Here is a 63,425-nt window from a genome sequence, read left to right as displayed (position 1 = left end):
CGAGGCGCCTGTCTGGGGGAACTGGGTGGGAAGCCATAGTTTTCAGTGGCGGGCAAAACAAAGTTCCAGCATGGCGACCAACAGTGGAAACTCCGTAGAGCAGCAGCACAGACCTGTCAATTTTCCAGCTGTTCCAAGCAACGACTATTTGTATCACCTTACGAAAGAAGAAAAACAAAGATATATTAACAAACTACAAGTTTTGGGCACTTGCGATCCATATACAGCACCCGCCGCAGTATTTCAGTCTCTGAAAACAGCGAAGTCCCTGCCAGAGCTCCAATTTGGCGAGGTTTACATATATCTTGTGGAGAATCCCTCTCCTTACACCGCCGCCAGGACGAAAGCTTACTAAAGTACAGACACTTCTATGTATTTTCGTTCTGGATGGATCAATAATTCTGCTGTTTGGGAAGTGTTTTGCCCGCCAGGTGGGCGTTCCAATATGAATGTGACGTCACGTGAAAACTATGGCGAAACTCCTCACTGTCAGATGAAAAGAAGCGGCTGGCGACTCACATGAATTGGAGGAGGCATGTGGTAGTCTGCAGCCCTCCACGGATCGGTAGAGGGGGTGATTGGCCAAGCACAATTTGGGAGAAAGAAATGGAGGGGGGGGGTCAAAAAAAAAAGAAGAACCACACTTAACCAGGGCCTGTTTAATGTGAGATTTCTCCTCTTGATGTTGTCAGCTCAGTGGTACAACGTCCTGATGACTGCTAGTTTGTGCTCCTGTGGATATATATATATATATATATATATATATATATATATATATATATATTGTGTGGCGAATTCGGGGGGCAGTCTGGGAACCGCCACAGCCGGGGCGCGAACACGTGGTTCTCATACCGCAAGCAACCACGTTAACCAGTCGACTAAAGGGTCCGACCCATTAGTCAAGGACCAACATGTCTAATTATCCATGCACGTTACTATATATATACACTACCGTTCAAAAGTTTGGGATCACCCAAACAATTTCGTGTTTTCCATGAAAAGTCACACTTATTCACCACCATATGTTGTGAAATGAATAGAAAATAGAGTCAAGACATTGACAAGGTTAGAAATAATGATTTGTATTTGAAATAAGATTTTTTTTACATCAAACTTTGCTTTCGTCAAAGAATCCTCCATTTGCAGCAATTACAGCATTGCAGACCTTTGGCATTCTAGCTGTTAATTTGTTGAGGTAATCTGGAGAAATTGCACCCCACGCTTCCAGAAGCAGCTCCCACAAGTTGGATTGGTTGGATGGGCACTTCTTTGAGCAGATTGAGTTTCTGGAGCATCACATTTGTGGGGTCAATTAAACGCTCAAAATGGCCAGAAAAAGAGAACTTTCATCTGAAACTCGACAGTCTATTCTTGTTCTTAGAAATGAAGGCTATTCCATGCGAGAAATTGCTAAGAAATTGAAGATTTCCTACACTGGTGTGTACTACTCCCTTCAGAGGACAGCACAAACAGGCTCTAACAGGTACTATTTAATGAAGATGCCAGTTGGGGACCTGTGAGGCGTCTGTTTCTCAAACTAGAGACTCTAATGTACTTATCTTCTTGCTCAGTTGTGCAACGCGGCCTCCCACTTCTTTTTCTACTCTGGTTAGAGCCTGTTTGTGCTGTCCTCTGAAGGGAGTAGTACACACCGGTGTAGGAAATCTTCAATTTCTTAGCAATGTCTCGCATGGAATAGCCTTCATTTCTAAGAACAAGAATAGACTGTCGAGTTTCAGATGGAAGTTCTCTTTTTCTGGCCATTTTGAGCGTTTAATTGACCCCACAAATGTGATGCTCCAGAAACTCAATCTGCTCAAAGAAGTGCCCATCCAACCAATCCAACTTGTGGGAGCTGCTTCTGGAAGCGTGGGGTGCAATTTCTCCAGATTACCTCAACAAATTAACAGCTAGAATGCCAAAGGTCTGCAATGATGTAATTGCTGCAAATGGAGGATTCTTTGAAGAAAGCAAAGTTTGATGTAAAAAAAATCTTATTTCAAATACAAATAATTATTTCTAACCTTGTCAATGTCTTGACTCTATTTTCTATTCATTTCACAACATATGGTGGTGAATAAGTGTGACTTTTCATGGAAAACACAAAATTGTTTGGGTGATCCCAAACTTTTGAACGGTAGTGTATATACACACACACACACACACACACACACACATAACCCTCAGCCCCTATCTTTTGCTTATCGTACACGCTTAAAAAAATATTTAACCAATAAGTTGAAGCTTATGTATTTCAATTACATGCAATTTTTCCATCCAGTGTGATCACACAACACCAATGTATAATATGACGTTTGCTTACAGCACACTCTAAAAAAAATGGTCGCATATGCGACCATTTTGGTCGCAGTCTGGTGCTCTGACCACACCCCTCTGACCATCAATGGTATGCACATGGAGAGGGTCAGCAGTGTTAAGTTCCTGGGAGTTCACATCACAGAGGACCTCTCCTGGTCCTCACATATCACTGTGCTCTCCAAGAAGGCGTCTTCACTTCACTTCACTCGCATCTGAAGAAGGCGAGTCTCCCCCAACCCATCTTCATTACATTCTACAGAGGCACCATAAAGAGCATTCTGACCGGCTGAAGTGCAAGGCCTCCTGCCGCAAATCCCTACAGCGGATAGTGAAGACAACTGGAAAGATCACGGGAACTGCTTTCCCATCCATCCAGGCCACCTTTGACGCACGGTGCACCCGGAAGTCTCTTAGCATTGTGAGGGACCCCTCCCACCCTTCCCACATCAACTTCACCCTCCTACCCTCTGGCAGGAGGTACAGGAGCATCCGTGCTGCTTCCACCAGACTATGCCCACAGTTTCATTCCTCAGGCTGTGAGGTTCCTCAACAGCCTGAACACTTAGACCTTCAATAAAATGACTTTTTGACCGTCTTACTCACTGTCCGTGCCAGGTGTGCTTGTGATGTTTAGGTCTGTAAAGTAATTCTTGTTTTTAATGCACTTTTTGTTTTTAATATTTATTGTGTGTTATTTGTTTTTATGTGGCACTGAGGTCCTTGTGAAATATAATGTCATTCCTTTGTATGTATGAGACATGCATATAAGGCAATGACAAATAAAAGCAGTCTAAGTCTAAGAACCGCTTATCCTGCTCTCAGGGTTGCGGGGATGCTAGAGCCTATCCCAGCAGTCATTGGGCGGCAGGCAGGGAGACACCCTGGACAGGCCACCAGACCATCCCACAAGGCTGACATACACACACACGCCACACCTAGGGACAATTTAGTATGGCCGATTCACCTGTACATGTCTTTGGACTGGGGGAGGAAACCGGAGCCCCCGGAGGAAACCCACACAGACACGGTGAGAACATGCAAACTCCACACAGGACAACCCGGGATGACCCCCAAGGTTGGGCTACCCCGGGGCTCGAACCCAGGACCTTCTTGCTGTGAGGTGACTGCACTAACCACTGAGCCACGATTTATTATGTAATACAGAAAATAGAAAACATTTATTGGCTATATTTCCACATTTGTCAATGTCTCTTTGTGTGTGCTTTTGGAGAAAAATGTCTGCCTTAATTTTACCTTCTTTGTGTCCCATACTAATGTCTGGTATTCATCCAGGACACAGCTCACCTATTGAGCAATACTGACTCGTGTTCTCAAATACCAGGTCATATCTAATGTAGGTTTAGCTGTGATCCCCATTCGAATGCAAAACGTCATGCAATATTTTAATTTGTGTGGGGTCACAACAATTGATTTTCTTTGCTAGTAATGTGTTGGGAATAAGTTGGATAGGCCTTAACATTTTCCTAATAGATGTCTGGTTGGAGGTTGGAATAAGCCCAAGAGCAGTCTGACCACTGCAGCTGTATTGAGTATGGATTTGTGTTTTCTGTGTTTATTTGTAATCGGTTTATTATTACTTGTTCTTTTTTGGTGTCATTGCAATGCAATGGAAATGTATCTCAGTTTTGTTAAAAGTCATACTAACTTGTATTTCTAACTACTGTTACATTGAGAGATTCAATGTTGGTAAGCTAATTTCCAGAAGCTCAAACAAAATCTGTCAAGGATATAATTTTTCCAGTAATTATCCCACTCTGGACTTTAAAAACCTAATAATCTCGAGGTGGTAATTGGATTAAAAATGAATGAATTTGCGGCCTATGTGTCTTCATGATCTTGTTATATTATTCTTTTGGGCAAAGAAGTTAAGACTCCTGCCTTAACTTCATTGCCCAGGCTATGAAGTTAAGGCAGGCTAAGTAAGGCCATGCTATCTACATATACTCAAATGCAGGAATAATAGGTTTATTTGAAAGTAACCATTAAATCAGACCTTCGGAGAAGCATATTACATGAATTGAGTGAAATTTACTGGTGAAAAATGAAATATCACAATAATTTAATTAATTAATTTACTTTTGTTGACACAACATTTAATTAGTAATAGTGGGCAAAGCATCTCAAATAAAACCTAATGTAAAAAAAAAAACAACAACAAACAAAACAAAATGCATATGCATTTCACTTTGAATCATGGAGTTCTTCCAGAATATCATTCAACAGAGGGGTTCCTATAAATCTTTTGGATGTTATTTTTGTCGTCTCTCCTGGACGTCTCTTTGAAGCTGAAGGTTTATGTGATTGATTACTTAAATAATATAAATCTCATGTATCTATTGGATTCACCCCACTAATCTGAAGCAATAGAAGAGAGCTCTTTGTTTGCATTGGGCGCATTGATTTCTCCCTCTCCACCTCAAGCTGATGTGTGGTGAGTGTTCTGGCACAAAATGGCTGCCATGCATCACCCAGGTGGGTGCTACACATTGGTGGTGGTTGAAGTGAGTTAACCCCTTCAACGTGAAGTGCTTTGGGTGTCTAGAGAAGCGCTATATAAATGTGATGATGATGATTACTATTATTATCCATAATTAGAGGGATTCCCTGAAGAATGTTCCTCTTTGGAAACAGTTCAAAGAGCCAATTGCCAGCCCAACTTTAGAGTTTCATCAGTGCTTTTGATAAAATGACCATCTACAGGTATAAGATGGCCAAATTTGCAGTTCAGTCCTATTGCACCTTAAGTATGATTTTCCACTGATTGTGTCCTTAAATGTCCACAATAGCAAATATCTCAGGTTTTTCTATATCATGGATCTGCATTGCAGAGTAAGTGATGGCTTTCACTTCAGTTCCCTGGAAAGAAAACATACCAGTTTTAAAAAAAAGAAATTTAAACAGCTTTCACTTTACATTTCAAGTCTTTCAGTCACTTTAACCTGAACCATCAGGTAAAAACAAAACAACTTTTATATTCTCCTGTTCTATACTAAACCTTAAAAAGGATTATTTTAAGTTTTGATATAAAAAAAGATGGAAAAATAAAAGTCTACAGCTATTTGCCATGTTAAATAAACAGCCTTTTATTAGGGTACTGGTAATAATGATGGTTTTACAGAACAAGACAACAGACAGGTGCAGAGAAAATCAGTCTTGCCATTGTTTATGAAATAATAAGGTGCAACTATTTCTCATTGCTTACCTGTGGATGCTTGGTCAATTTGAATTCTTCACCCCAGCTTTGATAAACAAGAGAAAAAAGGGCATCAGAAGACAGCCTTATGAAAAAGATTATTAGTTTAATGCTACAGTCTAGACCCATGTAGTACTAGACAGCAGTGTTTGCTCTCAACTACATCATTTGCCAAAATTTCCTATAATATTGTTTTGTGTACCTTTGAAATTCTGTGCCCAACAGTCTCAAATTTCAACAACCTTTACTTCACCTGGCATCACTTCTTGTGCAAGATGCCACTGGCATGAGAAGTGTGACACCCGGTTACCTTATAACAGTTAAATGGTTATCCAACACAAATGGTAAATTGTTAGATACTACTCTATTTTAATACTTGTATCATACCCTCACATTTCAATGTCCCTCTGTTTAACACCTGAGATTTAAGGTTTTCATCATTTGAAGCTTTTCCACAAATGACCATTGCTGCCAGAGGTTCTAGGCAAACTTACCCGATGGAACGGATCTTGAAGTGCATCCTGTCAATCTGTAACACTTTGACTTCCTGAAGGAAATTATAATCAGCAATATATAAAGAATAGCATTACAACTGAATAACTGTGATGCCATAATCGAACAATTACACAATATTAGAGGAGACAAACCCTTGTGATGCACATTATGACAAATTTTACCAAAGCTGCATTTTCAAATGCAACGTGATCATTATTTAGTGACTATTTAAGTTACCGTTTAAAGAGGGAAAACTAGTATTTATTCATCTCTAACTGAACTTACTTGGACTAAAAACAAGGTCTTGAAAATACTTACCCTGGGAACGAAGAAGAGATCTGCACTAAACTTGAATAACCAATCATCTAGAAAGTGGAAAAGAAGAGATTCCATGTCTTCGCCTTTCCAGATGATATGCAGAGGGGGAAAAAAGTATTGAAAATTATTCGTTTTGTGTGATGTAGAGTTGTAATAGTACATAAAATAACAGTGGAGAAAACGTCTTAAATTATTTCAGAGAAGGCTAGCATGAAACAGAACCCAGGTCCATCCTCAGTACTGCTATTTTTACAGTAAATTTCACCTTCTGACTCCACTTCAACAGTATCAAGAGGTTCCACTGTCTCTGTGTCCGTCATATAGCCAAACATGCCCATGGCACATTGCTCAAAAGCCTCTTCCAGAGTATCTCCCCAGGAATGAATTCTTGAAACAGAGAGCAGAGATATCATTGACAGATCTATCTACTTTATTGATCCCGACGGAAATTAAAGCGTCATCACAGCTGGCATAATCCAAAGACACAACACAACATCATAAATACACACAATAGCAAGAATATAAAGCAATGTGTGTCTTTTTGACATTGTGTGCTTGACTGATAATGACAATGGAAAGGTAGACACTTATCTATTAAACATTCACTCACTGTACATCGGCTGTGTGATCCAAATCTGAAAACAGGTCAAACACAAGGTGTATGATTACAAGACGGAGCAACTTTAGTGCTTGGCCACTTCATGACTAATGGTGACTCGCAGAACCTAATTTAGGTAGAAATGAAATTCAAATCAAAGTCTATATTAGCCTATAAAACTAAAATTGGAAAAAGTCCAAGAATAAACCACGATGTAGCATGGTAGTCTTGTTAAAAAGACTACGTTCACAAGTAAGAGCCCAGCTGCGTATTTTAGTTGTCTTAGTGTACAATGCACAGGCTCACATTCGTATTTCTTGTTGATTGCCGGGTATTTTGACTTGGTTGCTTTTTGTGCCTCTGTCAAATCAAGTTCACGATCATCCATTCCACATATGAAGTTATTTAAACGTTATTAGAATGAATAAATACGATCCGTAACACAAAGTTGCGACAGGCCACGATCCAGGAAGTAATTTGTACTTTGTTCCGGTGACAACTTCCTGTCAATTTTAGCGGCTGGTGATTGGCCAGTTGCGTTCTACCGCGTTGGCGCCATAGCAAAGCTGTGTGCGGTCTTCTAAACGTTGTCCCTTAAATTAGTATTCTTTCCGGTATTTGCCGTTAAAATACGACGCCATGGCCGATAAAGAAGGTAATTATTATTTTACTTGTCCGGATTAGGTGACTCAGAGTACCCGTTTTTTTCCAGATTGAAAAATAAATAGACCGGTCGTGCTTAGCGCGCCATCCCGGATCCTCTCTCATTGTTCATAAAGTAACCATACTAACCAATCCTAGCAATTAGCTGACTAGCTAGCTAGGAGGTGCTAATGCAAATGTTACTTTGGTGGATTCTCCGTGTCGCCTCAAACAGAATATGTCTTAAGATTTGCATTTGCCTTATGAGGCACATATTAGTTGCATGTGCAGCTATTTAAAATCGAAGCTTGCTAGCGGGGTGCCTCAAAAGACCAGACTTGGCTTACTAGCGATATCACCCATTCAGTCGAAATAGATGCCACATGACTTACTTTGAATACCATCACCACTATACACCAATTTGTTGCTTTCTATCGACCATATCTACAGCTGCTTTCGACGATGCCGTGGAGGAGAGGGTGATAAATGAAGAGTACAAGATCTGGAAAAAGAACACCCCCTTCCTTTACGACCTGGTCATGACGCATGCCCTGGAGTGGCCCAGTCTCACTGCCCAGTGGTTGCCTGATGTCACCAGGTGAAGGACCACTCTACTTTGTGGCAGCATTTACTAATTAACCAAACCATCAAAATATGCCATGCGATCAGGGTTCCTTTGGTAGGCTGTACCTGTATTCTCCAAATGTAAAGTTTACTGTTTTCTCCCACATAACAGACCGGAGGGTAAGGATTACAGTGTGCACAGGCTGGTTCTTGGGACACATACCTCTGACGAGCAGAATCACCTGGTGATCGCTAGTGTGCAGCTTCCAAATGATGATGCCCAGTTTGATGCCTCACACTACGACAGTGAGAAAGGAGGTGAGGAATTATATGTTTAAAAGAGGAATTGCTCAGTATTTAATTTCTTAAGCATGCATTTAGTACAAATGTAGAAGTTGAGATTTAATGGAAATATGTGATGTGTGATGAATGATTTTAAGTGAATGTGCAAGGAGAGCTTTATACTTTAGAGAAGGTTCTTAAAGATTTTGAGTGAAGTTCTGTCAGCCATATTTTGAATTTGCTGTTAAAAATGGTTACATAAGATGTGTGCCACATTGAATTTAGTGTCACAATTTATCTGTGTAAGGGAGGGAACATTTTATATTGAGGCTAACATATGTTGTCTTGATCCCCAAGTGTCGAATAGATTACCATAACTAAAAAATAAACATTATTGCTAGCTGTAAATGGTGCTAGTCAACAAAAGATAAAAGAGAAACTAGCTATTGTCAGTTGTCACCACCACAATATGACCACCACCATACATTGTCTTAATCATGAATGTCTTAAACATTCATGATTGAAACAAACCAGTCAGCTATCAAGTCTCATCACTGTTACTACCAATATGATTATTACCATTAACATTTTCTGTTGATATTCATATCAAGTTAGGTTTAAAGGCTTTGTAAAAGTATGGATCTTAGAAGTAATTTTACACATCTGGATTGAGGTTGTACAGTCATCACACTGGTCTGCATAGCACTTTGCTTTACCTGCAGCCATGTCTTCTGTTACACGCGTTTCATCATTGTTTTTCTTCCATTTTTTTGTTACAGAGTTTGGAGGCTTTGGTTCAGTGAGTGGTAAAATAGAGATTGAGATTAAGATTAACCATGAGGGAGAAGTCAACAGAGCTCGCTACATGCCTCAGAACCCTTGTATCATTGCCACTAAGACGCCTACCAGTGATGTGCTGGTCTTTGATTACACAAAGCACCCCTCCAAGCCAGGTGGGATAACATTCAACAAATATTTTAAATTGAGATATATCCTGGGACTAAATTTTTTTAATTTTTGCATTATTTTTATTATTATGTTTTTATTTTTTTTAAAATCTAGACCCCTCTGGTGAGTGCACTCCGGACCTGCGTTTGAGGGGCCACCAGAAGGAGGGCTATGGCCTCTCCTGGAACCCAAACCTGAGTGGTTGCCTGCTTAGTGCCTCTGATGACCATGTAAGTGTATGTTACTCTCTCCATTTGATGATTTTTTAAAATTTTTAAAAAAATGTTTACACTTTCACTGAAGTGTTTTTCTCTTTTTCTCCTTTACAGACAATCTGTCTGTGGGACATCAGCACAGTGCCCAAGGAAGGGAAGATTGTGGATGCAAAGACCATCTTTACAGGCCACACTGCAGTGGTGGAGGATGTATCCTGGCATTTACTACATGAATCTCTCTTTGGATCTGTGGCTGATGACCAGAAACTGATGATGTAAGCACATCTCATTTGACAATGAAGTTTGCTAACCTCAAAGGTGATTTGTGAGGAGCTGAGGCATTGTTATTTTCTTGCATGCCTTTCAACAATAATGCCTTTGTCTGTCTGCATACAGTTGGGATACACGATCCAACAACACCTCGAAACCCAGCCATGCAGTGGATGCCCACACTGCTGAGGTCAACTGCCTGTCTTTCAACCCCTACAGCGAGTTCATCCTGGCCACTGGCTCAGCAGACAAGGTAGCTCTGGCCTCTGTGCCACTGTATAATGACAAGTTCCCGATTAATGATACAGGATCTATTGTGTTCTCCTTGTCTAAATAGGGATTGAGTTAGTACAAGCTAAATGCTTAATGTTTTCCTTTTAGACTGTGGCTCTCTGGGACCTGAGGAACCTGAAGCTAAAACTGCACTCCTTTGAGTCGCACAAAGATGAGATCTTCCAGGTAAGAAGGGAGCTTCCAGTGTGAAAACACCCATCCTGTATTTGTTATATAGGTTTGTTTTAGCCCTATTTAATTCTGTTTTCTGTGAGGCTATGGAAAGCTTTTTTTTTTTTGGATGGAATTTTTCTCTCCAGTTGTATCTGGCCAATTACCCAATTCTTCCGAGCCGTCCCGATCGCTGCTCCACCCCCTCTGCTGATCTGGGGAGGGCTACAGACTACCACATGCCTCCTCCGATACATGTGGAGTCACCAGCCACTTCTTTTCACCTGACAGTGAGGAGTTTCGCCAGGGGGACGTGGCGCGTGGGAGGCTCACACTATTCCCCCCAGTTCCCCCTCCCCCCTGAACAGGCGCCCCGACTGACCAGGGGAGGCGCTAGTGCAGTGACCAGGACACATACCCACATCCGGGTTCCCATTCGCAGACATGGCCAATTGTATCTGTCAGGACGCCCAACCAAATTGGAGGTAACACGGGGATTCGAACCAGTGATCCCTGTGTTGGTAGGCAACAGAACAGACCGCTATGCCACCCAGACGCCCCCATGGAAGGCTTTTTATGGTGGTTTTGGATTTGGTTGTTTTAAATTTAGAGCGCATACTACATGGGCTCAGGCCTTATTGCAGCATCCCAGGTTTGAGTCTGGTTTGGGACTTGCTGCATGTCATCCTATCTCTTTCCTGTCCTCTGCCACAGTAATATCAATAATAAAGGCTTAAAGTGCTGAAAAACATACTTAGAAAAAATGCACAGTGTTAATTTGTCATAGTAATGTCTGTCACCTTTCTCTCTCCCCACCAGGTTCAGTGGTCTCCCCATAATGAAACCATCCTGGCCTCCAGTGGAACAGATAGACGGCTGAACGTCTGGGACCTGAGTAAGATTGGAGAGGAGCAGTCACCCGAGGATGCCGAGGATGGCCCTCCTGAGTTGCTGGTGAGTTGTCTGAAATAATTGATGAGCCATGTCTTTGAACAGTGAAAGAATGCAGTTTTTTGAGGTGAATCCAATACCTCTTTCACACAAAACTAAAATCAGGGATATTCACTGGGATTACAGCTTAATGTGAAAGGGTCCACGACTCAAAATTTTAGGGAATTGCTCCGGGTTACAGCACAGCATTTTCTTTGAATTGCGTCTGTCTGATGGGTCCGACAGAATTAAATCATCTCACATAATCATTGCATTAAACATGCAACCAATGAAATTGTGTATCTGCTCTCCATCAGCAAACGTAAAGACGACAGTTTTGCATGCCTGCAGCCAATGCACCTCCTTAATTCTGTGCACTGTAGCTTCAGTTACCCCTATTTTGTTTTTTTATTAAAGCTTAAAGGTGGCATGAGTAGGATTTTCCTAAAACTCAATATAGTATAGACTCATACAAAGATAATCCCTCTCAATTGTGTGGCGGTGTCTATCTGCAGAGACCCTGTCCTTATTTTGCTGTGTATGCGACATTTTTCGGCGCTAACCTTTGGGCAATGGGATTATAAATACATAGCGACCAGGTGCCAGATCGAGATCATAAGCACGCATCCAAGAGGAAGCTACGACAATGGCGGACACAGCGCCGAAAAGACGCAAATATAGCGAGGCAAAACGCCAAGCAGACAAAGCTCGTTCCAGAACGAGAGTGAATCTGGGGTTGGCTTTCACCTGCTAGCAAGCACTGAAGGAGAGGATGGGAATGAAGAGCGACACTGATTTGGCTTGTACACTGGGATGTGTTCTGGCAACTGTGGTCAGGGGGCGTGTTTCCCCCCGGTTTCCTCTGGGGGCTCTGGTTTCCTCCCCCAGTCCAAAGACATGTACAGGTGAATTGGCCATACTAAATTGTCTCTAGATATGAATATGTGTGAGTGTGTGTGTGTGTATGTCAGTTCTGTGTGATAGCCTGGCGGCCTGTCCAGGGTGTCTCCCCGCCTGCTGCCCAATGACTGCTGGAATAGGCTCTAGCATCCCCGCGACCCTGAGCAGGATAAGCGGTTCAGATAATGGATGGATGGATGAATAAATTATAGATGTGCATAAATGCTCCTTATAATAGGCTCGGAATCCGAAACAACGCCCAACAAAGCACTGGGAAACAGAAACGCAGAAATGGCATACTAGCGCCGATAAATTAAAGATTTGAGATTTATATTTATTTATAATATCTTTGTCATGTCTCAGTACTCTTATGCACTGAAATGAAATTCATCCTCTGCATTTAACCCTTCCTATACACTAGGAGCAGTGGGCGGGGCCAACTCCAGTTCCACATTCCGTCAGCTATTAGTCTAAGTCTTATAGCGTTTTACAACCCTGAACCTAACAAGAGTCAAACAAAGATACAAAACATCCATATTTCTGGTATACCAGCAGTACTTTTAATGAGATAGCCACAACAGTAGGCTTGACAGTGTAGTACTCCGACATTTTTCTGACAAAGAAAATCACTCAGACAAATCACTCAGAAATACAATTATTATTATTATTTTTGGCAGTTACATGACGAAAAATAAACAAACGAGCTGTAATAAACAAGGTAGCACATTTATAATAACAGCAGCACAGCTGAGGTCTTCTCTTTAACGGCCAAGGTGAACTGAAGCATGACGTCACTGCTGTGAGTGAGAGGGATGTCACGCGCCCAAGCTGAGATGATATATATTTCCACATTTTAGCAGTGCAGTTAAAAAGTATAAATATACTACCAGAATGTGCTGACAAAATGTATTTTTGCAGTTCACCTTTGATAACCTACATTTAGCAAAAAAAAAAAAAAAAAAATCCGAATCCCAAAATTGAAACCGAATACCTACCCAATGAACGAAAATCCGGATCGCCGAATATTCGGGTCTAGCCCTACTGATAACCCAAGAAAATCCCTGGATTTTGGTCTAAAAGAGACTTAAATGCCTTCTGTCATCCCTCTCTCTAGTTCATCCATGGTGGACACACAGCCAAGATCTCTGACTTCTCCTGGAATCCGAACGAGCCTTGGGTCATCTGCTCAGTGTCAGAAGACAACATCATGCAAGTTTGGCAGATGGTAAGAGCCTAGATAGCAGTATTTTGGACAGATTTGGACAACCATGGGTGGAAATAGTATTTGTAAAAGCTGAACAAAGAAACCGCACACTGAAATAATCACTTGTGATATTTATATGCACTTCCTATGGAACTGAACCTAAATTTTGATGTAAACTGACTATTGCTATACCCTTCTCAGGCCGAAAATATCTACAATGATGAGGACCCAGAAGGAGCTGCAGATACAGAGGTCCAGGCGTGAGGGGAACTTCGCTCTGACTCTACCCTTCTCCTTGGAACACCTTGGATCAAAATCGATCTGTTATGTACTGGAAAGAAAATCGGCAATTTCTTTTTAAAACAGTGTAGGCAGGCAGCAGCAAATTTTGTAGGAACACGAAACATAAACCATGGTGCGTTGTCATCATATGTTATATTTATAAAAGGACTGTTTTAGTCAGTCCTCTGCATTATGAATAGTTTCATCAATATACATTTCTACACAGTGGGTTTTTTCAAGGTGTACATGGATTTTAATTTTTCTTGCTTGACATCCATCCCTTGTATATGTTTCCAAATTGTATGTGTAATATCGTTTGTGTTTTCTCTCGGCACCGTTCTTGTCTTTCTATGGTGTATCTGACTCGTCATATTCTTTGTGAGTGTTCACAATAAAATTATATTTGCAGTAGATGTATCTGCCTTTTGCCTTGTTTCACTGCATCTTGGTGGCTACATCTGGACATTTGTCCATAATTTGATAGAGAAAATGAATAAACTATTCTCAGATTTGGATTAACAACCTCAAACTACACAAGATGGAGAACATATTACTCAGTAGGCATCCTTGTTTGTAGGCACAATATAGAGTTTTGGTCTGATGTAGAGGTTATTTATTTAAAGTACAAAAACTTATGACTCCTCATACAGTGGTTTCACTGGATTCAGCAGAGCCTCTGCAATGAAAATTGAAGTGTATTATTTTCCATATGAACATCAATAATATGTATCCTGTTTCCATGAAGATAAAATATATAGAATTACACCATACCTGAGAGAGTCTAGCTCTCTAAGAAAGCCAGCCTTAAGGTTCTCCAAATCTCCTTTTGATTTGCTCTGAATCTGAAACTCAATACTCAGTTCTTTAAGGGTCTCCTCCAACGCCTCCTCAGTCTCCTGTTGTGACAGAAGAAGAAGACTTTTATATTTTACACATGGTTAAGATTCACGTTGACCTTCACCTTTCCACACCTTGTACTGTGCAATGCTGTCCTCCCGTTCTGTCTCCATCAGGGCTATTCTCTCCTCCAGACAGGATCTCTGCAGTTCCAGCTTTTGGATTTCCTCTTTGAGGGGCTGTATATGGGCCCTCAGGTCTTGTCCCTGCTCTTTGCTCTTCCTCAGGGCCTCCTCTCCAGCCTGCCTCCTCCTCAGCAAAGCCATGAGCCGGGGCTCGTACCAACTCTCCAGTGTCCTCATGTTGCAGCTGAGTCGTCGTTGTAGACTGAGGGAGGCCCGGCGACAGTGGCTGACATCGCTCATGGCTCTCGGCCGGCAGGGTTTATTGGCCTGGTCTCTCAGGATTTTGAGCTGGTTCTGATGGGTCTCCTGAAGTTCGGACAATTCCTGTGCCAGACTGTTGATATGTACCTTGAGCTCCTCCTATAGACAGAAGTGGGAATGACGGAAAAATACACGGCAGACATTGGCGTTGTTAAGAGGCTTAGGTGTTAAAGGGTCACACACGAAGAGTCTTTATGCACGCTCAGTAATCCAGGTAAGAAAATCAAAGAGAGCTGAATCAGTTCGCCTGGACACAACGTTTATTGAGAAATGTTTCATCACTCATCTGAGTGACCCCTTCAGTCCAAGTATGTGAAGAGGGATGAACCATCCCTGAACTGGGGGTTAATCTGTCACCACCTTACAATGCTGTGATTGCAAACATTCCCAAATCCTCCACAGTTGAGTGATGAAACATATCTGTCAATAAACATTGTATCCAGATGAACTGATTCAGCTTTTCTTTGATCACACACAAAGATAATCATAATGAAGCTGTGAGGACCCGCCCCTCAGCCCAAAGCATGGATGGTGACCAAAAGACGATACCTCTCGAAGAAAGGCAACCCTTTACACAATCTATAAGGCCCCACCTTTGCAACTGAATCAAGTTGTCTCAAGAAATATTCACACGAATGCATTTGAACAACTAGCTGTTACCTGTGTGACAGCAGACTGGGCCACCTCATACTTCTCATCCGCTAGCATCACCTGATTCTGAATACAATCTCTGGCAGTAATAAACAGCTTCCTCTTCACCCGTTGCACGTCCTCATATACAGCTATATAATCAAGCTGCACCAGGGTAAGGAGCCTCTGCACCTCCCTTAGCTTTCCTCTCAGGTGCTCGATGACTCGCAGCATGGGTTTCTGCATCTCAAGAAACTCTTGTACCAGCTCATCCCTCTGCACCTGTAGACGAGACACTTCCTGGATGCACCGGTTGAAAAGGAGCCCCAAGCTGTCCATGTCTACCTGCTCTACCTGCATAGCAGTGTGCTGCGTGCAACCTTTTTGCAAACGGATTGGTTCATCGACACGGCTTTGTCCCAGGTACCTGGTGTCCCGTGTGTTTTCCGAGTCAACCGTCTCCATCTCAGAGACTGCGTAGCTAGACTCAGGATCGAAGATACCCTCCACAAATCTAAATTCAGCACATGAGACATCTGCAGCTGCTTGGCCACTCACGTCCTGGGACTCCACAACCATTTTGTGGGCCTCCATCACCTGCAAAAAAAGGCTAAATAAGAAAGAGTAGAGAATGCCGCTTGGTCAGTATTGATGCCCCCCCCCCTCCCCAACCAATAAACATCAAGGCGTGAGTTTCATTTCCAGTCACTGTAATCTAATCATTTGCTGTAAATTAACCTGAATCAGAGTGTCAGCGGTTAAACGGCCAAAATGCAGTGACAGTGATATCATCTTTCTGGGTTTCTGATGAAGTGGCTGTAAAACCCGTCAGCAAGGACATAAAAGTAAGCAAAGCCACACACACACACACACACACACACACACACACACACACACACACACACACACACACACACACACACACACACACACACACACACACACACACACACGCACACACACAGGCTTTGCACTGTCATGCAAACCAATCAGCGTATAGTACTTTCAGGAATCGTGTGCCCCTCAGTAACAACCCATATTTCTACTCACTCTGTTTGTAGACAATCCAGATAATATGGCAACACCAGCAGGTCGAGACAACTTTGGGAACAATTTGCTTTGAGCCCACAGCCACTGTGCTGTGTGGTGCCTGTATCCACACAAACATAGAAACACTTTGTGTTTATTAATAACGTGGGAGGCTGGGTGGAAATACTATCTCCAGCCTCTGACGGGGGAGGTCCTCATGACCCCCCACATAGTGTCACCCCCTGTTGACACATGTCTAGACCAGCGTGTGTACCATCGCTAGAGAGGGAGCAGCGAAATATATTTAGACGACTTGAAGCCCTTTTTATGAACATGCAGGGGTGGACGGTAACGAAGTACATTTACTTGAGTACTGTACTTACGTACATTTTTTGAGTATCTGTACTTTACTTGAGCATTTTGTTTTTTTTTTGTGGGAAACATGACTTTTACTTCACTACATTTCAAATATTGTACTTTTGACTCTACTACACTTCTATGAAGGTTCCCGTTCCCCTGCGCTCCCACCGGCAGCGACTTTATCGCTGTATGTCGCCAAGTCGCTGTCGCTGTGTCACTGGCTGCAGCCAGCTTGTGGGCGTTGGCTACAAATGTATTGACAGGAGATGCACCAATTAAAAAAAACCCAAAACCCTGTGATGGCCTGGCGGCCTGTCCAGGGTGTCTCCCCGCCTGCCGCCCAATGACTGCTGGGATGGGCTCCAGCATCCCCGCGACCCTGAAAGCAGGATAAGCGGTTTGAATAATGGGATGGATATATATATACTTGACTCACTGGATTTATATATATATATATATATATATAAATCCAGTGAGTTAAGTAAATTCTTTATGAAATAAAGCTAGTAGCTTTATTGACAGCTGATGATTGCTTATGGCATGAAACAGGCTTGTACTGTCTCATAAAGAATTTACTTGACTCACTGGATTATTTTGCTCCTTATTTGTTGAACACTTTCCCTACCATTGAGTGTTTCTTTTAACAAGGTTTTATATATATATATATATATATATATATATATATATACACTCACTGGCCACTTTATTAGGTACACCTTGCTAGTACTCCCTCAATCAAGTTCTAAAGAAGAAATTGTGAGATATTTTCTGTTTTATGATGGTGCGGATAGTGAGCTGGAGGAAGAGAACGAGAGAGGTTTAGGATATGGTTCTCTTAAGGTCTAAGAATTTATCTGAGAGGCACAGATCGTTTACTGGCCACTTTATTAGGTACACCTTGCTAGTACCGGGTTGGACCCCCTTTTGCCTTCAGAACTGCCTTAATCCTTCGTGGCATAGATTCAACAAGGTACTGGAAACATTCCTCAGAGAGTTTGGTCCATATTGACATGATAGCATCACGCAGTTGCTGCAGATTTGTCGGCTGCACATCCATGATGCGAATCTCCCGGTCCACCACATCCCAAAGGTGCTCTATTGGATTGAGATCTGGTGAATGTGGAGGCCATTTGAGTACAGTGAACTCATTGTCATGTTCAAGAAACCAGTCTGAGATGATTCGAGCTTTATGACATGGCGTGTTATCCTGCTGGAAGTAGCCATCAGAAGATGGGAACACTGTGGTCATAAAGGGATGGACATGGTCAGCAACAATACTCAGGTAGGCTGTGGCGTTGACACGATGCTCAATTGGTACTAAGGGGCCCAAAGTGTGCCAAGAAAAAATCTCCCACACCATTACACCACCACCACCAGCCTGAACCTTTGATACAAGGCAGGATGGATCCATGCTTTCATGTTGTTGACGCCAAATTCTGACCCTACCATCCGAATGTCGCAGCAGAAATCGAGACTCATCAGACCAGGCAACGTTTTTCCAATCTTCTATTGTTCAATTTTGGTGAGCCTGTGCGAATTGTAGCCTCAGTTTCCTGTTCTTAGCTGACAGGAGTGGCACCCGGTGTGGTCTTCTGCTGCTGTAGCTCATCTGCCTCAAGGTTCGACGTGTTGTGCGTTCAGAGATGCTCTTCTGCATACCTCGGTTGTAATGAGTGGTTATTTTAGTTACTGTTGCCTTTCTGTCATCTCGAACCAGTCTGGCCATTCTCCTCCGACCTCTGGCATCAACAAGGCATTTTCGCCCACAGAACTGCCGCTCACTGGATATTTTCTCTTTTTCGGACCATTCTCTGTAAACCCTAGAGATGGTTGTGCGTGAAAATCCCAGTAGATCAGCAGTTTCTGAAATACTCAGACCAGCCCGTCTGGCACCAACAACCATGCCACGTTCAAAGTCACTTAAATCACCTTTCTTCCCCATTCTGACGCTCGGTTTGAACTGCAGCAGATCGTCTTGACCATGTCTACATGCCTAAATGCATTGAGTTGCTGCCATGTGATTGGCCGATTAGAAATTTGCGTTAACGAGCAGTTGGACGGGTGTGCCTAATAAAGTGGCCGGTGAGTGTATATATATATATATTCATCTATCCATCCATTATCTAAATCGCTTATCCTGCTCTCAGGGTCACAGGGATGCTGGAGCCTATCCCAGCAGTCACTGGGTGGCGGGGGGGAGACACCCTGGGCCTGGACAGACCGCCAGCCCATCACAGGGCCCACACACATACACACACACACACACACACACACACACACACACACACACACACACACAAACACAGAGCGAATTAGTTGTACGTAGAAATAGTCAACCACTAGACAGCTTTGTGCAATGAGAACAGTTAGATGTGTGTGTATACCTATATATATATATACCAACAAATGTTATAGATATATTATGTTTTATATTTAACTCTATTTTATATTTACATCCTCTTTGCTATATTCATCGTGAAGTTGTATGTTTGTATTTTGTATTTTTTGGATTTCCCCCCCCCAATTGTAGCTGGCCAATTACCCCACTCTTCCGAGGCGTCCCGGTCGCTGCGCCACACGCTCTGCCGATCCGGGGAGGGCTGCGGACTCCACATGCCTCCTCCGATACATGTGGAGTCGCCAGCCACTTCTTTTCACCTGACAGTGAGGAGCTTCGCCAGGGGAACGTGGCGCGTCGAGTTGGAGGATCACGCGATCCCCCCCCAGTTCCCCCTCTGAACAGGCGCCCCGACCAACCAGAGGAGGCGCTAGTGCAGCGACTCAGGACACATACCCACACCCGGCTTCCCAGGGACGCCCGACCAAGTCGGCGCTAACACGGGGAATCGAACTGCCGTTCCCCGTGTTGGTAGGCAACGGATGGGACCGCTACGCTACCTGGACGCATGTTTGTATAATTTGGAGGGAATTTATTTTCCTATAAATAGCGCAATCTTGATGTTTGAATCAGTGTGGCATACAAAACGTTGTTGTATATACAAAATGTCCAGTTGAACTGGTTTCATATAAACGGAACCTCTTGTAGTGGGATATACAAACAGCAGCAACAAGAACGCTAATCAAGCCCTATTCCAATTAATTCTTACCCAGTCTTCATATGCCCATTAGCCCCGTAATTCCTACCACCCCATCCCACCCATTTGTTACAAGAGAAAAACACCAAGTGAAAGGCAAATAGGTGCACTCATTACACCTATTAACCCAATTATCCCAATAACATTTCCCACCCAAATTCTCCCCACTGGCTATTAACAAAAAAAAAGAAGGAAAAAAACTAAGAGAGAGAGAGAAAAAAATCATTACACACACACACACACACACTTAAAAAAAGAAAAACTTCAAGCTCTTCAACTTCTTCAAGTTTGACTAGTTTGACAAGACTGAGACTATTCTCACCTGTCACCACCAGAGACCTGTGAGATGGACAGAAGTCATGCATTCATTCATTCATCCATCCATCCATTATCTAAACTGCTTATCCTTACTCAGGGTCACGGGGATGCTGGAGCCTCTCCCAGCAGTCACTGGGCGGCGGGCGGGGAGACACCCTGGACAGGCCGCAAGGCCACCACAGGGCTGACACAGCCTGATGAAAGGCCATGTATTATGAATTATGTCCTACACGGCCTTAAGAGAGGGTGTGGAGGCCATAGTTCTCAGCTACACTCTCTCACACATTATGCAGCCCTGTGCTGGTCAGTGGAAGTCAGCCACAACAAATTGTTTGCATTGACAGCAGAAGAGAACTTCTTTTGGACTTTAAGATTGCATTATCTGAAAGTTTTGTTTGGTTGTGAATTAATACAATCTTTGTTGAGCTTTTTTTTTGTTTTTCTGGCTTAAAGCAGTGTTGCTGCTGGGCAGCTGGAAAGCTAGAGGTGTGTAACTGGGATTTTAAAGGTAGGTTGGTTGTTTTATTAAATTGTTTTATCATTGTGTTAAATAAAAAAAAATAAAAACAACAATGTCTGTCTTTTTGTCAATTCAATTGTGTTTCTATAGTCATTTCTGCTGGCCTCGTAGCATATTCTACAAGCTTTTTCCTCTACAGGTTCTTCAAGCAAGTCAGTGCTCTCAGTAGGCCGTCTCAGACTCATTGGGTTTGTAAATGCATTATGGCAACAATACAACAATGCGTTGACATTAAAAAGAAAATGTACTTTTGAATACTTGAGTATTTTTAAAAGCAAGTACTCCAGCACTTTAACTCAAATGAAAAAATAGACTGAACCACTTTCACTTGTATTGGAGTAATATTTGATCAGGAGTATCAATACTTTGCCCCAGGTAACGGAGTTGTGTACTTTGTCCACCTCTGTGAACATGTAACAAGAAATGCAGTGCTGCAAACCAAACCACATTTTTTGGCATGATTCTGATCATCATGATCGCACATTTAACTTCAGGCTATGCGCACAGACGTGTGCGCAGTACCCATTTAAGATGAATAGTTTCTGTTGAATGTCAAAGAAAGTTGATCAGTTTATCTGGACACAACATTTACTGAGAGAGAAACGTTTCATCACTCATCTGAGTGACCTCTTCAGTCTCAGCTGACTGCAGGTACCCCCACCCTTATAAACAATACAGTGGCATAAAGACCGAAACCAACAATCGGTTTCATATGCAAATTGACGTGACCATTAACTAGCGTTTAAATGGCCATGTGTACTATTCACAAAGGATTGGGGAATGGATGTAATCACAGCATTGTAAGATGGTGACAGATGTAATCTTAGCAGGGATGGTCGTTCCCTCTTCACATAGATGGCCTCTTTGACTCCCCGTTCAAACCAGCGTTCCTCCCTATCAAGGATGTGCACATCCTCGTCCTTGAAAGAATGGCCACTGGCCTGCAGATGCGTGTAGACTGTGTAAGAGTGCATCTGTCGCCATCTTGCAATGCTGTGATTGCAAACGTTCCCAAATCCTCTGTGAAAAGTACATATGGTCATTGAAACTCTAATTAATGGTCACGCCATATTTCAATACTGAAACTGGTCGCTGGTTTTGGTCGTTATGTCGCTGTAATACCTGTAGTCAGTGTAGACTGAAGAGGTCACTTAGACGAGTGATGAAACGGATCTGTCAATAAACGTTGTATCCAGATGAACTGATTCAACTTTCTTTGACCAAACGAGGGAACATCTTTTGGAAGAATGGTGGTCCATCCCTCCAGTAGAGTTCAGAGACTCGTAGAATCTATGACAATAAGCACCGAAGCTGCCCTGGAGGCTTGTGGTGGCCAGACACCCCACTTAGACGCTTTATGTCGTGTATCGCTTTCATTCGTCACCCGTCTGTCTGCACGTCATCGTCAGCGGCGATCGCTCGTTGTCCCCTTGCACCACTAGATGGCGACGTGACGCCGGACGGAGCGCGGTAGCATCACTCCGCCTCACCTGAGTTCGGAGGTTACAGGTGGGAACGGACGACAAGTCGCGCAACTTTCCTCATTTTCCGCCAACGGACGGAGCGCAGCGTTCTCGAGCAGGCGCGCGTTAAGACGGGGCGTCTTTCTTTTTTTCTTTTTTCTTCTTTCATTTTTGTCATCCCCCGAACGGATGTAAGCGATTGTGAACAACAAGAAAAAAAACTCTCCCGGTTGCTTCCTGAAGAGTTTTTTGTTTGTTTGTTTTTCCTGCCCAGCGGAGATGTGTTACCTGAGGTTTGACTCTGGGCGGTGAACTGAAGGGCTGGGAGAAGAGCGCGGCGGAGAGAGACGCTTCAGATGGAGAGCTGCACGAAGGGAAACCAACCCATCTGGATCGTAAACGTTTAGCCAAGGTACGAGAAACTGTTTCGTATTTCTTTCAGTGTCTGCTGTTCGATACCGGTCCAGCCCGTCCTACCACTAGAAAAAAAAAGAAAAGAAAAGGAAGAGAGAAAGACGGTGTGTGTTGACAGAGTTAAGTCCAATCGCGTGGATCCAAATCTGCAGACATGAGTTCGTGCGACGGTTCCAGGATGGCGTTGCCACATTACAGCCTCGGCATTCTGCTGGCACATGAAGTGATAAAGATAGCAAGATACCCAGGCTGGGTTTTGACATGTGTGGGAAATTTGCTTTGTTTGGCCTTGAGGGATCCCAAAGCGAAGGTAATTTAAGACCAAGGTGTTTCTCTCAACAAGGAGCCTTTGTCAACGAAGACTGTCGTACCCTTTTTTCTTCTTTTCAATCAATGACTCCAGCAAGCGGGACTCCTTGAACAGTAAATCACCCTTTAACCCTTATATCCAGTTACAGCCAATGAGTGTGCAGATCGTTGATAGTGTGACGTATCTCTGCCGACTGCTTGTTGATTAACCTGACAGAAGATAACCTGATGGTCTCAGAAACCTCTTGGGGGTCTCCCCCCACTGTTTGTCTGCTACCTTAAGGAGGACTTTGGACTGGATGCCAGCTCCAGATCCATACAAGTGTTGCAGCATTTCAACTGATCCGTTATACATTCGTGTGAGATCCAGTAAAACATTATTTAATTTCTTTTGCAGGGGTTGGGGGGGGGTACAGTGGTGTTGGGGTACTTGTGACTTTTTTTTCCTACACCAGGGGACTTTATGTTGACCTCTGGAAGTTAAGATGCAGAGCGAGGCATTTGTTTAAGAAGGGTGTGGTGCATACTGATGTTCTTCCTCTTTCTTTACCGGTCTGCCTTGCCAGGGCTTGTACCCATGGAGATTGCAGGTGTGTTACGCAAGCACCAGATTTACAGCAGAGCCTGGTAGAAACCAGGGTTCGGAGAGGGAGATAAAGATGGGAGACTGATAAAGAAAAGATGGGGGAGGGGTTGGCAGACAGTAGCAGAGGGAGATAATCGGTGAGACATGATCATGATAAGGATGGGTCCAATGAGGACAGGGCGGGGGTAGCCTTGACTCTAGACTGAGGAAGTGGAAAAGTCAGATGGTGGGCCCAGTTTACAAACCTGGGAAACCCATACTTTAAATGTCAGCTTTTCCCCCCTGGGTCACTGCTTGCTGTGCTGGACAATTGCTTTACTGGTGTCTTGTCAGGACTCCAGTTCGACAGAGATGACAGCTTTGTTGTTTCATCACTGGGAAGAACATGGTAGCAGGAACAATGGATGACACCGACTAAGAGAAGTGGAAAAGCCGTGTTATAAGGGAATGTGATGATGTGTGAAAAGCAGAAAACCCGAGTCTTGTCATGCAGCCCCACAGTGAGAGGGAATTCCTGTCTGTTGAGTGGGACATAGTGAGTTGTTAATCAGTGGGACTGGCTGATGAGTAACTCATCCCAGTGTAGCTGTCAGTGCTATTGAGCAGCTTTCATTCAAAGGTATAAGGAGCAGTGGGGCTGTGTGTGTGGGTGTGTGTGTTCTTGTTCAGCTATATTTGTGAGGAACAGTTTAAGTTTTTAACAAGAAAAGTGAGGACATTTTTGCAAAATGATGACATTTTGGCCAATCCTTGCCTCTTCAAGGGGGTATTTTAAGGATAGGATTTGGATTTAGGATTAAAATTAGAACCTGGATTAGGTTAGGGTAAGGGTTAAGGTTAGATATGAAGTTCTGATAGTTAAGGTCAGGGTTAGGGGCTAAGAAATAAATGCAGTTGATGAGGATCCTCACAGGTTACAGAAAAAAGTGCATGTGTGTGTACATATGTGTGGGCAGCATGCCTCGGGAGGTAGAGCGGGTCGTCTAGCAATCGGAAGGTGGCTGGTTCGATCCCTGGCTCCTGCGGAGAGCATGTCAAAGTATTCTTGAGCAAGACACTGAACCCTTAACTGCTCCTGATGAGCAGGTTGGCACCTTGCATGGCAGCCTCCACCATCAGTGAATGAATGTGTGTGTGAATGGGTGAATGTGAGGCGTACACTGTAAAGCACTTTGAGTGGTCGGTAGACTAGAAAAGCCCAATATAAATGCAGTCCATTTACCATATGTGAGTACACGTCTGCATCTGACCACCATGATTTTATATTTTCGATCTTCTAGTTGGGTCTATATAGCCAAACAGGCTTTACCGTTCTTGCCTTTATAAGCCCAACAGAATACCCAGCTGTTGTCTGCCACCTCTAACTGACTGTATCAAAGCCCAACTCCTTCATGACCCATCCTAGATTTGTCCTGACCCCACTTTTCCTCCTGCTGTGGACTTTGTCTAAACTGGAGCAAACAAGTCTTTGAGTTGTGTGTTGTTTGAGTCCGGTCACAGAGGCTTTGTTTTGACTGGGAGAAAACAGACACTCTGAGATTCCAGGATGTATTTTTAAATCCTACTGTCCAGCTGTGTTTGCTGGACACTGTTACTCAAACCACTACCAAACAGTTTCCTGTGCTTTCCAGTTGACCTACAAGGACCTGGGTCTTAAGCTTTGTACGGACTGCGGTCCAGGCTTCGGGGCCCTGGAAACCCCCAAGAAACACGGCAAACAATGCTGGAATCTCAATACTTTTTAGAGCTCCTCCTCCATCTGCTGGCCGACCATCCTCAAAGAACACATCGGAAAACCCGAGGTTCCTCTGTATTTCAGTCTCTTCAGTTCTGGAAAGGAAACACACACTCACACACAACAAAAGTAAACGAGGACATGGGCTTCAACCCAGAACTGGCATGAAAGAGGTACCACATTAGTCACACCCTCAAAAAGCATGGGCCCACACAATGAACAATAGCCTTGGCCAGTGCATAATACCTCATTTTAAAAATGTTATCTCAAAATGACTCTCATGCGCCTGCCATTATGCTTTCGTTTGGCTCCGTTTCCTTGGCCACTGTATTGGGCTGTGACGAGGATAGAGAGCGAGAGAGAGAGAGAGATGGAGGAAGACAGTGAAAGGGTGAACAAGGGGAGGGGATTGAGGGGTGAATGTGATTTACAGAAAAGAGTTCCTCAGTAATTATCAGTTTCTCAGGAATGTAGCCTCTGCTCCTTGCAGACAAGCCGCTGCATGGCCACATTGGTCTAACAGCGCGCTAGCTCGCACCGAGCTGCCTAGAGATCTGCATGGCACCTTGTTACACCCATGCATATCTGCACACACACACACACACACACACACACACACACACACACACACACACACACACACACACACACACACACACACACACACACACACACACACACACACACACACACACACACGCACACACACATGCATGCGGACAGGCCTCGGTTTAGTTTAGTTACCATGTCACAATTTCATTTAGCAGACCCTTTATCCAAAGCGATGTACATCTAAGAGTTAATACAACACAAGCAAGGATGTAGTCAGGAGGCGGCAATGCAAGTAAGCCCCAAAAAACTATAGGTTCACGTCTAATAAGACATGGGTGTTACCAGGCAGTGCAGAAAGGCAATACAATAGGGTGCATAGAGGCGATTTTTTTTTATATATATATTTTTTTATTCACACCATCAGGTGTGAAGGTGTTGGTGAAAGAGTTGGGTCTTTAGCTGCTTCTTAAAGATGGAGGAGGACTCAGCGGCTCAAATGGAGTTTGGCAACTCATTCCACCACCGGGGAACTACAGAGGAGAAGTTTAGTTGTCATTACCATCTTATGGTGTTGTGGTGTTTATGTGGCGTTTATTTTTTATCAGTGTCATTATGTACTACCTTGTATTTTTCTGAAACTCTATCCCTCCAACAGCAAACAAAGGGGACCGCATAATGTCAGACAGGGATTGTCTTTCAACCCAAATCGCTTAGCTGCTGTACACTATTCCTGACATGTTACACAAAACCAACTCCCCGGCAACTTCTGGTTTGTCCTCACACCGTTCATCGTTCATTTGTTGTCGTTATTAATATTTCATCTAAATTTCTTTTTTCATACATAAGTAATTTGTGTTGTGAACGGGAAGGCCAATATCTCCTGACCATGACCAAATCCTTTGAGATGACTGAAACCTGATGTCAGACACCCACAGAACCGCTTCTGCAAACTGCTCTGGCACCGTTTGTATTGCGAGTAAAACTCAGTGTACACAGTCTTCACACTGAAACCCATTCCACCGACTCCCATTCGCTAAACCTGCAGACATGGAACTGGGTAATTTCAGTTTTTCCATCACTTTCAGTCCCACAGTAGGTATCTTGTATTCTATGTGTGTGTGTGCACATGCGTGGGGTTGTGTGTGTGTGTTCTAGCCAAAAGATGGTTTCTTTAGTACGCTCTTGAGCAGCAGTATTCTACTTTGTTTGATAGTACCCACAGAGGGGTGGCAACGCCCTGGTTAATGCCTACAGGTGCAGCACAGTAACATCAGCCTTTGCGCCACTAATGACCTGTCATTTACTCTGGTACAGATGCATTCAGTGAGGGGTTTAAAACTGTATAGACAAAAGTGAGCATTCACTGCAAAGCCAATTCCATGTAATCTGAAATATACCAGTGAATATCTGCCTCATCTTTGTTTTTCAAATGCATTTGCTCTTTTCACTGAGGAAAACAATATTTCCATCACGCTTTCATTAGGGTTATTTGCCCTTGTGGAGGCTGAGCTTTGAATTCAGCCCAAACAAACTTGTTTATTGACAAGGGTTAGCTTAGCTCGGCCACATAAAAACCCTTCGGCCTAGAGGTAGAAGTGAACGGCCTCCTGGTTGAACCAAGCGAGTCCTAGTTCAAACAAAGGTGTCGATCTGTATCACTGCCACTCCCTCTTGGCTTTGCCTTTGCCTCATGGGACAGCTCACTTGTGGAGTCTGCACCGCACATGTGGAGTCTGCACCGCTGACTTCCTTCTCTGACTCATTGTAGTCATGACTCCCGTTCCCGAAGCCCAAACCTCTCCCCTACCCAAATTCACATTGTCCATGTTTGCCAGTAGATAAGAGGATTAGTATGCTTTTTGCATGGAAAGTGTATTGTGTGAGTCTAATGTGTGCTTTGTCATTGATGGGGTGCGGTTGGGGGGGAGGGAGGGGTGTCACTACATCTAATAAAATCTTATTTTATGCTGTCTAACTGTAGGTTGTGATCAAATGTAGATATTTTGAAATTCTTCGGATTTGTTGTAACTTGATTCTCTTCCACACGGGCGGGGTTTGCTACAAAGGGCAATACAATGGATTTTGTAAGTCAAAGGCAAGAGTATGAAAATCAGTGTCGGTGTGGTGCTCCTAACATCTTATCCCACACCATCTTATGTGGCCCGTTGGTGCAAAACCCACTCATCCTGTGCATCAAACAAGTTAAAACAAACTCTGTATTTTATTTTTGACTCGTTTTGACACATATCTGGCTAGGGAGTATATTCCACTCCAAAGTCACGAAGGCTAAAGACCGAACATGACCTGGCTTGCTCTTCTGTTTCTTTTTTTTTCTTCCAGCTGGACTCCAGTTTGTCAAAGGAAGGTACAGCAAAGTCCGTTTTAACACGATGAGCCGATGTTATATGGCCCTATCTTTTCGATGGTGGATTTGTACCCTACCTGAGTATGGACAGTAACCTACGATGCTGTCCTTTACCTTAGGGAAAGGCAGGTTCTCCCTTTTTGCATTGATTTACCTCTGTGCTGTAGACTTCTTTGCATGGAAGAGGAGACCTAGATTTCCTCTGGAACTCACGCCCTCAAGCCCTATGACATAAATCTGTCAAAAGTAACCCATCTGAAAATGTCAGCACTGGCTAAACGTTTTGTCCCACTGTATGTTTCATCAAACTCTCTACACTACCGTCAAATATGAGACGCTCGGCATATTAATCTTGTGCCACAGCTATTGACAGAATGGTGAGGTTTGCGAGAGCCCGGCCCCTCCTATCCAATGTCAAAGCCTCACGTCTTTTGTGGAGAATAAGTAAACAGCATGTCGAAACACATGCCTGATCTAACAGGATTGGGGCTGGGCTGGAAAGCCACAGTGATTGAGAGCTTCAGAGTGTGTGTACGTGCGTGCATGCGTGTGTGTAAACAGAACTGTGTTTGTAATTGTGCGTGTGAAAGGACAAGTCATGTGGCTTAATCATGATACGGAGGGCCCGACCTTCTTTTTAATAATGCAACGTGCCTTTATGCGCCGGTGTGTAAACTTAAACAGAAAAGGCAAAAAAATCCCAAAAATCAAAAACACAATTTGTCATCTATTCTGCCGGGATCAGACTACATAATAATATTTTTGTCTTTCACGATGGTCACCATGTCATATTAGGTAATCACAGTGCCATGAATTCTTACCGTGCCTTGGCCGGGAGACTGGCAACACGACAAGTATTACCCCGACCAATCATCGTATGCTGCCTTTCACGATCTCATGCGAGTTCATAGGTCATCGGGGAAAGAGGGTCAAGAGATTGTCAATCGTGGCTACAGAAGTGCTATGTGTCATGCTGGCAGTCTTGTGTCCTGAAAAGAAAAAGAAAAGAAAGATGGAAGCCCCCCCCCCCCAGATTGTGGACAATGTCGCAGCTAGTGCTACTGGGGAATGATAACCTAGCGTAACTTAATCAGCTACTTCACCGGGCTGCTGAAGTGCCTCTGCTATTTCTCACCAACTACTACTACTACTACTACTTTCAGCTGTTCCTGTTAGGGCTCACCACAGTGCATCATCTGTTTCCACCTCTTCCTTTCCTCTGCATCTTATCTTTTCTGACTGTCCTTTTTTTGTCCTCCCTCGAGGAAATGTCAAGGGGTATCGTTGCCACTGCTCCTCGGCAACAGCAGCATCTCTCTCATAGTTGCACCAGAGTGCACTTTGTCACCCTATTGGTCAACGATAGGAACATGTCGTAGGAGTTGTCAGACAAGGCAGGGTAGTACAAAAAATTCTGACATGCTAGATTTTTTCGTCGTGGGGCGTCCCAGACGCCAAACCGCTGTTCTTCAGTTATGTCACAATACACGGGGTAAAGACGCCCCAAAGTTCATAATCGAGCCCTATGCTGGAAATTCGTCGGTGACATCAAAATCGGGCTGAATTGGTGTAGTCTGATCCTGGCAGTGATCACATGATTTTGCTGCCAAAATGCGTGCACACTATGCATGACATACATCATAAAAGGGTCTAACGTTCAGTTTAAGCAACACAATTTTAAGTTGACAAAAACAGAATTAGCTTACCCGATATAAAATGGGCACCACATACATGTGCATTTTTAATGATGTCTTTGGTTCAGTCCACTCCTGTTATAGAAGGGTTGGTAAACAGTGATCACGTGATTTAGTATGCGCGTGCATTTTGGCAGCAAAAATGGTGGAAGTACGGTCGTACCTACTATGCGTGACGTAAGTCATAAAAGGGTCATTCACGATGGTCACCATGTCAGATTACGCAATCATTATGCCATAAATTCTTGCTGTGTCTTTGCTGGAAAACTGGCAACATTACAAGTATGATCCCGACCAATCATCGTATGCTGCCTTTCAAGATCTTGTGCAAGTTCATAGGTCATCGGGGAGGAGGGATGCTGTTGTGGCTAGTGTTACTGGGGAATGATAACCTAGCATAGAGTAACCAGCTACTCACTGGGTTGCTGAAGTGCCTCCACTATTTCTTGCCACCATTTATCTTTTTTGGCTCTGTCATGTTCCTCCCTCGAAGAAACGTCAAAAAGGCCTGCGGGGGTATTGTTGGCACTGCTCAGGGAAACTTTCCTTGGTTTTGTTGTTCTACCTGACACCAGCAACTGCAGCGTTGCTCCTTCTTTTTGCATATGTGCACCAGAGAGCACTCTGTCCTGGTCAACATCAGGAACACACCATAGGAGTTGTCAGACTAGGCGTGAAAATACAAAAAAAATTCTGACATGTTGGACTTTTCATCTGGACATTAGAAATGGAGTCAGGGTGCGACATTAAAAATGGAAATGCAGACATGTGAGGGTTAGAAAGTAAAAAGAAAGGAATGATACATCAAATTGCTCAAGTGATTCTAGTCAGTCACTGAGAACAGAGGAAACATATCTTGTTGGGATGATAGCTGTGACAAGAGAAGACAGGGTTTTCAAGGACCCACATGCGGTCGGAAAGGTTGAAGGGAGAAAACTTGGAGATGTACGATTGATCAGGATAACTAGAAGTGGGATGGTTATCATTGATTGTATCTCAAAGCATCAGGGAGATAGAGCCCTTAAGATTGATGAATTTAAAGATTATTGCTGTGTGACTTGCTTCCCACTCAGATTAAGAGCAAAGAAGAAGGGAGTGAAATGGCGTGCCACTGTTAGTAGAGGCCGAGTCGTTTCGGGATGTTGCAGGTATGTGTGAGGCGAGAAGAATGACAAGGGGAGGAAGAGGACAGTAATTCTGCTCCTCTCAGATGTTTTTGTTGTCAAGAATATGGACATGTTGCTGCAGTATGTAATGGAGTCAGAAGAAGTGGGAGATGTGGGAAGGACAACTGCAAAGTGGAGGAGTGTAAAGTTGAGAAAGAGCAAGCACAGTGCCTGCACTGCAAGGGAAACCGTGAGAAGAGACGTGAGATTGTGTTATGCCGAAGCTGCTAAGAGAATGGAGAGAAATGACGAGATGGTGGAAGCACAAAAAGAACCATAGCAGAGAAGGAATGGAGCTGACCAGAATATCTGCATGGACAAGAAAAGGTTTTTGTCATTCATTGCCATGGTTATAAAATGCGCTGCTGAAATAAAGGGGAAGTCAGAAAGAATCAAGATGGTGTTGGACGCTGCCTTTCAATGTCTTGAAAGGATAAGCTCTATGTCCTTTTTGAACCTGTTGTTTCATTTGCGGGTTTCCTCTGGGTGCTCCGGTTTCCTCCCACAGTCCAAACATGTAGGTCATGTGAATCGGCCGTACTAAATTGTCCTTAGGTGTGTGTGTGTGTGTGTGTGTGTGTGTGTGTGTGTGTGTGTGTGTGTGTGTGTGTGTGTGTGTGTGTGTGTGTGTGTGTGTGTGTGTTGGCCCTGTGATGGCCTGGTGGCCTGTCCAGGGTGTCTCCCCACCTCCCGCCCAATGACTGCTGGGATAGGCTCCAGCATCGCCGCGACCCTGAGCAGGATAAGTGGTTTGGATAATGGATGGATGGATGGATGGACGTTCTTATATTTCAGTAGGTGGCGGTAATGCAACATTTCAGATGCCAACTGCCAATAAAAACAAAGAAGAAGAAGACTTTCGTCGGGGTGTTTTGGGGTGTCCCAGATAGCACATCACTTTTCTTCGACTATATCACACTACACGGGGTAAAGACACACGTTGGTAGTTCCCAACGTTCATCATTGGGCCTGACGCTGGAAGTTTGTCGGCGACAACATAATCGTGTCAAAATCAGGCTGAATTTGTGTAGTCTGATCCCGGCATAAGAAAGTAGAAGGAGAGTATGTGCGTGCCCTATGTGGGTATCAGCATTCACAAATTGAGAGGTGTGGTTAGGGGTAAAGTAATTACTGTGCCAATGAAGTAACTCTGTAATTTAGACGCTGGCATGGGTACTTTAACTTTGTTTAAAAAGACTTAATGTGCGTCCAAGGCTGATTTTACTACATGCGTGTAAAACAGAGAGACTGGTTTAATAACAACTTGCTTTAAAAAAAAAAAGAAAAAAGAAAAAGAAAAGCTTATGTTCTCTCATGTTAAGTTTTGTAAATATGGGGAAAAAATGGCGTTTTGAAAATAGCAACAAACAGAAAATATTTTCAGTGGCGAGGTTTTTAAAAGGCCACGCTGTTGTCTGCATCACCTTGTTAATTACGTATCAACAGTTGGCAAAACCTTAAAATTGCTGGTTATAATCTGTTACCATGACAACACTGGTGTGACTCAACCCTGTGAGACCGGAGCAGACGGCAGTAAAATGGGTGGTCCTCTGCCGTGTTCCGCTGTTGCCCCTCTACAATGGAAATAGGACAGGGGGGCTAGCTCACTCCCCACTTCACATGGGCCATAATGAATACACCGACCCCCTCTTCTCAAGATTGGTGTCTGCATATCGTCACAGATGCACGGATCTTAGTCATACCCAAATGACTGTAATTTGCAGTGGGAGAAACACAGGGCTTAGTGCTGGGAGATGAGAGGGTCTGGTACTTTTCCCCAGAGAGAATGAAAGCCTAGAGACTGGCCTTTCACCACGAATCACACGTGCACATCATCCATGTAAGCTGCCTCACTCGCTAAGCATGTGTTGCCGTGAGAGCAGTGGGTTTTTCTGGGCTACTCTGAAATCTTCACAAACTACCAGAAATACTCCCTCCCCCCAGATTATCTTTGGGAAAGTGCTCAAGAATTTCAGTAGTGTCCTGAGAAATTCACACAAAGCTGCACAACCTGACCTCGGTCAGGATGTGGACCTCCCTCCTTCCTGAAGCCAAAGCCAAATTGTGTTTTTGACGACCGCTGCCAGGAATGAGTCAGGAATGATGTCCCTCATATTCTGGTTAACAACCTGCACATTCCAGCAGCGAGATGCTAACATTGGCAAGAGAGGATTTGATTGATAAAGGGTTAATGTATGGCTGGCGTACGAGAGGGCCATCTTGCCCTGGGAAGACCACATTTGCCTGTAAATGCTCTATGTTACAAATCCAAACCAGAGCTCTCTTACTTCTCATCTCTTGTCAAAGTGAAATAGACCTTTGATGATGAAAGGCGGTGTAGAAAAGCCGTATTCTGGTTTCTGTAAGTCTTTGGGGCCGTGGCATAGGGTTATGTGGCACAGCTTGCATGTGTTGGCTTGGGTTTGAGAGAAGCTGTTCCTAGAGAGTGTGGTATGGGAAGCTGTTTCTGGTCAGTTGCACGCCTGAAGCATGTACTAGAAGTGCTTAAAATTTGCTGCAGTGTTTTGCATGTGTGTCAGCACAGCGTGGATCCTCAATTGTGGCAGCCGAAACCTTTGCATGAGATGTTTCAACCCTTTGTTACTAATAATTATCTCACCATCGATTTTAAATGAAGCAACTCTTATTTGACTGCTATAACTTCCTTACTCCCATTGATTGACTCCCATCTGCCACTCCAAACTATTTCTCCTCTGCTTCTTTACAGACCTTGTCTCCTATCATGTCAAGGGGCTGTTCCTGCCTTTGGCAGGATTTGGAGAGAAGTATCTTATAAAGTACTGGATGGAGCCCAGTGTAAGTCAAGGATCCCCAGGAGCTATGTTGAGAAACCTGCCTTAAAGTAGATGAGTTTGGCGGGGTGTAGGAATGGAGAGAGAAAAAGAAGACGATGAGCTCATTGTGATGAGAATGAAAAAAAAAGCATTAAAAAGCAAGATGAAATCAAAATGAGCGATAGAGGGGAAACTGCTTTCTTAAACGAAGAGAGACTATAATGGAAATGCACAAGCACATGTGTGGATGTTTATTTGCTATACTTAAGCAGTTCTTTGTGTGAGTGAGTGTGTGTGTGTGTGTGTGTGTGTGTGTGTGTGTGTTTGTCTACACAAGACTGTGGGTGGGGCTTTGTGAATTATGACTCCCATGTTGTGGAATGAAGGGAGCAGTGCCAGCTTTTTACAGAACAGTGAAGTTTGGCTGAGAGGCAGTAGGGGGGTTGCAACTGCTGAGCTCCACACACACACACACTCACACACGCACCGATACAGACACACACAGGTACAGACACATTCTTGTACATCTATCCTTGTGAGGACCCCCTCATTGACTACATTCATTTCCTAGCCCTTAACCCTAACTTTAATGATCAGAACCACATGCCTAACCTTAACCCTAAACCCTAGTCGTAACCCTAAATCAGACCCTTAAAGAAATGAAGACTGGCCAAAATGTCCTCACTTTGCAAAAATGTCCTCACTGGAACACACACCAACATTGTAATACCGAATGAAGTGATCAGAAAAATATTTCCTCAGTAGTTACGATGTGTGTCAAATATAGCAGCTTTACTCAACAATGTTTAATTATCTGTGTTGTAATTATCCTTCATTGAGTGCAATTACTTTTAATGTGGTACTTGGGTGTTTTTTGGTTTCATTTGTCTTGACTTCTTATCCCTCACCTCACCCCTCTCTCATATCCACATGCTTGCAGGGTGTCGCTCCAGTGTGAGGTGGCATGTCAAGTCGGGACTCGATAGGATTTGGGGACCTGATCCCCCAGGACGTGGTTGAGGTGATTGCCCAGGAAAGGCACACCAAAGGGGGCCGCAAGAAGCGCAGTAGCTCCCTGGGCCGAGCTTTTGGATGGCTGAAAGGCAAGAAGAGGAAGGATATCAATGCCAACGGGCAGAATCTGGGCCTGGGTCCCGGGCCGGATTTGGCCTTAGATGGTCGCCATGCTGGGCATCCGAGTGGGCAGAAGACAGCCCAGAAGGGAGGAAAGCAGGCTGGCAAGCAGGCCCACCCACAGGGCAACAGTCATGGTAAGAGCCCATAGGAAGTGTGAGAGTAAACCTACTTCCATAAGTAACGATCGATTGTCTTTAAAGATCACTTTATTTGTTGTCCCATTGTTCTTTTAGAGGGTTTACATCTAGTCTATTGTTCTCTTGTTTTTGCTGTCAAGAGAACACATCCATCATGTTGGTTACGTAAGATCCCTTGCCCGGAAGTGATCTTTGTTAGGGGAATCTCTCCCAAGTAGAAAATGAATCAACCTCATGCTGCCAAGTTTCTGAATTAGTTTAACAAGTTTAGCAGCTAGCATCTTGTACATGTTATTCAAGTCCACCTCTGCCTATCCTGTGGGAGAAAAGTGCCTCGTGAGAACCAGTTGTATATCCTGCTCCTTGGTTTGCAGGCGTGTATTTGCTCACCAGAGGGTTGTTTGAACAAACTGTGACTCACCTCCTGCCCTCTGACCCCCGGCAGCAGTTGTTTGCTGCACAGAAATCTCTGCATGTCCTTCCATGGTGATACCGACACTTGCCTGGTTTTCAGATTACATAAAGGTTAAGGTGGTTTTACGTCTTTGAAAATGTGCATGCAAACATTTGTCCTTTTTTGATACTTTCCAGTACTTTCTACCGATGGTGTATTTAAGACAACATCTAATCCACTAATATTGTAATCATAAACACTTTTATTGGTGCTCTCTCTCCTTTTTTTTTTTTATCCCCCCCCCCTCCCCTTTTTCTCCCTGATTGTATCCAGCCAATTACCCCACTCTTCTGAGCCGTCCCGGTCGCTGCTCCACCCCCTCTGCCGATTCGGGGAGGGCTGCAGACTACCACATGCCTCCTCCCATACATGTGGAGTCGCTAGCCACTTCTTTTCACCTGACAGTGAGGAGTTTCGCCAGGGGGACATAGCGCATGGGAGGATCACGTTATTCCCCACCCCCCGAACAGGCACCCTGACCGACCAGAGGAGGCGCTAGTGCAGCGACCAGGACACATACCCACACCCGGCTTCCCACCCGGAGACACGACCAGTTGTGTCTGTAGGGAAGCCCGATCAAGCCGGAGGTAACACGGGGATTCGAACCGGTGATCCCCGTGTTGGTAGGCAACAGAATAGACCGCTACGCTACCCAGATGCCCCCTGGTGCTCGTTTTAATAGTCAGTGCAGGGTAGGACTTTCCTAGGAAAATAATACGCATGTAGTGTTAGATCTTAGCTATGACAACCAAATGAGGAAGAGGAAGGTAGGTCGTGGTGACTTTGAAGAAGAAAAGAGGTTGTTGGAGCTAACAAATGGATATGGTAGACCAAGCTCTCAGAGGACTTTTACTGACGAATAATACAACATCAATGGCTAGAAATTGAGTTTTTTTGTTTTGTTTTGGTGGTGGTGAAGGTGCAAACACAACTGCCCTGGAGAGTCTGTCCCATTTTTGCAGCGATCTCTTGAATTCAGAGCAGTCGAACTGCAATGCAGGAACCTGCATCGTCATAGGTGTGAGCAAGTTAAACAAAAACAACAATTTTCAGGATTATAGCATTAATAATACTTAAACCCATCTTATCGCCCACACATTTGACCATTAAAAAACTGATCCTCACACTCACAAAAACAATGCAGACTAGTGGGTGGCTTTTTTTCAGTGTAGCTTCTGGCAGATCTTGTTTGAGCTTGCAAATCATGAACACATGTGCAATTGTATGGTGGAAAACTGGAAAAAAAAATGTCAGCCCCCCCTCTTTTGTCATCGCAGTCTGTGTACCAGGCCGAGTGAACAGAAATACTTCTTAGTTGAGTGTGAATAAACCCCACGTACCAACTTCACTTTCAAAGCGCTAACGCCTCCTTTGTGAATGGTCGGAAAAGAGCAGTGTCATCCTGTGTGACGCATCAGTCTTTTACGGATGCGGAGCCTGCGCCAACAAATTGTCTCGAATCGACCCATGCAAGAGCACAGTAGCGCCACCAATACTGTTCGGTAAGGGCTGTTTTGAGTGTGGCTGTTCGCGGTGCTTTTCCAGACTTTGCTAATTGCTCTACAGACAGAAGACGCTCCACCTCCTCCTGCTGCTGCCGGTTCTGCAGCCCAGTGCTGGTATTTCAAGTGGAAAGGTGTTTGCAAGATGTTTAAAACCACATTGACTTTTCCGTCGTCAAACCGCCGAGAGGACACATTACAAAAGATGAATATACATAAACACACATCTTTCGGATATTGGTACATGATTCATGTATAAACAAATGTGTCACATCATGTTGGCATCCACTAGTGTGAGTGGCTGAAGATTACATTATACCAGCATCACACACACACACACACACACACACACACACACACACACTCAAACACTCTCAAACTTAATGCACCTCTTTGTTATATGTCAGAAGTTCACTGCTAAGAGTTTCGCGTGCAGAAGTAAACTTTGAGGAGTGATAAGGTATTTCTCCCCTGCCAAGGTCACCACAGAGGCTACTGCCCGCGTTGGATTCAAACCCTTCTTTCTTCTCCCTCCGTTGCATTGCACAAGGCATATCATTTTCAGATTTGTTTGAGATAGGAAGTAGGAACACATCTCAGAACATTGTTCCGATGGCGGTCTTATTGGCGCAAATGGTAAATCCCTAACGAGTGTCACATTTCGGGGCGTGTTATGAGCCTTTAGGTTATATAGATCGGGCCGTAATGCAGGAAGCGCTGATTATGAAACATGATTGGCATGCCGTGTTAATACATGCTTCTCACTGAGCCCTCAGCAATGAACTTGCAGTGTGGCATGCAGGCTGCCGATGCTGGCGCGAACCTCAGAAACCTGAACAGACACCACTTTGATCAGCAAAGGAGTTAACGAGTTACCGTTCTGCGTCCAGAGGCTGTTTATTACGGAAATGTAGACCGAAGGATGTTAGAAGTGCACGAACCTCCCCAGAAAAAAATGAATACCTCTAAGTGAGCCCCTTGATGGTATTTTGCATTGATGCCAAGGGGGCCTCTCGCCCACTTGCATGCCTGGTAAGGGCAGAGCTGTTGGCACGGTGCCAGTTAATTAAAGGCCATGCCAGGAGCGTTACAGTAAGGAGGAACAAGGGGTTCTGTTTCTCCTGACCCCACCGCTCACACTGTTCCTCATCCCAATGAGATTAGACTAGCACCCACAGCAACTACGGCAGAGCCAACTGTGTGTGTGTGTGTGTGTGTGTGTGTGTGTGTGTGTGTGTGTGTGAACGCCACAGCGTTCAGTCAGCTGATGAAGCCCCCCTATAGACACATAGGACTCAGTGAAAGTAATCCACTAATGTATACTGCTCAAAAAAATAAAGGGAACACCTAAAAACACAATATAGACCTCGATGAATGAAATATTTCAGCTGAAAATCTTTATTTATTAGACAGAGGAATGTGTTTAGAGCAAAATAACCTAAGAATGATCAATGGAAATCAAAATCATTAGCCCATTAAGGTCTGGATTCAGAATCATACTCAAAATCAAAGTGGAAAATGAGAACATAGGCTGATCCAACTTCTGTGGAAATTCTTCAAGACGATTCAAAATGAGGCTCAGTAGTGTGTGTGGCCTCCACGTGCCTGTATGCACTCCCTACAACGTCTGGGCATGCTCCTGATGAGACGACGGATGGTCTCCTGAAGGATCTCCTCCCAGACCTGGATCAGGGCATCGGTCAACTCCTGGACAGTGTGTGGTGCGACATCGCGTTGGCGGATGGTACGAGACATGATGTCCCAGAGGTGCTTGATTGGATTCAGGTCTGGGGAACGTGCAGGCAGGTCCATAGCATCAATGCCCTCGACATACAGGAACTGCTGACACACTCTGGCCACATGAGTACGAGCATTGTCATGCATGAGCAGGAACCCAGGGCCCACTGCACCAGCATATGGTCTGACAAGGGGTCTGAGGATCTCATCCCGGTACCTAATGGCAGTCATGGTACCTCTGGCTAGCACGTAGAGGTCTGTGCGGCCCTCCAAGGATATGCCTCCCCAGACCATCACTGACCCACCGCCAAACCGGTCATGCTGGAGGATGTTGCAGGCAGCAGAACGTTCTCCACAGCGTCTCCAGACTCTCTCACGTCTGTCACATGTGTTCAGTGTGAACCTGCTCTCATCTGTGAAGAGCACAGGGCGCCAATGGCGAATCTGCCAACCAAGATGTTCTCTGGCAAAGGTCAATCGGGCTGCACGGTGTTGGGCTGTGAGCACAGGCCCCAATTGTGGACGTCGGGCCCTCATACCATCCTCATGCATTCTGTTTCTCACTGTTTGAGCAGAAACCTGCACATTAGTGGCCTGTTGAAGGTCGTTTTGTAGGGCTCCGGCAGTGCTCCTCCTGTTCCTCCTTGCACAAAGGACCAGATAGCGGTCCTGCTGCGGGGTTGTTGTCCTCCTGCGGCCCCCTCCACGTCTCCTGGTGTACTGGCCTGTCTCCTGGTACCTCCTCCATGCTCTGGACACTGTGCTGGGAGACACATCAAATCTTCTTGCCACAGCACGCATTGATGTGCCATCCTGGATGAGCTGCACTACCTGAGCAACTTCTGTAGGTTGCAGATACCGCCTCATGCCACCTCTAGTGATGAGGGCACTAGCAAAATGAAAAACTAACCAAAGATCGGCCAGAAAAGATGAGGACAGGCAAATGGTCTGTGGCCACCACCTGCAAATCCATTCCTTTTATAGGGGTTGTCTTGCAAATTGTCTAATGTCCACCTGGTGGAAATTAGACAATTTACCAACAGGTGAAATTGATTCACAAATCAGTGTTGCTTCCTAACTGGACAGGTTGATATCTCAAAAGTGTGATTGACTTGGCGCTACATTGCATTGCTTATGTGTTCCCTTTATTTTTTTGAGCAGTGTATTAGTTTTTCCAGCGGGTTTAACTGGGCCTCGCGTTCCGAGTCGAGTGTGTGAACCGGCCCAGACACAGGTTTATCTTGCCTTTACCTGTTGTGCAAATCTATTTTTGTAGACATGAATCGTGGAGTTTGACCAGAGGGGAATTGCACAGTAGCTGGTCTGTGGAGATAAAGGCTGCCCTCCTGGACCTTTCGCCATGGTGCACCCACCAGCCCACCACCTCTCGTATTGACATGACCTCTCATTCAACATAGGCGGTTTTTCACTCTGGTCAAGCGTTTAGAGGATATGTGCATGTCTTTGCTTGCTACCTCACTTGTGTTTGTTTACATGCATACGTCTTAGTGTGCGACGTTGTATGTCTGTGTGTCTATACGTATGTATGCAAAGGCCCACTGAAACTACATATCTTACAACCTCCGCTTTTGTTGTATCTGTATCCGTCTCTCTCTTCCAGCGGTGCTTTAAATCCCTTAAGTTGATCCTGCACGGCACCTTGTAAAACCGAACGTCAGGGCCTCCAGTGCAGCTGCAGCCACTCATATCCTGTGTTGGCCTCATATGGGTGCGCAACGGGCTTTCGTTGCACAGCATTTGTGGACGAGAAGGATATGTAGGTGCAAAGCAGGGAGATTAAGTCATGCATTTTGTAACGTGATACCTGCAAAGGTTCACCTGGTTTCTCCATATACTCCCTCCGAGATGCCTCACATTCCTGAGCTCTATAAAGACATTTCTTCAGAGGAAGTTAAGAGATAGTGGGCCCTTTGTTTTGATGTGCGAGAGTTTGGGTGTGTGCACTCTTTTTTTTTTTTTTTTTTGGTGTGTTTTGGTTTGTTAGCTTTTCCGTTGGGGTCGGATTATATTTGTCATTTTAATGGCCCTCCCCGCTCAACAGGTTTAGTTGTACCAGCGCTTTTATAGGCTACATCTGAACTGCAACACAATGCCCTGTGAGAATTTGGGGGGGGGGGGTGACACTGCAGCCTACCTTAGATGGACACTGGAAGTGCAGAACTGTTGGGCCTAATATATATACTCACCAGTTGGATTTAGTGTATACCTGTAGTCCTATCCCGTAACCTCTCGAGAGGTCGTTGGGGGCACCGCTGTTGAATCCGCAAGCAGTCCTCTCCACCTCGGTCTCGCCTCAACTGCCCCTCTGTAAGCTGGCAAAGTCGAGGCCTGTCCACTCTCTGAAGTTACATAGCCGTCGCTTCTTCTGTCTTCCTCGTCTTCGCCCGCCCCTCACTGTGCCTGGCAGGAGGGCCTTGGCAAGGCCAGAACGTCTTGAGATGTGACCATAGCATTTCAGTGTTCTCTTCTTGACGATTGTCAGCAAGTCTTCCTGTGTTCTGGTGGCTTGTGTAATCCTTCTTCTCACCTCTTCATTCGTAATGTGGTCTCTGTATGAGAAGCCTAGAATCTCTGTAGCACCTTAGTGTATACACTGTTAGTTAAATATGTAGTCGTACCTTGCCCTTGTCGGTTAATAAAATAGTTTCATTATGCTTATTCTTGTGTGTGTGTGTGTGTGTGGGGTGGGGTGGGGCGGGGCGGGGTGGGACACGGGGTGGATGAGCTGGAGTGATCACACATTAACCGCCGAGGGCAGGCGAACAGGTTCGAGAGACCAACAGATAGTGTTTCACTTTCCTTCTCGCATGGCGGGAAAGCAATCAAACAGGCGGCCCTCCGCAGTATTGTTCCCTTTCATAACAACAGCCTCGGGTGGTGTCCCTGATTTCCATCTGATGGATGATCTCATTTATTTATGTCTTTACCTGAAAGTTACTCACCACATTGATTAACGAGGAAATGATAGTCATGCACAATGACTCTTATTGTAGGCTTTGTGTATGGGGGACTATGAGAAAAAAAATGACGCGCCACAACGGTGTCATTCATTAAAATCTAGGTTACCAACCTTGCTGAAATAAGGTCATGCCCCTTTGTCACTTCATGTGTGAGGCGCCAGAACGTAACATGGGACTAGGACAAATTGCTCATACAAACAGCATACACACACAGCTAAGGTTTGTTTTAAATTTTTTATAATTGTCCCCCCCCCCCAATTGTATCCGGGCCAATTACACCACTCTTCCAAGCCGTGTCCTAACGTTATCGTTCCCTGTCAGTCCTGCATTATCAGCTTCCGGAGAGGGCTGCAGACTACCACACGCCTCCTCCGATACACGTGGAGTCGCCAGCCGCTTCTTTTCACCTGACAGTTGAGGAGTTTCACCAGGGGGCGCCTGGGAGGATCACGCTATTCTCCCTAGTTCCCCCGCCTCCCTCAACAGGCGCTCCGACCAACCAGAGGAGGCGCTAGTGCAGTGACCAGGACACATACCCACATCCGGCTTCCCACCCGCAGACACGGTCAATCGTGTCTGTAGGGACGCCCGACCAAGCCGGAGGTAACAAGGGGGATTCGAACCGGCAATCGCCGTGTTGGTAGGCAACTGAATAGAACACCACGCTACCCGCACGCCCCTAGGTTTTCTTTTGTTGGGTTTTTTTTCATGTCGGAGTAAGTATTATTGCTGAGGTGAGTAGTTTGTGGAGCTGATGGCCTTCTTGATAAACCCCCTCAGTGATGCAAGGTGAAAATCACTGGGGTGGGCGAGCCGCTGATCAGAAGTTATTTGAGCGAGTGACTTTTCAGTCGCCACGTCACATGACAGGAGATCGTATTCAAGTCATTCAACGAGCTAAAGAGGTGTATAACAAGTGCCCATATGCCCCCTAGTCCTTCTGGTATAACACGCCAGGGTCGGATTTCATCCAGGTTCATCTCCGTCTTTGTACTATTCGAATAACTGGTCCCAGGTTTTTCCAGCCGTCAGCGGCAATTATTTATGAAATCATAGACCGTTTATTTGTCAGGATTTGCAGGTATGTTACAACAGCTACTGTCACTGCAGGGAAACGATTGTCAACACAAGCTGGCAGGTGTACCATGGTACTGATTAATGTGCTTTGGAAAACATTGCGAATGATCCCAGAAAGTTGAGTCGGTTCATGTAGACACAAGGTGAACTGATTCAGCATTCTGGGATTTCCTTATCTGGATTATTGAGCGTGCATCAATACATCGCGAGTGATCAGTCAATGCTTAGGCAGCCAGACAAGGCGTTATTTGGATTGATGGGAGGAATTTTCCTATAGTGCAGAAATGCTTTCGGGAGCACTTATTTTTGCGGTGTTGGTTTCGCTGGTGTGACAGAAATGTTGGTTTAAAATATGGTCCGTGTGACGTGAAGGTGGTCCCGGTGCCAGTCATTCACACGTAGTTTCCTATCCTGGAACTTACTGTTCCTTCCTGGCCTGTTCAAGTGCTGGCGTTATGATAAGCCTGGCTTTTATTTGTATGTATTGGACGACCCTGTCCCGACCAGAACAGCATAGCCTGGTGTTTTAGTGCCAAGCGGTGGTTGGGTTGGTGAAGGATCATTTCCTCATTGTTAAAAGGTGGAAGGTCGAGAAGTTGAAGGAATCTTTGTCTCGGTGTTGTTCCTGCTGTGGAAGGCCCCGTGTCTCTGGCTGTATCAGTAACAAGGAACATTTATTTGTCGTTTCATTTCATACACTTGCGCACATGAAATGAAATGAAATATCGTTTCCCTCAGCCCACAGCAGTGCAACACAAAGACAAAAACACATATCCAAACCACAAGACCACATATATCCAAACTACAAAAAAAATATACAAAAACACATATCCAAAAAAAAAAATTCCCTGTCCAAGAGCGCAACCACCAGCCAGGATGACCGTCAGAATTGCCCATCTGCATAGGCTAGCAGTTAGCTTAGCCTGCCCTGCTTCCACGTCCTGTCAGACCGCCCTCGGTGTTTCCGCTTCGGGCGCAGCTCCAGTTAGGGCCGTGGTCCATGGGCCCACTGGCCGCAGCACACCAGGCTCTCCCAGCCAATCCAACGCCAGCTCTCCCAGCCAGACACCCACGCCACACTCCACACGACGACACTAAAAACACAGTCAACGCCAGGCGAGGCCTCCGCCAGACCGCCCCTCGTTGTTATCGGAACTGCCGGTCTGCATGGGCTAGCAGTTAGCTTAGCCTGCCCCGCGTCCTGTCAGACCATCCATGCCTTGGTTGCAGGTGTCCATGGTAACTGATGACTATTAGAACATTACAACATATATTTTTCCATCCAGTCTTTTCTGTCACAACAGCTTGTCGGGTGTCTAACCTCGGGTGCATTATGCCCCATAAGTCCTCTCATACTCTTTATGTGCCGATGAGAATGCGGCAATTTATCATATTGTCTATGATGCCGTCTATAATGCTGTGAGCCTGTAGTGAGGTAACATGCTACACAGGCCCTAGCAGGCTTGGATGTTTTACTTTCTCCTCCAGTTTTAATGGGATTTAATCTGATACTTATATAACAAAGCCTATCAAGGCAGGCCAAGTTGCTGTGCTGCACTGACTTTTAGAGCAGTGTTAGTACACTCTTGATCTTTTTTAGGTGTATTTGATTAATGAAGTGACAGGCAAATGCTGTGTGCAAGTTCAAGACTAAATTAGTCTAATGACCTTAATTGTGATGTGAAATGTGACTGACTAATTAATTTTACAGTTGGCTCGGAGGGTAAAGAGATGTGTGTGTGTGTATGTGTGGTGGGGGGGGGGGACAAATCTGCGTTATCTGTCTGTGAAATGGGGCATTACCGTTGGGCCAGACACCTGCAGGTATGTCTGTTAGCCGGGCAGGATGTTATCCTTGCCGCGCCACGGTTCCTCCTTTCCTTTCAGCCTTGTCCGACGGATGTTAATATTTAATTCACTGAAAACCATCAGCTGTGAATAACTCGGTAGATCACATCAGCTTTAACCAGGACCCTTCAACATGTGTGCTTTCAGCGCCACACACACACACACACACACACACACACACACACACACACACACACACACACACACACACACACACACACACACACACACACACACACAGTTCATTCCCACTCTCATCAGACTGTGTTCATTTGGGTTTGTCCTGGTTAGAGAGGCTTAAGCACCTGGCTGACGGCACCCTCAGAGCTTGTGAGAATGTCTTTGCATGGCTGTCTGCCTGGCAGTGCAAAACAAGATCGCGGGGCAAGTTAGGGCAGGGACAGCATGGGGCGCACGTAGGGGGATGCAAGCATCTGTGTAATCCCCATCAAAGGTCCCACTAGTCAGAACACGTACGGCAGAGTTTGTCTGGGTTGATAATGCATATACGCTCATGCGTCTGGAGACACATACCTGTCAGTGTAGCAATGGCGCTGGGTGTTTTAGCTGCAGGCCAACAGGCGCACGCCTACTCCCAATACGCCGTTTGGCTCGGCGTATTGATAAGTTTGGCTCTTTCCTCTTTATTTCATTTCATTTCATGTTTTTGTTTTTTTGTCTTTGTCTCAGTTAACTGGGCTCACTGAACAACCCCACGCTGAAAGCAACAGTGGTTGGTGAGGTAACGTGACTGGAGGTGGCCTAAATGTTTGTTGCGCAGTCTGGTTCTCCTAATGACGCCTTTCACATGTTATTGTTTATTTACAGTTGATGAGGCAACGTCAGCTTTCTCTGGCTGTGGCCAAATTTGCTTTTGCTTGGATGTCGGTCCAATGAAAACGCTCCACTTCAAATCCGCCATTATTTACATGCCGCGACAGGCAATCACAAATCCCCTTTTAATAATCTGCCGTTGTTTTTGTTGTAAATGTACAATGTATTTTTTTTTTGCCTCACAGGAGACTTGTTGTGTCGGTGACTTAAGTCTGTGAGACCTCGGTACGCATATCCATTGGATCTCGATACGGTCGTCCAAATCTCTGATGTAAACATCAGTTCGGCGTTCACACACAAACACTACCAGGGTATTAATACCCCCAAGCTTAAAATCCTGTATAGTCCAGCAGTAACAGATGGCGTCTTTGATATTCTCACTGATTTATATGGGCATAATTACAACGGGATCACAGTCGGTGATAATATGGGGACCCCCATGTTGTTACTCGCCCCCGGAATCTAGCCCCCCCCATGCAGATGTGCGCGCGCGCGTGTCCTAACGTTATCGTTCCCTGTCAGTCCTGCATTATCAGCTCCCTCCTTCTGTTTTTGCACGTCTTAACAAAGCAGCCCACCTTTGCCCTATCAGTGAATATTACTGAACTGATATTCGATATTCAAATGTTTATTCAGCGTGACTTTCGTCTCGTTGCTAAATCCCGTAGATGGCAACGGGCAACAGATGTGATTCACCCCCCCCCCCGCACCATTTTCGTCTGAGTCATTCGGTAAGATCATGACTATGGGAATGTTTTCCATTTGTTCAGATGTCGCGCATTCCATGTCATGTCTGCTCAGCACACCAGGAAGTGATCTCACCTCGTTTGCTGCTGCGGATCGGTTTAAAGTTGCCTCACAAGGAGCAGTGAAAAGCGAGATTTAAAAAAAAAAATCACATGTAAGTTGAATCATCTCTGTGATGGGAGATTTGTCTCAGACGCAGTTGACGAGCTTTCTGAAATTGCGAAAATTACTCTTCAGCCTGTCGGAAAATTAACATGTTTAGTCATCTGCTTTGTTCTCGCAGTACGTTTTATTTCGAGGATCTCGCTGGTGGAAGTTTTTTCACATGCGTTGTACATGAGCTGCGGGGCTCTTTTCTGGTGCGATCAATCACCTACCTCAACTCACTTACTCCCCCCTGTGGTGAAAGTATAAGGACACAAATGGTCTCTGAAGAAGTTGATTTCATCTCTTGCAGAACTCATTAAACCAAGAGGTGCCATCAAATCTAACACGGTGGTATTGGTGAGGCTATGTTATGATTGTTACTATGTAGATGAAGCAAATAAGGCGGAGTAACCGCCGGTCCAGTTGGGAAGAGTACCTCAAATCCCTGACAACAGCTCTCTCTTCCTTCAAAGTGATTATGATTACATGTGTGATCTCTGTCTAATCCGCGTCATAACCACTGACCGAGCAACACGAGGTGAACGTGCCCACAGATGGGGAGTAACAGTGGGATACTGGGTAACTTTATGAGAGGGGGGGTGTGTGTCAGGAATTAGACTACCAAGGATTAGTGTCTGAGCTCTGGTTGTCTATTGGTTGTAGGAGCCCTCTCCAATCCACATGGATGTGTCCTGACACAAACAATCTCGGCGACACGCGCAGGATTGGGATCCCATCCTGATCTGCAGAAGTTCGGTTGTGTTTATGATCTGTGACTCGCCGTGCCCTGGTTTGTTTCTCGCGGTGTTGCATATTCATGTCCGGCTGGGATATACTTTTGCCGTGTCTTTTGGTGGAATCGGTGACGCTTGTATGAAGCCAGACATGGTGGTGGCTCTCAGTAATAACCTCAGTAATGATTTTTACTGCTTTTCAAATATCTTCAAGAGGAAAGGTGAGTGAAAAGACATGGCAACATGTTTGAAACGCTGACCTCTCTGAATGTAGAATTATAATGATTTGGATTCATGGCATCATCCATGAGTTGTTTTGGTCTTTAATGTGTGACTACTTCAAAAAAGTGACCAGGAAAATCTGGGTAAACTGGTTCATTTAAAACAGTCAATAAAGTAATCGGTTATACCGGTTATTCATGTACTTAAGAGGCTTAATTTTTGGTCCGCACGTTATCTATTTAAGTTGCACAGGGAATATTCATGTAGCATATGTAAAGTTATGGGATAATGACATTTCTATGTTTAAACAGATGTGCTGCAAGCGGTCACATAACATGGATTTCCAGGTTTAATAATAATCGCTCAAGTCAGTGCTAATGCTGTTGCAGAAAAGACAGTGGTATCTATAGTGGTGAGCACATGGCTGTGAAGGCTAATTCCAGCACGGTGTCATACCGGCTATGTGTATAGCAGAGTACAGTAGGTGGCTAAATGTAGCAGCTGTTCCCATTACATAAAATTGTCTTAGCAGGTAATTAGCTCACTGATCCCAGACCCTGCCCTCAAAGTGTGAGGACACCTCGCACATTAAAGTATTGCATAACTACCTAGGTGGTCAGGCCCCAATTCATTAGCTAATCAGGGTAAAAATCCATTAAAAGCCATGTTAATTAATTGTATGTTAGTTTTTTTCTATCAAGGTTGTGTTTTATTAATTCTATTCCACAAAACAGTGTTGCAACAGCTGAAAAATGAAAATACCTGCTTTTGTTTTCCCTACATTTAGCACTTCCGTTGTATTTACCTCAATAATGCTTTTAGATGTGGCATGGCAAATTTCTCAAGTTTCTTGGATAGTGTCAGTTTTATTGTCCATCAATCCATTAGCCAAACCACTTATCCTGCTCTCAGGGTCGTGGGATGCTGGAGCCTTTCCCAGCAGTCATTGGGTGGCAGGTGGGGAGACACTCTGGACAGGCTGCCAGGCCATCACAGGTCACACATACACACACATATATATATAGCGAATTCAGTTTTATTATAGTTTAGAAAATTGCACAGTTGATAAAATATTCATCAAAAATGATCAAATTGTTAATAAAAATATCTGTCCAGAACATCATGACAGGAACTTTGTCCATTTCTGTTTTCTCATTTAGCAAATGCTTTTATCTGAAGTGACTTACAAGAGAGTTAACATTTAGCAGATATACTCGTGTCTTGAGCATCCTAAAATAATCATATCATAGCCAAGAGCACATGTCATGTCAAGTAAGATTAGCAGTGTATGTGCACAGTAGGTAGATCATCAACAGTGATGTGACTAATAATAGGCGGGGATTCAAATTATAATTTAGCTGACCCATGCATTTTGGAGACCATCTATGGGTGAAGGTAGGGCCTGGAAAGGGAAAGGTTTTTTTTTTTTATTTAATGAAATGAGTGAGTCTGTAGCTCTGTAGCCCATTTTGGGGCCAGGTGAGAAAGAAAAAAAAGTGGATCTAGAGCGTGGCCTTTTTGAAGTGGTCGTAAACAGTAGCCTTCCTTTTCCTTATCTACTCTGATGATGTTTGGCTAGACTAGATGTAATAGCAGAGCATATGTCGTCGGGGGTGGTTTTTGACATGATAATCCCCTAATAAAAGTCAGTGTCAAAGTGATTTGAGCTTAATTCTGCCCGAGTGGGGATGGAGAAAATGGAATTTACTTTTTTAATTGTCAGATTAATTTTTTCCCCATATTCTCATTTTCCCCCTCTCATCAAGCTCTTACAATTTACCAAATGCCCTTTTTTCTCACAGCTCTTAACTGCATTTGTAGAATTCGTATGCCTTGTAAACACTTGGTTGCATTTGCCTGGTCCATATGTCTACCCTGTCCCATTACAAACACCCAAAGCTTTGTGTTGATCCACACTGATCCCACCCCTTCCCACATCTTCCTTTAAGCTGTTCCAAAGCAGGAAGATGAGGACAAGACCCTGGTCCCCCCACTGTTTCAGGAGAATGTGTTCATCGAGGCGAGCCGGCCCAAGTACTTGGAGGACCTTCACACTGAAGCTATGGAGGGGCTGAAGATGATGCAGCAAAAAGGTACCAAACCCCTCTTTCAATCATTCCTATAATACTCTGGCTTATAGTCGTGTACTACAACTAGTATACAACTATAAACCAGAACTGATTCAACCTTCTGTGATACGTGACTATATAAATGACCAAAAATGTGTTCAATGTTACTTTGATTACAGAAACCAACAATGGAGTCGACTACAGAGATGATGAAAGCAGCATTGTGAGTGGTGCATCCCATCCAGTATTTTCCACCATATAGTGTACAGGCTTTGTATAACAACAGTGGTTCTCAAGCTGCGGTACAAACCACCACCTTGCTGTCATCACAGATCACTGAAAATTTGTTTTATGATCTAGGAAATTGGCAAAACTTAATCAAAACCACTAAAATGTTTGAACATTACAAATGTTGTGATTTACTCAACCAGTTTTATCTTTGGTTAATCCTGTTATCATAGTGCAGTGTTGGAGGTGTGGGTGTATTTTTTTAGATTTTTTAGCGAAGAAATCCATTTACATGTGTCCTTTTTACTTTTGTACCGTGTGTGTGTGTGTGTGTGTATGTGTGTGTGTGTATGTGCTCATGTTACTCATTTTTCTGTGGCTTAGTAAATTGGTGGCTTGTAGGTGGCACTAATATGCTTTGGTTTGATCAGAGGTGGTGTTTGGTCCAAGAAGTTTGAGAACCGCTTGAATAACATTACCTTTGGATTAACTAAGAGGAAATGTTTTGTGTGTTTGCGCCAGTCAACAGTAACGATCCAAGCAGAGGACGATGGCAAAGGTTTTCTGTCCGACAGCACCATCCCTGACACTTCCTCCACTGTCTCTGCACAGTCCTCCCTCTCTACCGCCTCTACGAGATCATCTCGCTCTGGACTCACCAGACAAGGTGGGTTATAGATGTGTCTATAAACGCTAAGCTTAATCTGTAATCATTTTAACTCAGTTCTTCATACAGTATGTGGTAACTCACATGGAAATATGTGGCAGAATTAATGTCATAGTGGAAACCATGATGGCGCCGTGGATGGCAAACTTGGTACAGTGCTCTCTAGTACTTTGTTTTTGTTTCTTCTCTGTGTGTCCGGCTACCCAAACCCGATTACTTTCACCAGAGAACAACTGCTTAAGTCAAGTCAAGTCAATTTTATTTGTTATAGCCCAATATCAAAAATTACAAATTTGCCTCAAGGTGCTTGACAGCAACACAACATCCTGCCCTTAGACCCCCGCATCGGATAAGGAACAAATCCCTAAAAAAAAGACCCTTTAATGGGGAGAATAGGAAGAAACATCAGGGAGAGCAACTGTGGCGTTTAGACAGTTCACTCCAGATGGTTTTTCACCAGGTTTCACAAACATGAAAAGTGTTTTGGAGATCTTGGAGGAACAATGTCTCTCTGTGAAACATGGAGGCAACACAGACAGGGAGAAGCACCCTGGTGAGGCTCCGACAGCGGGGATTCTGATCTGGGATCCCACGGATTCACCTGGCGAATCTCAGTTCCATGCCCAACAAAATGGATGAGTTGCTTCTCCTCAATGGGACGAACAAGGACTTTGTACGTTCTGCTGCCCTTTGCTTCACTGAAACCTGGCTCAATGAACCCATCCCTGATAGTGGATTACATCTGCTGGGCTTCCGCTTACACTGAACTGATCACATAACTGCTATCGGGGAAAGCGAAAGGCAAAGAAATTTGCTTCTCCATAAATGAAGGTTGGTGTACATATGTCACAGTATTAAGTAAATACTGCAGCCCGAACTTGGAGACATTGTTCATAAACTGCAAGCCATTTTATTCACCGCAGGGATTTTCATCCTTCATCCTGGTCGGTGTTTACATCCCACCCAAGGCTAGCATGAATGGCGCACTGCAAAACCTGGCTAACTAGATTACCCGCTTGGAACAAAAACATACAGACTCACTTTTTGTAAACCTTGGGGACTTTAACAAAGCAAAATTAAACCACGAACTACCAAAATACAGCATATTAATTGTCCGACCAGGAAAAATAACACACTGGACTACTGCTGTACAATTCTTAAAGATGCATATTGCTCTTTGTCCCAGGCAGTTTTGGGGCTCTCTGATCACTTCTTGGTTAATCTTATTCCAGCCTACAGTCAGAAACTAAAATCTGCAAAGCTTGTGGTTAAAACAGTGAAGAAATGGACTAGTGAGGCAAAGCAGAAAACTGCAAGACTGTTTTGACTGCACCGATTGGAGTGTTTTTGAAGCTGCAACTGACAGCCTGGGTGAACTGACACTGTGACATCTTACATCAGCTTTTGTGAAGATATGTGTGCCTACCAAGACCTTCTGCACATACAACAATAACAAGCCATGGTTCATAGCCTAATTAAGACAAATGCAGCAGGTCGAGCAGGATGCCTACAGTAGTGGGGATAGAGCCCTATACAAGCAGGCCAGACAGTCCCTGACAAAGGAGAACAGAGTGGCTAAAAGAAGCTACACTGAAAAGATGAAAATAGGTTCAGCCAATGACCCTGGAGCTTTGTAAAGTCCCCTCCTGCTTCAAACGTTCCACCATCATCCTAGTCCACAAGAAACCCTCCATCATAGGACTGAATGACGACAGGTCTGTCTATTTGACATCTGTGGTCATGAAGTCCCGCGAATGACTGGTTTTGGCCTACCTGAAGAATGTCACAGGACACCTGCTGGACCCCCTGCAGTTTGCCCAGCGGTTAAACAGGTCAGTGGATGACACAGTCAACAATGGGACAGCACTACATCCTGCAACACCTTGACTGCCTAACGACATATGCAAGGATCCTGTTTGTGGAATTCAGCTTGGTATTTAACATCATCATTCCAGAAATCCTCTCCTCCAAATTGTCCCAGCTCACTGTATCCCCCACCATCTGTCAGTGGATCACCAGCTTCCTGACAGGCAGGAAACAACAGGTGAGGCTGGGGGAATTCACTTCTGGTATATGGACAGTCAGCACTGGTGCTCCCCGGGGATGTGTCCTCTCCCCACTGCTCTTCTACTTCTACACCAACAACTGCACCTCCAAGGACCCATCTGTTAAACTCCTGAAGTTTGCAGAGGACACCACAATCATCGGACTCAGCCAGAATGGCGACGAATCTGGATATCGGTGGGAGGTTGAGTAGCTGGTATTCTTGTGCTGTCAGAACAACTTGGAGCTTAACATTGCTCATGATTGTGGAGATGACAGTGGACCTTAGGAGACACCCCTCAGCACTGCTACCCCTCATGATATCCAACAGCCCTGTCAACCGTGGAGACCATCAAGTTTCTGGGAACTACCATTTTCAAAAACCTTAAGTGGGAGACCAACACAGGAACAGTCCCCCCACAGGCCATCTCTCTCATGAACACTTAACAGCATGGTGCAATAACGGACACTTAGTAAATAGCCCCCCGGTCAAGATGTCTCACTTACATATCTATGATGTGCACTACCTCTTTTTAAACCAGATGTTCAATACACATGTACAATTGTGAATACACATACAGCTGCTTTATACTGGTTATAAATTAGTTATAATGATAACATAAGTATAATATATAATGGATAAAATATATGTATTTTTAGTGTATAATATATAAGCATAAAAATGTTCAAAATATTCAGCCACAACAAAACTATGTATAGTTGTGACATACCTGTTGTGCATACATACTTGCCTCCATGATTCTATTTATTATTCCTTTCATTTATTTTTTTTGTGAGTGATATATGTTAAGTACTAGAAGCTGCTGTAAACCAGAGTCAAATCCCTCTTATGCGTAAGCATACTTGGCCAGTAGAGTTGATTGTGATTCTGATAATAGAAGCCAGATGTGTGGGTCTTCATCCTGTCCTTAATATTTTAACACTGGGATTTGTTGTATTTTGCTGTCAAAGGATGTTATGTGAAACTGTTAGCTAAGAGGAACATCTGTTTGACTTCCTACCCAGGATCAACATTCAGGCCTTTGAACTCTGGGAAGAAATCGGAGAAGGCCAAGACAAGAAGAAGACACAGAAAAACTGTTATGGGGATTCCGCATCACATCCAGAGAGAACTGGGTATGCAGATCAACTTTCATAAGCTTTGGTTAGAGAATGCTTCCTAAATTAGATAGTTATACAGACGAACTTGGGATTTTTATGGACTTTGCATGACCCTGTAGACAAAAGCAGAAGTGTTTTGTGGGAGAACAACTTCATTGCTCAGCTACATTCATTCTCTGGTAGCTTGTGCATTTGTTTTGAAGAGAAGACAGAGATGTAGTGATGCTTAGAGAAAAGAGACAATATACAGCGATGAAGTAATGTATCACTAAATATGCCTATGGTTCCCATCTGTGTGGCGTGAATCATTTTTCTCAGATTTTGAATCCTACCAGCAGATAAGCATTTGTAATCATTATATAGCAATATCATCTCACTGATGGCCTCATTTGATTAAGTCAGTAATTCAGAGGCATCAAAATTAAATTGAGACTGATAAATAATCTTTGAAAAACTCCTCATAGAAGATTTAATAGTTGTTTTGATTAATTTAATATTAATTGATGCTTTTTGGTAGGTTCTGTTTTAATTGATTTAATGTATATGTCCTAATTTGTCCTCCTGTCTTCTGACAGGGCTGGATAGAATTGACTTGACAGTGAGTCCAGTGGGGGATGAGGAGCAGCTCCCTAATGGTGAGCTCATGGACAATCCCTCCACTGATGAGCCTGACCAAGTAGCAGATGTCCTAGAAGGAGCCAGGGTTAACCTCCAGACCATTGAGGCTCTTGAGACACTCAGTGAAGGCCATGTCCAGCAGTTCAACTCTTCTCAGGCAGGCCATAGAGACGACCTGGCCCTGCTCCACCGTTTTACTTCTGAGCAATCGGCCATGCAAAGACCCCGATCCCTGGCTGTCCCCTGGATGACTACAGGCAACAGCCTCCAGCGGCAGCCACCCAGCCCTGTCATGTCTATGTCGCCACAGGCTACCTACATGTCCAAAATCATTCCCAATGCTGTGATGCCACCCTCCATTGATGTGGTTGCAATCAGCAGTGGGAGAAACCGCAGTAGCCTCCGCACCGTCAGCAAGAGCAGCCTGCTGCTGGCCAGCCCAGCCTCCTCCCGTGCCTCCTCTAGAGCCTCCTCCTCAAGATCCTCCACCCACTCCTCCGTCTCCCGCCAAAAGTCCCCCAATATCTCTGACAGCTCTGGGTGGAGCCGCTCTGAGTCTTCAGAGACCCTGGTCTCAGATTCCTCAACCATCTCCAGCAGCAGTACCCCTAGACAGAGCAGGTCACAGGAAGGAGATGGGGAGGGATCCTCTAAGGATGGCTCTTCTCATGCTGACAAAGTAAGCATTCACTCTTCCGTCAGCAAAGCCTCAAGGGCCACCTCCAATGGTCAGGCGAGGAGCAAAGGAACAGAGGTTAAAAAAGAGGGACCTTTCATACGCAGCCTGTCTGTCATGAAATCCAAAAGAGCTCCTCCTCCTCCAAGCCGCTCCTACTCCCTCCACAACAAGATGAAACGGCGGTCGCGTGACTTGGCAGAGGTCAGGGTGGTTTCAGGGGAATCTTCTCCCCATATCACTGCGATCAATGGTGGGGAAGCTGCAGAAAACAAATCTGTAAAGATAAAGGAGGCTGGATCTTTTCCTTTGCCCTCCAGGAACACTGACAGCCCCGGCTACACTGCAGACACCAGCTCTCTGGATGACTCCACTGGGTCAGTGTCAGTTAGCCCCCTGAAGTCCCTGCAGATACCTGAGAAAGAGGACTCTGTAAAGGGAGAGGAAGCTGCCAAAGACATTTTACCAATGAATCAGGATCAAACACAGGAGAATGGAACAAAGAAAACAACCTCTCCTTCAAGTGGATACTCCAGTCAGAGTGGCACACCCACTCAGCCCTCCAAGAAGTCACATAGCTCTTCCCCAAGGCACAAGAGAGGCATCCTGGCCAAACTTCAGAGTTTATTTCCTGGTCCCTCTCATCCCTCAGTAGCCTCGGCCCCGTCCCTGCTTGCACAGACAGAGTCCCCCAAGAACACAAAAGTCATTGAGCCTCCCAAACTCCAACCTATTCCTTCAGAGGATCATGTAACTGCCAGCCCTTCGGTCAAGGCCCTGAGAGAGCTTTTCTCCATACCACCACCACCCAAGGTACATGCACCTCCACCTCCTCCCCCAGAGGTATGGGCCCACAACAAACACACCTTCGAGTTGCTGCTGGGACCCCCAGCCCCTGATAACACCTACACTATTGTGAGAAAGAATCCAAAAGATAGAAGACAGCACAGACAGTCTCCTTCTTTATCAAGAGAGGGTTCTCAGAAGAGTTTGTCAGGTGAAAGAAAACAGAAGACTCAGACTCTTCCCGTGGACTCAAGCAGTGGAGCTAGATATGTGTTGGAGAATACAAAAGTTGAAGAAAGTGAGCGGCTGACTCCAGAGGTGTGCAAAGGGAACAAGGAAAGTGTGATTAGTGTGGAGCAGCCCATGCAAGAGAAAGTAGAGAAGGTTGGAGTAAGTGAAATAGAAAATGTGATGCAAGTTAAAGTCATTGAGAAACATGAAGAGAGACTTACAGCAATGCAACAAGAACACGCTCAGTCTTCAGTTACAGAGGTGAACAGGAAAATTGACACATTGTCTATCAGTAAACTAGTGCACGTCTCCCCATCTCCTTCTCCTCCCCCGGCACACCATCCACCCCTGCTCACTACAACACAGACCATACCTGTGGACACCCCAGACATTTCCTCTGTCCCAGCACTGCAACCCCCTGTTTCCCCTACAATTGATTCATCTTGGCCCCCACCTCCTCCACTATTGGAACAAGCCAATGAGACCCTCCTTAGCAGGTCCAATGACATGGATTTCCCCCTTCCACCTCCTCCACCATTAAGTGAGGAAGGGCTAGTTATACCAGTACCCCCCACTGAAATATCACAAGAACAATCCATTTCCCATGTGGCTGCTCCGCAAGAGTCAAACAGCTACCAACTAGATGCTGCTCTGATAGCAACCTCAGTTGCACCAGTAGGGAATGCAGAATGTTCTGGTGTGGCTACTGAGCTGGCACCATTGGAGTCCATTGGGGAGGAACCTACTATATGTTCTGTATCAGAGGTGGTAACTAACATGACAGATATACTGCCACCTGCACCTCAATTTGCTGCTTCTCTGTTCCAAGGGATCCCACCTCCACCCAAGAATATCCCTCCACCACCATCCTACACTGCCCCACCTCCACCTCCAACAGAGATCAGTCCTCCACCTTCACAAGAGATTGATCCTCCATCCTCTGAAAAGCTCGCACCGCTAATGACTAAAGAAGTCACCACTTCACCACATAGCAATCTCACACCACCTCAAAACATTCCACCTCCACAAGAATCTAACCTGCCACCATTACAGTCAGACACCATTACATCTGTACAGGTTAAACCTACACCTGAGAGTGTTCCACCTCCCCCTAAAATAACCCCCCCTGTAGCCAAGGGTATCCTCTCCCCACCCCAAACTAGTCCACCACCACCACCACCACCACCACCTCCTACAGAGCTCCAACCTCCACCTCAAGTAGTACCTCTACCCACTGATGATAGCCAACCAGTATTTCAGGACCTCCCTCTTCCACCTCCCCCTATAATACCACCTGTGGCTCCAGAGAATGCTCCTGCACATCCTGTAAACATTCCCTTACCTCCACCTTTACCTTCACAGGCTCCTGTAAAAATCCCCTTACCTCCACCTTTACCTTCACAGGCTCCTGTAAACATTACAGGTCAGCCCAGTCTGTTGACCACAGAAAACAAAAGCAAAGAGCAGATCTCTTTCCCTGCCCAACAAGAGGACTCCAGTCTTATGGTCACGCCCACCCTTCTGCAGACTGTCAAGCTGAGATCTGTCAACAGAAGTCCTGACCCTGTCAATGCCCTGGACCAAGCCCAGCCTGAGGTGATTATGAGGGCCCAACAGCCCAATTCTCAGGCTCCAACTCCATCTGCCAGTGGTGAGGCTCCTCAGAAGCCCATCAGAAGGTCTCTGATCATGATTTCCCCCATACCAACAACAACTCCTGAGACAGTCTCCTCACAACCAGAAGTTGTCAAGTCCCAGTCCAATTTGGTTCTACCCATGTCTCCATCCACTATCACCTCCCCAGCAAAGAAGTCTCCTCCTGCCATGGCCACCTCACCCTCCATGAACCTACAAGAGGCCATCCGCCTGAGGACAGCAACGAGGACTAAAGATGGCCCTCCATCCTGCTACAGCCTGCATTCCCAAGTATCACCATTGGGTGGAGACCTCCACAAGTCCCCCTCCAGCACCGCCAGCTTCATTTTTTCCAAGAGCACTAAGAAGGTCGCGACTGAGACCAAGACCTTGTCAGAGGCCCAAACAAACTTTCAGACAAACCTAGTTGCTGAGCTTTCCTCTGTGTCAAAGCCAGACAACGGCATAGAGCCACCCAAGAAGGGAGTCAAAGTGCCACCACCTGTGGCAAAGAAACCCAAACCAAAGGCCAAAGAGATGGAGAGTAATGTGGAGACTAAGCAATTGCAGACTGCGGGTCAGGAAGCACAGCCAAAGAGCATTGAGGGTAAGACGTTATCAAATAGATAGTATACATCTCATGTAGAGCTGTGAAGCATGAATGACTGGGCATTCACATCTGTTACGACAAAAAAATAATAATCCATAAGCGTCAGGAAGTCAGTCATTTCCAGGAGCAGTTAATGACACAAGCAGACATCAGCGGCAGTGACAAATAGCAAAAGGGTGACATGGGAAAGATGAAAAATGTTCAACTTTATGCAAATGTGCTATGATGCATAGAGGTGACGTCTCAAGTTGAACCAATCATTCAAGTGCTTGTCCGTGAGTCCCTTAAGTAATTTATACACAACATTGGCTGGTGTGAAACTTTCTTTGCAAATGGAAGAAAATCAGAATGACTGTCTGACCAGCTAAAGCAACAACAGCAACAAAAAGATGCATGGAAAAAGATCAGATTAAATAAAAGTCACATTGAAAAGCATGAAATGAAAACACATTGATGTTTAACTACCTGGCTTGCTGGCTGGTTGGATAGCTATGTTTTTAGCATTAAAATCTAAAAAGCATCAGAAAATAACTGCCGAGTGGTTAAGGAACAGATTCTGGAAGACAAGAACACCACTTCTCCGTTTTGTTGTAATAGATGTGAACACAAGAGTGAAGCTGCTCAGAATCTGTTTCTTTTTTTGCTCCCTATGTTGAAATAAGAAACATGTGGTTAAACGAGCTTTTCTGTTAAACTGCTGATTTACTGTATTTTCTCCCTCCATTCTTCACACTGATTTCTGATCCCCTTTCTTAACCATAGGTACTACAGAGGAAGCAAACGGGACTGCCGGCAGTGTTGAAGAACAGATGTCACCATAATTACAAAGACTGAATAAGAATGCAAAAATAAGTCAGGGAAAACTGCACAGGTTGAATCTTTGCAAGTTGACAAGCAAGTGTGTGTATGTGACAGAAGAAACTGGAGTTAAGTGGTGGAGATGCATAATTCAGAAGTGGAACTTTTGAGTGTTCTGGGGAGATCCATTAAATTTTATGTTAATGGCGTGGGTCTTAAGCTTAGTAAGTACTCATTTTGTATCATAGTCCATTGAGAGTACACATTTTTCCACTTCCAGATGGTATTCTGAGCTTTGATTTCACAGCGCTTGGAGGTCTACTATATAACATATAAGTATATACCGCCCTCTAGCATCACAGTGATGAAATGCAACTGATTTCCTGCTGAATGGAGATGAGCTTTGTCTTGAGTGCTTCTATACGGTACATCTAAAAATGGGAGTCTGGGTGTTCGTCTGTAATATAACTAAATGATCTATATTTAATACATCCAGGCATTATGGATCTGCACTATGGAATATAGCCCAGTAGTTTTCAAAGGTGATTCTACACCGATTTATAGTTGTTACAGAAATATTAACCATAAGTTATTTCTCCTTTGTTTCATTCGATCCTGATAGAATTGAATCCTTTATTGGTCACGTTTTAATTCAAACCAGTGATTTAATCTTAATTTCCTCAAAACGCCTGTGCCATTTTCACACAAATCTTTCTAGAATGTTAGAAACACAAAATTGAACGTTTCTTTTTGATAATTCATAGTTATTGTTGCATGATGAAACCTGATGTAAATCAATGTCAAGCAGACTAGACAAGATATGCAACATCAATTATTTTGATTTCGGGAATTTTTTTTTTGCTTTTTGTTCCTGATAACGGAATTATGTTTATCACACTTATGTGATTTATTGATTAAAAAACTGGGATGTCACCGTTTTGCTTCTATCAAATAATTCAGGCTGATAGTGAAAAGAATAAACGTTTATGAAAAAAAAAGTTGTCAGACTGTACTCATTGACCCCTGAGAAAAGGATGCCTTGCTCTTAGAGGGGGTCATATTGCCCAACCACCCACTATCAACTCATGATGGTAAACCTGAGTCAAATACTTCAAATCCAGTCAGGAAATAAAGGTCTGGAAAAAACATGGCTTTTGAGACAGGGAAAGAAACAAAAAACCTTTTAGTAAATTTGAAATCAGGCAAAGGAATAGTCATGAAATATAACTCGCAGTGGACAGTGCTCACCTTTCTTTCTGAATGTCATGTGGGTTGTTTTGAGTAGAAAATCTAAGACCAATATGTCAGCAAGGATGAGGATTAAGTCCTTTTGGCTCAGGTACATAGAGCAGAAAACATTTCAATCTGTGCATATCTACTTCACATGCTTAGCTCAGTTTAGAACATGCTAAATGTTTTATTGTAGGTGAGTCCATGCAGCAAAGATTTTTTGTTAAATGTGTCACATATATGGGTTCTTGCTGACCTGTGGGCATTACTATATCTACTACTGCTACTACTACTACTTTTGGCTGCTCCCGTTAGGAGTCGCCACAGCAGATCATCCATTTCCATTTCTTCCTGTCTTCTGCATCTTCCTGTGTCACACCAGCCACCTGCATGTCTTCCCTCACCACATCCATAAACCTCCTCTTTGGCCTTCATCTTTTCTTCTTCCCTGGCAACTCCATATTCAGCATCCTTCTCCCAATATACCCAGCATCTCTCCTCCACACATGTCCAAACCATCTCAATCTTGCCTCTCTTGCTTTGTCTCCAAACCGTCCAACTTGAGCAGTCCCTCTAATATAATCATTCCAAATCCTGTCCTCCTTCATCACTCACAGTGAAAATCTTAACATCTTCAACTCTGCCACCTCCAGCTCCGCCTCCTGTCTTTTCATCAGTGCCACTGCCTCCAAACCATATAACATAGCTGGTCTCACAACCATCTTGTAAACCTTCCCTTTAGCTCTTGCTGGTACTCTTCTGTCACAAATCGCTCCTGACACTCTTCTCCACCCACTCCACCCTGCCTGAACTCTCTTCTTCACCTCTCTTTTGCACTTCCCATTACTTTGGACAGTTGACCCCAAGTATTTAAACTCATATGCCTTCATCACCTCTACTCCTTGCATCCTCACCATTCCACTGTCCTCCCTCTCATTCACATAGGTATTCTGTCTTGCTCCTACTGACTTTCATTCCTCTTCTCTCCAGTGCATACCTCCACCTCTCCAGGCTCTCCTCAACCTGCACCCTACTCTCGCTACGGATCACAATGTCATCCGCAAACTTTGTCTACGGAGACTCCTGCCTGATCTCGTCCTTCAACCTGTCCATCACCATTGCAAACAAGAAAGGGCTCAGAGCCGATCCTTGATGTAATCCCACCTCCACCTGGAACCCAACCGCACACCTCACCTTTGTCACACTTCCCTCATACATATCCTGCACCACTCCTACATACTTCTCTGCAACCCGACTTCCTCATACAATACTATACCTCCTCTCTCGGCACCCTGTCATATGCTTTCCCTAAATCCACAATGACCCAATGCATCTCTTTCTGGCCTTCTCTATACTTCTCCATCAACATTCTCAAAGCAAACATCACATCTGTAGCGCTTTTTCGTGGCATGAAACCATACTGCTGCTCACTAATTATTACCTCTCCTTTTAACCTAGCTTCTTTTGTACCCTTCTCCCACTGGCCAAAAAACCCGCTAACATCCTTTTTACATTGACCAAAGGCATACATTAGTGTTTTTTGTGTGGGTTTTTTGGCCAGTGGGAAAAGGATATTATTACTCTTTCCCATATCTTCATGCTGTGGCTGATCAACTTTATACCTCTGTAGTTGCTACAGTTCTGCACATCGCCTTTGTTCTTGAAAATCAGTACCAGTATACTTCTTCTCCACTCCTCAGGTAGCCTCTCACTTTCCAAGATTGTGTTAAACAATCTAGTTAAAAACCCCACTGCAGTCTGTCATTACTATAGAAACTGGGTGAATTTGAAGCAGTCCGACCTTTTGGACAATGTTACAGTTACTGCCCCATACTTAAATTGTTGAAAGTGTGAAGCTGAACTGCATATGACTATATATTAACTATTTTAATCCTGTTACCATATAAAATGTAATTGAAGTAATGTTTATGGACATAAGCATGAGTTTTCTCTGATGCTTGTCAAGTTATTGCATCAAGCAAAGACGATTGGTTCAGTTTTCCATATTTTATTGAAATAGTTTAGTAGAATAGCCTACTGTGCAACACAACAGTCTTTTAAACAAGAGCACTGATTCGTTCATCTCGAGCGATTCTACCTCCATGTGAAATACCAAGTCATCTCCCCATCATCCACCACGCCTGCCTCTACTGGTCCATCAGCTGAGACTTGGCCATGTGTCTGCTCAGTCGGAAAAATGGTCCCATCACCCTCTTCACCTTTCCCTATGTGCATATCTCTGCTGTGCTCCACCTGCTCCTCACTTTCAGTTTCTAGCAGCTGGTCCTCATCCTCTCCCAATTCCTGGATTAGATGTGTGCTGCCTGATTCCAGCGCTAAGGTTTCCTCATCCCAAACAACATGAAGTGTCTCTACCTCGTCCTTCTCTTGTTGATGGACCCCTTCCCTTTCAGAAGCACCTTGTTCTCTTACGTTCACTTTCCCTGGCTCCGCTTCCTTTTTCTCAGATTTACTCTTCCACCCCAACTCTTGTTCCCCCCATCTTAGAAACTCCTCTGCAGCTAAATACCCTGAACCGTCTTCTCCAAATTCCTCCAAATCCCCGCCATCAAACTTCTGCCTTTCCTCCAAGAACTGTCTTGCTGTTAAATCTAGTAGATTCTCGAACCCTATGTCTTTAACTACCTCAGCTGTAATCCTTCCATCTCCATTAAGTTGCGTCTCCTCCTTTTCTAAGTCAGTGTAGCTTCGCCGGCCTTCATCGCCATCATACTTGGGTAAATCAGTGTGATCCCACAGGTTTTCAGTGCTGTGCAACTCAGTGATTTGCTGATTCATGTCCATCTCAAATGCCAGGATGTCTTCAAGCGCCCCCTCTCCCCCCACACCAACTGGTAAATAGCCATCTTCAGGTGTGGACGGCTGATCTGAGACCAGCAGCGGCCCACTGCTGGCAGAGCCTACGGATTCATGTTAGGGGGACCTTCCATTACTAATGGCATCAAAAACGTCACAATTTCTCTTTAAAGTGATATCACACCTTTTCCATATTAACAAATGTCCGTCTCGTTACCATCTTTCACAGACTATGCTAAAAAAAAAGAGAAAAAGATTCAGCTCACTCATGAAAGTCTCTGAATGCGTTTGCATTTTAAAATATGCTTTCGGTACGACACTACACGAAAAACAAAGCTGTGCATATGAACTATGACAGCACTGTTATAGTGTGGGTATTACAGAGTGTCTTATAACTTG

At 44.4% G+C, this 63,425-nt stretch overlaps 5 protein-coding genes across 6 annotated transcripts in view; 2 read left to right on the top strand and 3 right to left on the bottom strand.

The window, feature by feature from the left end:
- Positions 1-4,297: 4,297 nt before the first annotated feature.
- On the bottom strand, positions 4,298-7,397 carry zbtb8os (zinc finger and BTB domain containing 8 opposite strand). The gene is made up of 7 exons (XM_056295997.1): positions 7,251-7,397; positions 6,957-6,981; positions 6,612-6,733; positions 6,347-6,429; positions 6,028-6,080; positions 5,543-5,579; positions 4,298-5,196 (listed from the first exon to the last, which is right to left on the bottom strand). Exons 1-7 carry the CDS (start codon positions 7,330-7,332, stop codon positions 5,110-5,112), a joined length of 489 nt encoding a protein of 162 aa, XP_056151972.1. The 5' UTR covers positions 7,333-7,397; the 3' UTR covers positions 4,298-5,109.
- A 90-nt stretch (positions 7,398-7,487) lies between these two features.
- LOC130126264 (histone-binding protein RBBP4) lies at positions 7,488-14,031 on the top strand. Of its 2 annotated transcripts, none has more exons than XM_056295703.1 (11): positions 7,488-7,599; positions 8,037-8,184; positions 8,323-8,468; positions 9,212-9,385; positions 9,495-9,610; positions 9,710-9,870; positions 9,992-10,118; positions 10,247-10,324; positions 11,129-11,263; positions 13,254-13,364; positions 13,545-14,031. In XM_056295703.1, exons 1-11 carry the CDS (start codon positions 7,584-7,586, stop codon positions 13,605-13,607), a joined length of 1,275 nt encoding a protein of 424 aa, XP_056151678.1. In that variant the 5' UTR covers positions 7,488-7,583; the 3' UTR covers positions 13,608-14,031. The 2 variants fall into 2 exon arrangements, with proteins under 2 accessions (XP_056151678.1, XP_056151677.1); XM_056295702.1 differs by having other exon boundaries at positions 9,495-9,616.
- A 153-nt stretch (positions 14,032-14,184) lies between these two features.
- LOC130126301 (syncoilin-like) lies at positions 14,185-16,021 on the bottom strand. Its single transcript, XM_056295755.1, has 4 exons — positions 15,569-16,021; positions 14,597-15,007; positions 14,397-14,521; positions 14,185-14,301 (listed from the first exon to the last, which is right to left on the bottom strand). The coding sequence occupies exons 1-4, from the start codon at positions 16,001-16,003 to the stop codon at positions 14,268-14,270; spliced, it is 1,005 nt and encodes a 334-aa protein (XP_056151730.1). The 5' UTR covers positions 16,004-16,021; the 3' UTR covers positions 14,185-14,267.
- A 6,388-nt stretch (positions 16,022-22,409) lies between these two features.
- Positions 22,410-59,961, top strand: LOC130126299 (uncharacterized protein KIAA1522 homolog). The gene is made up of 8 exons (XM_056295753.1): positions 22,410-22,735; positions 34,880-35,210; positions 49,446-49,589; positions 49,745-49,788; positions 50,316-50,460; positions 53,530-53,640; positions 54,201-58,178; positions 58,944-59,961. The coding sequence occupies exons 2-8, from the start codon at positions 34,904-34,906 to the stop codon at positions 59,000-59,002; spliced, it is 4,788 nt and encodes a 1,595-aa protein (XP_056151728.1). The 5' UTR covers positions 22,410-22,735; positions 34,880-34,903; the 3' UTR covers positions 59,003-59,961.
- A 2,342-nt stretch (positions 59,962-62,303) lies between these two features.
- The window catches only part of si:ch211-67f13.7 (uncharacterized protein LOC565426 homolog), a 6,838-nt gene continuing 5,716 nt past the window's right edge, over positions 62,304-63,425 (bottom strand). Inside the window, exon 8 of the mRNA XM_056295360.1 lies at positions 62,304-63,130. Coding sequence (XP_056151335.1) covers positions 62,304-63,130 — 827 coding nt within the window. The remainder of the gene's footprint in view (positions 63,131-63,425) is intronic.

The sequence above is a fragment of the Lampris incognitus genome, chromosome 16 (genome assembly GCF_029633865.1).
Source record: "Lampris incognitus isolate fLamInc1 chromosome 16, fLamInc1.hap2, whole genome shotgun sequence".
Taxonomy (NCBI): Eukaryota; Metazoa; Chordata; class Actinopteri; order Lampriformes; family Lampridae; genus Lampris; species Lampris incognitus.
The sequence above is the reverse complement of the archived record's forward strand: the minus strand, read 5'-3'. Positions and strand labels throughout refer to the sequence as shown.

Bases quoted from the DNA above. Each gene is read 5' to 3' on its own strand.
- LOC130126301 (XM_056295755.1), bottom strand. From the start codon at position 16,003: ATGGAGACGGTTGACTCGGAAAACACACGGGACACCAGGTACCTGGGA. The intron at 14,522-14,596 runs GTGTGGAAAGGT...CTGTCACAACAG, and splicing joins ACAGCATTGCACAGTACAAG to GAGACTGAGGAGGCGTTGGA. The intron at 14,302-14,396 runs GTATGGTGTAAT...TTTTCATTGCAG, and splicing joins AGAGAGCTAGACTCTCTCAG to AGGCTCTGCTGAATCCAGTG.
- LOC130126299 (XM_056295753.1), top strand. From the start codon at position 34,904: ATGTCAAGTCGGGACTCGATAGGATTTGGGGACCTGATCCCCCAGGAC. The intron at 35,211-49,445 runs GTAAGAGCCCAT...TCTTCCTTTAAG, and splicing joins CCCACAGGGCAACAGTCATG to CTGTTCCAAAGCAGGAAGAT. The intron at 53,641-54,200 runs GTATGCAGATCA...GTCTTCTGACAG, and splicing joins TCACATCCAGAGAGAACTGG to GGCTGGATAGAATTGACTTG.
- LOC130126264 (XM_056295702.1), top strand. The intron at 9,386-9,494 runs GTGGGATAACAT...TTTAAAATCTAG, and splicing joins AAAGCACCCCTCCAAGCCAG to ACCCCTCTGGTGAGTGCACT. The intron at 9,871-9,991 runs GTAAGCACATCT...GTCTGCATACAG, and splicing joins GATGACCAGAAACTGATGAT to TTGGGATACACGATCCAACA.
- zbtb8os (XM_056295997.1), bottom strand. From the start codon at position 7,332: ATGGATGATCGTGAACTTGATTTGACAGAGGCACAAAAAGCAACCAAG. The intron at 6,430-6,611 runs GTGAAATTTACT...TCATCTGGAAAG, and splicing joins TGTTGAAGTGGAGTCAGAAG to GCGAAGACATGGAATCTCTT. The intron at 5,197-5,542 runs GTAAGCAATGAG...TTTTCTTTCCAG, and splicing joins AATTGACCAAGCATCCACAG to GGAACTGAAGTGAAAGCCAT.